This window comes from Castor canadensis, chromosome 6 (assembly GCF_047511655.1).
Source record: "Castor canadensis chromosome 6, mCasCan1.hap1v2, whole genome shotgun sequence".
Classification (NCBI taxonomy): domain Eukaryota; kingdom Metazoa; phylum Chordata; class Mammalia; order Rodentia; family Castoridae; genus Castor; species Castor canadensis.
Window position 1 is genome coordinate 174,837,373 of NC_133391.1, and position 64,643 is coordinate 174,902,015.

Consider the following 64,643-nt stretch of genomic DNA (forward strand, 5'->3'; position numbering starts at 1 on the left):
AATTCACTCTGTGACATTCGAGTTTCCAGCGTGGCTACGAGGAAGACCAAAGGCATCCAGCTCGCACTTGCCTCTGTCAATGAGAGCATGCCTTTAAGGATATTTATCTTACAGGGCATGCTGAAAGAACTCTCAGTTTGTGCCATCCCAGGATGTTAAACAAAGAGCTATTTTATCAGGCTATTGCCTAAAAGGTGGAAGCAAATAGGGTGTGCAAGCAGTTCATGGAATTACAAGCGCGAGAGGTCAACTTTCACCAACAGGTAGTAGGGGACACACCACCATGTAGGAAATTGTTGCTTCCGATTGGAGAAGTGATGATTGTTAAAATGTGGGCATGGAGCCTGGCCCTGGGCGCTCTCAGAATGAGGTAAAGTAAGCCTTTTGTGAATAGAGTTCTATACCAAAGAACGTTCTTTCCAGGTGAGCTGTAGCAGAAATCCTTCCGCTAAAGCCATGAAGACGGGAAAAATTAACCACCCAGCACTTCACTCTTACCTGGCCTGCCTGTGGCATTTGATTTAAATCCCTGGCCCTAACCCCCTTCCTGGCAGGATGTGCCCTTGCCACAAGTCGCATATCCTGGCCACATTGCTTCTCTCATCTCCAGACAGAATGATCTCCAGATGGAGTGGCTGAATCACATCCCATGGGCGGTTTCAGGAGGAGCAGGTGACCTCGTTTCCTCTCCCTGACACCCTTGGCCTGCTGGGTCCAGCTGAGGACAGTAGCTGTTCCATAAGAGACACCGATCTCAAGAGCTGGCCATGTCAGGAAGAAACACAAGAGAGCACTCAGTATTCCTGAGGCCACTGTGGGAGGAGCTGCTCCCTGGGACGGGGACAAACAGGAGAGTCTGAGAGATTGCCATCGGAGCGCAGGGGCTGACACCATATCAGCAAGCACGGGCCTCTGTGTAATGTGCCCTGCTCAGTCCTGCAGGGGTTTGGGGCATGGAGGCTGATGGGAGAAACTAGAACAAACTGAGTCTTCCCAGGGACAAAGCTGAAAGGAGGCCCATGGGAAGAGACAGGAAGTTGTTGCTCAGGGGGCAGTTAGTCCAGAAGAGACAGAGACAAGGACATAGACACCCAGCATAGCACTGCAGGGCAGAGTGTGTGGTCACCTCACTCCAAACTCAACTCAAACGGAGGCCCAGCCACCACTCCAGAGAGCTGATGGTGGCGTGAAGAGGTCTCCTGAGTCATGGTGGTCAGCAGGTGTACTACTGTGCAACAAACAGCGCCTGGTGACGAGAAGTGTGCTCAGTCATCAGAAGTGAATGCCCTCTTCCCTAGTGTCTGAGGGGATGGCGTTGTGAGTCCTGCCTGCATAGCCATCTTTATACCTTTGTCATATCTGAGGACAGCATGCTTTTCCACTCCCTGATCCGGATCTTGAGTGCAAAGTCCTGTGAAGTATGACACAGCATCACTGTCCCAGCGTTGGCATTTGTAATAGCTTCACACCATTCTGAAATCTGTGTATTTATTAACTTGGAACTGTTTTACACAGGGGGGAATTCACTTCTAAGTCCCTGCTGAATGGGACACACACCTTTATAGCAGGTAAGTCCATCTGCCTATTACTGCAGACCAGAGGGCCACAGTGAACAGTGCTGAAGGGCCAGCTTCCTTCCCAGGTAAACACAGCCCCCTTCGTGCACACTCTGCAGGTACATCTCAATGACACTTGTCACCTGGTCTTCAGAGTGATATTTGGATACAGAAGGCAAAGGAAATTTCCCATTGTTGTGAAACAAAGCCTAAGCATGGCAGAGTTTGATTCTGGCCACCAGGGAACCTGCTCAGCAACAGGCAGTGGCCTTCACACCGTCTAAACCAGAGGATTCCCTCAGAAAGCCTCGGGCAGGAGGTCTCACCACACCTGAACAGGTGAGTTCCTATTGCTGCATTTGGAGTGCTGAGAAGAAGAGAGAGAATGAGGGGATAAAGAAGGACCAGGACGCTTACAGAGAAAGCATGCAGCCCTCCTGCTTCCATCCTTTTCTGGGCTTAGGTTTTAGCCTCAAGGAATGGGTGGAAAAGGCCAGCCATGGTGACACACACACCCTAATCCCAGCTACTTGAGAAGCAGAGGCAGGAGGATCATGAGTTCAAGGCCAGCCCAGGCAAAGACAGTGGTAAGACTACCTCAAAACCAAAATAGTTCCAGAGTACTTGCCTGGCATGTGCAAGGCTCTGGGTCAATCCCAAGTACGGAAAAATACTGGGGGGAGGAAGGACTTAAACACGTTGTAACCAGAAGTCACCTTGAGTGAGGGACCAGTGGTGAGGCGTGGGCAGGGTCTGACATGGCTGTTCACACTGGTGGGAGTGGCTCACAGTGTGTTCTGTTTGCATGTCTGCTTTGAGCCTCATCAGCCAGGTCAAGTCCATAAAGGAAGGTTAGCCCTTCTTTTCCCCAAGTTCAAAAGCTAAACAGAGTACTAGGATATTGTCATTTAAAACTTCAGAAATGTTTTCTCATGTTATTCTCCTTTTAAAGAAAGCATTCTGACTCCAGTCTCAGCCTGCACTGTACCTGTGAGTTAGATTCTGAGGAACACTGCCATGTCCCATTGAGCAGGATCTGCATTGTAGAGTCTGCACCCTGATGTCAAAAACTGACCCCACAGTTCCTGAGAGGAGATGGTCACTGGTAGAATTGTCACACCTCTCTCAGGTAGGCTTTTCTATAGTGTCCAGCCTGATGTCCAAGTGCCCCACCTGGGTGTGACACCCTTTCTTGCTTCCTTCCTCATGAGGTGGCAGACACCCTTCAGTTGTCACGTAGCTGCTTCCAGGAGCTTTCTTTAGGAACCTATAATCGGCCCGGGACTGACTGGCTTCAGTCTCACCATGGGATCCTACAGTCAGAAGGACATTTTTAGTCATACACTAATAAGGCAGCTTTGCTTTTAGTAACATGTAACATGTAATTAACAGAAGCAGAAAAACCTTTCAAAACGGTGTTCAGAGCCTCGAAGCAGTGCCGCTGTACTGACAGAATTTTAGAGGAAACTCGGTCCTTTAACAGGCGACACCAAGCCCAGAGTCTACTTTGGGGGAAGACTATTTTTGCAGGTTGAGAATCACTTCATGTACCATGGTTGGCAGATCCTGCTCTGACACCACAGCCCTGTGAGTCCACACAGCCCCCACACACCACAGCACTCCTTCCCACAACGGAGGCCGTGGGGCCCAGAACCCTAACCTGCCCAAAGGAGATGACACCCGGCTGTGGCCCAGGTCCTAACCCATCCATTTCTCCTGATGCCCATGGTTGTAAAGGGAGGTGGGTATCATTGGCACCCACTTCCACACACTTCACCCCTGTGAGCCTCCAAAAGAGCCACCCCAGCTAGCCACCACCAGTTTGTGACATTTCCAGAGGACCTAAAGAATGGCTAGTGGAGATGGCTTGCTGAACAGAGCAGACAATGAGAATTAGGGCTGCATTCCTGGCCACTTGCCCAGGGCTGGTCACTGCAGCACCCTGATGAGGACTTGATAAAGCATGGGACAGACACATTTCCAGCTAGCTCTGTGTTCTTCTGTCCACACTCATCTTTGTAAGATGGCGAGTCTTGCTCTTGAAGGAGAGGTTCAGGTTGACTGCACCTGAGGGATAAGGCTATAATAGCAGGTGTCTCTTTCTCAGGAACATTGTGGGGGACATAAATGTTCACCAGGGAGCTGCCAGGACCTGGTGCCAGGAAGTGCAAATCCCAGGTTGTGGCGTCATGCCCTGTGTCCACGTTTGGGTTGCTCCTGTGGCCATCCATGCCCTTTTTGAGTTGTTTCTACCTATATTTTAGGAAGGAAAGAGATGGCCTGGATGCCTTGTGGTTTGGAATCAACAAAGCATTTTAAAGTCTGCAAACCAGGAGGTAGAGCTGACTTGGAAAGAAGCTGTGTGAGCTTTCCACCCGAACTCAGTTATAAACCATCCCTTTCTTCTGCACACATAATCTTGATTGACTATTTTATTTTTAAAAGAGCATAGACAGTCCATGTGTGTTTCTTTTTGAGTTCACTCCATTGCAGATGCATTCTTTCCTAACAACTCTTCCTTCCAAAAAATAGTGGGATGAGAAAACAGCCAGCTCCTAGAGACAAATCCCAGAGTTGGAGGTATACAAATCTGCAGTGTGGGGCTCCGTGGACAGCACTGAGGGATGCTCACACCAGGAGTTTGGGATTGGTACGTGCATGGTGGGCCCTGCAGCCAGTCCTCTCAGACTTCCTCGTCATCTGCATCTCATTTCTGCTTACTGTGAAGGTCTCGCTACCATTGCTGGGTCACCCTACCATGACCTAGACACAGTCCTTCACTTTCTGAAATGAAGTACAGCAGACACTGGGATTGCAAGTATGTGCAGCACCAATACAAGTCACCCACAGCTCCTTGAGAGAAGTTGTCAGAGGTGTGTCACTGTCCTGGCATAGTGAGGATTCTCCCCTCTGGAAGGAAGTAGCAAAGCCACTGTTTTTTAAAGTAATGCTTTATTAATAATATAAAGAGAAAATTTGACCCCACATGTTCTGCTCATTCTAACCATAGAGGAAAGTGGCTGTAAGGCATCATATGACCAAGGCACAGCCTGCCTATGCTGACACTGTAGAGATGCTCAAAGATTCTCTTTTGAATAGAGAGGCATGACAAGATATGAAAATGGAAAGGAGACACAGTAAAGGAAATGGGAAACCAGAGATCTGACAATAAGCAGACACTGATGTCCGCAGGCAGCTGACTTCTAAGCCAGTGGTGGGGAAAGCCAGGGGCGAGATAGCCAGTGTCCACTCAGAGGCAGGGCTGGTGGCACCTCTGCTCCCTTCTGGAAGACAGAAGGTGGTGGGTGGGAAAGGGGGCAAGATGGAGAGTGTTGCTGGGTCAGCTAGACTTGGCTGACCTTGACCCTCCGGGTGCTGGCAAAAACCTGGCAGCTTATCCTGAGGTGGGAGAGGCGGGTTTCCTGACACCTGTGTGTCAGAAGGCACATTGCTGTGCCTCACTGACAGACTCCAGCCATTTCCTTCCTCAGCTATCAGTGGGCAGACTCCATGTTCTGTGGGGAAGACTAAGCTTGCTTTTCCAGAAGAACAGAGCAGCCTGAAGGAAAGGGAGCCTGGAACAGCCCAGCCAGAACACCCAGCCAGCCAGGTGCAAGTGCAGGTAGCAAGCCCCACCCTCCACTGCTCACACCACAGTCTTAAAGGGAAACAGAGAGCAGATCGCCCAGCACCAGGAGAAAGCTGCCAGTGTGAGGGACAGAACGTATGTACACACTTGTTTCCCAGGATGCTATGTTACACGTGTGTGCGTGCGTGTGTGTGTGTGTGTGTGTGTGTGTGTGTGTGTCTGGCTGGAGTGGAGGGGATGTCAGGACACCCTCTAGCTCCTTCTAGCCTTCCCCTACCAATCCAGCTCCATGAGTCACAGTTTTCCTCCCTCCTTGTGGCCTTTGCATTGCTCTCCCCTGGATCTGGGACATGTCTTGCAGGTGTCTCTCATTTCATTCGAGCCTGTGCACATTCCACCTTTGCAATGCTGCCTGTAAACCACCTCTTGCTAGCGCACGTGCTTTACCCCTCACCTTTCTCTCAGTTTTTCAGTAGCATCTGTGACAGAATATATAATTTAATATTTATCTTGGTCAGGATGTCTGTTTTTGTTTACTAAAATACCCTCAATAGCACATTGTTCTTCACCCAATGAGCATTCAAAACTGCTTGTCAAAAGATAATTCACCATCTGGAAGCACAGCTGGCCACAGGTATCTGAAAATCTTCACTAGGTCTACGGACCAACTTTTTTAATATGCGATAATCTAAAACTTAAACTGAACTCAAACACTGGGTATATATCTACACTTACATGAACTATGGTTCAAAAACCTTCTGACATCAATGGTCTGAGGAACGGGATCTGAGATTCACTTAGCTACAGGAAAACTGTAGTTAATTCTACCATCAGAAATACGGAAACCTGAGCTTCGACTTGGACTACTGTGAATTTGCCTCTTTTAAGATTCTCAACTACCCAAAAAGTTATTGCTAGCCATATTGACAGAAAAAAAAGCTATTAAAAGAAAATATGCTTTATTTACTGTTTTCAAACTCAATAAGAAAAATAAATGTATGACCCTAAATCCCTTCTCCTTCCACTCTTGCATATTAAATTAATGCATTCCAGCATGGTGCCTGCAAGATGTCACCACCCTGTAAAGTGACCAAATACCACTAAGAAATCTTGTGAAACCCAGTCAGACACGACACAGAAACCATGTGACTGCAGACATGCCTCGAGTTCCATAAATGATGGCTTGTCACCAACAGAAGTCCCGGATGTCACTCAGGAGTAGAATTCGTAGTGAAAATCCTCACACAGAGGCATGAAAGACCCACCTCCTGCCTTGGTTTCATCATACAAAGCAGGAATTTGTTTTTCAACTTGTGGTGTGGTGATTAACTGGCTAGGAAGACAAAGTAGCCACCTTAAACAAGGACTCTTTCGTCACTGATTTTGACTTCAAGCTGTGGGGAATAGATCAGTTTAGGAATTTAGTGCTAGCAGAAATAAGGAAGGACTGACAGACAGCACGGGCTCAAAGATGGGTTGAGACATTTTTTGTCAAATATTCCTCTCCATCACTCTAGAGACTGCTTTTTCCAGGGGGGAAATGAGATTTTGCTTTCTACAGTAGTTTTCCTGCTTTATGAAGTAAAAAGATTTCAGTATCTATTGTTGCTCCTGAGGACTTCTTACAATACCCAAAAAAGTTACTTCCAAAGGAAAAGGAAGACAAACATGCTGACTACCTTTCAGACAAAGGAAAATTAAGAACTGTCATTCCCCTGGATCAGCCATCTTATTCCCTGGCCATTATTGTCACCTTTCCTGACTTTCTATAGTATAGTTTGTTCTGGAAGCTTCCCTCAGACAAGCAGACAGCCCAATATGCATACACTGGAGTTGACCTGCAGCAGAGAAGAGGTTTTGGAAGTACGGTGGCCAGAGGACCAGGACACATGCATGAAGAGAGAACAATCCAAAAGTCCATGGAGTGGTGGCAGGACTAACTACATTACAGTCAGAAACAGTGGGAAGCTGAGTTTTTACCTGAATATACTGTTAAGTTGTCTTTCTTAAACCTTCATCTCTCTGTCTCTCTCTCTCTCTCTCTCTCTCTCTCTCTCTCTATCTGTTTGCATTCCCCCCCATCCCCTAAGGGCACCTCTGGCCTGATGGTTCACCTCCATCTCTTCACAGGTCACCTGAGTCCCAGGACATGAAGCCAATCACAGTCATGTTGCTATTTAGAGACAGAAACAGAGCCAAGGCCTGGCTTCTTAATCCACTCTCACAGTCTGTCCATGTGTCCAGAAGTCAAATAGTTCTTGTATTGTGATTCTTTTTAAGACTTCTGTGCCCAACACTCTGCAAGTCACATTCCAACAATCATCCATCATCCTTGCAGCTGTCTCAAAATAAAGTGTCGTTCTCAACCTCCGGTGACACTCACAAGGGAAGCCTCGCGCCCAGGACCCCTTGCTCCTGTCTCTGTCTCCTTTGGCCTTTGGAGAACTTTCTAGTATGTACCTGTCCTGTCTGGACAGTAATGTGGTATTTTTCCTTAAGTAGAGGCTAATTTATTTCCTAAATGTTTACTTAACTTTAAGCTTTATTAGTTAGAGCAAAATAAAATATTTAGGGCAAATTGACACACTAGAGTCTTAAGAATTATTGTCTTTAAAATGCATTCACCATTAAATACAGAAGTCAGAAACTACACGGGAGCCAAACACTTTCTATCAAAAAAACCCAAACATGTTTTATTAAACTACTGTCTTTAAAGCCGTAAACTTTTTATTTTTTAAAATTTCATTAGTATATAATAGTGAGATACATTGTGATATTTACATACATACTTGCAATATATCTTAGTTAGACTTCCCCCTCCATCTTTCTCCCTCTTCCCCCACCTCTTCCTAGAACAATCTCAACAGGTTTCATTTATTATTATTATTTATCGTTGGTGTTGTTATTGTTGTACTGGGGATAAATTATGACATTTACAAAAGTTCTTACACTATATCACAGTTGAATTCACCCCTTCATCATTCTCCTTTAGCCCTCTCCCCCATCGTTCTTCTTTTTTTTTGATATGGATACAAACTACATACACCATATTCACCCTCATTCCCCGTCTCCTTGTGCCCATCCACCTCCCATTGGTTGCCACCCCCAAAAAAGGCCTATTTCTCCTTCCTGCCCTTCATTTTTTTCAGTGAATATTAATAAGGTCAACACTATGGAAGGAAATATTGCTCCATGGAAGATGATGCAATGTATAACTTTTAGAGTTGTAGCACAAAATTCTGAAAAATATGCTTTTTTTAGGTTTCTATGATTTGGCAAAAATCATTTCACCTAACCTACAGATTACACTACTGAGTTCCTGGTGGCCTCCTGGAGAAATGGCCAGCTTACAGTCTGAAAGCAGACATGGGAAAGATGAGTCTGGGATGTCTTGTCCAAGAATGAAAGGACACCACACGAGGTTGTGCCCAAATGACATGAGTACTAGCTAGAGCACCAACTATAAAGAGTCACCCTGGCCAAAAAGAAACACTTTCATACCCAGCCCCGACTCAGAACTCAGCACAGCTTCTCCAAGACATCAGCTCATCACAACCCATGGAGTTACCCACGGCCAGGCTCCCAGGACACCCAAGTCCCCACCTCCAGTCAACTCCATAACTGTTCTTCAGCAGCTAGCACACCCATCTGTCCACCAGGAGACTCCAGTGGGAGGAGACCATTTGTCTTTGATTCTCCAGTGCCTCAGATAATATGTCACTCATGTCATGTCACTTGTGAGTATTTAAGAATCAGTCTGCTATTTGGTCGTCATGACTGGAGTGCAGTTATCAGGGCGCAACACCACGACCATGAAATAGACTTGGAACCATGGGGGTTCCTCCTACGCAGATTTTCTTCATGTATGTCTAGTTACGTGAGCTTGCCAGGCAGGCACCAGTTGAAGTCATTCTGCTAATGTGGCCCTTCCTGTTAAATAGAACAGAAAGAAAAAGAAAAGACATAGCACTTCTCAAGCAGAAAAATCCATGCTTCCAAAGCCCTCTTCTCGGGACTCTGAGAGACCATGGAACGTCACCCGTGAGTCTGGGCTCCAGCACCTGACCACACCATTACTGCAGCATGCGTTTCAAAGTCACAGGTCTGATGGTGCTGTCGTGCTGCAGATGTGTGCCATCATAACATGTAACACTTGCCCATCACAATTGTCAGCAAGCAATGGCCAAGAATTATTATTCTTTTTAAATGAGTGAGCTGTGCACCATTGGCTCACCCCTGTAATTCTAGCTACTTGGGAGGCCGAGATCAGGGTTGTGCTTTGAGGCTAGCCTAAGCAAAAAATTAGTGAGACCCCCATCTTAACCAACATCTGGGCATGCACCTATCATGCTATGAAAACAGGAAGTGCAAAGAAGGAAGGTCATAATCCAGGCCAGGCTTGGCAAAAAGCGACAACCTATGTCCAAAAATAACCAGAACTAAAAGGTTGGAGGCATGGCTCAAGCAGTAGAGTGCCTGCCTTTAAGTGTGAAGCCCTGAGTTCAAACTCCAATACCACTAAAAAAAATGAATAAAAAGCAAGACTGAGAAGCCTTAAAAAATTAGTGGTGAGGTCTGAAGCAGAGTGGCCGAGAAGGCTGCAAGCTAGGGAGCGGTGGAGACTGTGGTTTGTTTTAAGCCTGAAACCAAACATTTAGTGGTTTAAAACATCACTAAACAGACAATTTCATTTCTGTTTTCCCCAAACCCAACCATCTGAAGTCTGTTACACAGACCCGGCCACAATTATTAACTCCACCCTCAGATACATTTTTTTAAAGCAAAATACATTTAAGCGTCTCTCAAGGGATTAATGTTCAAATCTTGTATCGCTTTGGAGCTCTCTCCGGAAACTCCCCTAAGCTCTCAGTGTTGGCCTCATTTTTTTCTCATTCCATTATATCTGTCAAACTCTACTCCATCATCAGCAGTTGTGACAGTCAGAAAGGGAAGAAAAACCTTCAATATCCACAGCTTCAAAGCTTGAATCTCTCACATTCTATCTTCAAGAGCCAAGCAGCAGGGCAATTTTTGTGTTAAACAACCCAAAATGTGACATGTCAGTAGGGACAGATGCCTAACTTTACGATCTCATAAATGCCTGGCAACACGGCTCCAAATCTGCAGCGCTCACAAGTAGCATTAGAGGTCAATTTTCAAAATGATCCCTAATTCCTTCATGACAATATATCACTTTTCCAACAACCCTAACAAAAGCAGTTAGCTGCCCCCCTATCACACAAATCCCAGAGGCACCCAGAATGATTTCATGCATAATATAAACAGACGTTTTGAAAATAAAATCAAATCACGTGAAACCAGAGTGAAGAAACAGCCTCAATTGAGGGATAACAATTTCCATCCGTGGAAATGTCTCTGATGTAGGATAGCTCACAAATGGTAATGCCATGGGTCTGCGTCTCAGCTACAGCAACCAACAAAGAGAGCTTTTTCTCTCTCCATTCTAAACCCCTATGTTTAGAAACAGATGGTCATCTGAGAAAATGACATCAAATACAACCGAAATTATGAGGCACAAGTCAACCTGGAGGACCACGCCAGTCCCATAGCCAGTGGCCAGGATGGCAGGTTCTTTTCTCTACCTCTCCCTCATTACTCAACAGAACAATGACTCCATCAAAGCCTGTGCCAACTAAGTCAAGAGAGCAAGACAACAATGAGAGAGTGAGACATTCTGATTAAAAAGCAAGAGGGGGAACTAAGCCTGTAGCATGCTTTTTATTTGCATCCTACTTCGATTACAAGTGCGTACAATCTGAATATTCTGAGACAACATTTTCAGAATGATGAAGTAGCAAAACTGAGCTCAATAACTCGGATAGAGCTCTTCCAAATCATTTCAGTCCTTTTGCTTTTGGAAACAAGCATAAAGACCGACATGGGTGCTTTCTGCTACCTCTTGTGCTCCTTCTTCCCCATGGAGCAATGTCCCACTGTTTCTATTTCTCTGAAATCAAAACTTATCATTCTGCATTGTTTTTAGCAGGGCGATAATAGCCAGCTTCTGGAACCAAATAGTAGCTGGGGGTGGGGGAGGGGTGATGGAATGTGCTATCTGTTTGATGGGCACCTCAGCTGCATCCTTGCTGGGACCTATCTGCCCATCTCCAGGAAGCTTGTCATAAGTGGCCCCTCTGCTTCCAGAATGCAGAAATGCTCCCTGATTGCTTTCAGCAACGATACTTCAAATAAGACATGCATTTCTGCTAATTCCTGTACGAGTTTCATATCACTCTTTAGAAATGACCAAGATACCACATCCCAACAATGGCACAGCCATTCCTTACCCCACGAAAAAATGTTATAAATTGAAATTTCCCCATATTTCCAGAGCACAAGGTTATTGGTCCTGTGGAAAGTGACTTCGCTTCGAACAACCTAATGAAAAGACCCAACCATGGTGATTACAACGAGGCTCTTTGAGGCTTATGTGGGCTGAGAACTCCACTCTACACTGTGAGATAAAAGGATTTGCTCTGCTTTGTTTTGACACCGTGCTATTTCCCACTAGCAAGTCTATAAACCTTGTTGTTTTTTTTTTAAACTGGTCCCTGCCAATCCAAAGTGATGGCAAGTAAGCAACATGAAATCCGCGCGCTCTTAAAGAAGTTTTCTTTTGAAGAAAGCACTTGTGTAGTGGAAATGCAAAGGAGAGTCCTTGCACGGAGAGGCGTTTTAAGTAAGCAACACTAGCAAAGTGCTTTGGCAAAGCAGCCCGACTTTGCAGAATGGTGGGGATGGATTATGATGGGCCCAGTGTGCCCCAGGTGAGAAAAGGTGATTGCAATTCATACTCACTGTGTTCTGATTCCAGCCCCCACAGCTCTGCACAGTATCAGTATGGGGGTTCCCATTCACCCCACTAGACAGCAGTCACAGACGGGATGGCAGCGCCACCCAAAAGGGTCCTGGTGTTATACTTGGCACCTACAAGACGATGAAGGCATGCGTGAGTGAATAAATGGCAATGAGTAGAAAAGATTGCAATTGTGCCATGAATTCCCATTGATTGTAGCCAAGGGTAAATTGGAACAGCTGCTTACATAACATCGAGGTCACTGGCGTACCACACGTGTGTGTTCGTATGCCCCGTGTATGTTCGGGAGGAAGGGCGTGGGTATGTTTTCTTCTGGCCTGCCCTGGCACTGTTCCTCCACGACAGGAAAGTAGCATGCCCTCGTGCTGGCACCAACCAACTCAGTTGCCTGACAGCAAAGGCACTGGCAGTGCTGCTACTGTCTCTACCAGCCCTCCCTCCAGGCCCCTCCAGCTCTAAGTATCCACGGGAAGCTGCCTATCTTGCCAGCTCCAGCCGTGGTCATCCTGACCCCAAAGGACTTGGACTTTTGCACATACAGATATAAACTTGGTCACAGGCACCAGGGAGGTTTGGCTAGATGTAACTCAGAGCCGTGTACCTGTTCTGACTCCACCTTGGTGTCACTTGGGATTAAAATGGTGACTGTCTTGACTTTGGTCAATTCTCCAGAGTTTCCAGGAAATTCATGTACTTTTGACCTTAGAAAAAAACCTGTCTAAGTTTGCCCTGAGTTTCACTGAGGGTTGCCTCTCCTTCATAGTGATATTCTTAAACAATCCCAAACTTCCATGTGCAAAGTATCTGGAAATACGGATCGAGTCCCCAGGGCAGCTGGTTCCTCTTCCAGCTTGGAGAAAGTGCCTGGGTAGAAGCTGGATGCACTGAGCCCTGCTCTAAGATGAATGAAATGAGTGGAGTTGAAGAGAAAGCTGGGATCAGGGCAGCTCTGAGCCCATGTTCTAAGGGGGTCAAAGGTGGACAGTATGGGCTGGACAGGGTGTGCACGGGTGAGATGAGGCCAGGCTCCTGCAATGTGTTAAATTTCACTTGATGTTAGGACAGCAGTCCTGAGGAGGAAATTCACATGGGACACTTGCAAGGGATACAGGCACTATTGGTCAGGTTTTGTCACTGTGATGAAGTACCTGATAAAAATAATTTGAAGGAGGAAATTTTTTTTGGCTCATGCTTTCAGAGGTTTCAGTCCATTGTCACTTGGTGATGTTGTGCTGGTGGAATGGCTCAAGTGGTAGGAGTGCCTTCATAGTGAGCATGAGGGCTTGAGTTCAAACCCCAGTGCTGCCAAAAAAAAAAAAAAACAAGAAACTTGGTGATGTTGTTGGGGGCTTGTGTTGAGGCAAAATATCATGACAGGGAGCCTGTTGTGAAACAAACTTGCTCAGTCTGAGGTAAACTGGAATCAGCAAGGGCGAGGGAGTGACCAGACAGAAAGCATAGCCTTCATTGGCATCCCAGAGATCTACCTCCTCCAACTAGGCTCCACCTTGTAGTTTCCACAACCTTCTAATAATACCATCAAGTTTGGAATCTATCAAAGGGCTAATCCACTGATGAGGTCAAATCCTCACGATGCAATCACTTCCCAAGAGCTCCACCTCTAAACCTTGCATTGGGGACTGCCCCTTCAGCACATGAGCCTTAGTGGGGGGGAGAGGAGGCATTTCATGTTCAAACCATAGCACAGTGGGCCTATCCCAGAGGCATGAGTGTGTCAAAAGACCCTGCACGGTCCACATAACAGCATGAAGGTGGACACACAAGCAAGGTGAGCCTGCTGAACAGGGGGCAGACCTGGCCTAGCCAGGAGACAGCACCAGGCGCCCCCTGGAAGCTGCCACATGCTGGAGAGCACTTCCTGGGCCTCAGGGGCTACACCCAGTACCTCCATCCAGTGGAGGCCAGTGTATACCCCAGGACAGGATCCGCTGCCCACAGTGCTTCTTGGGCAGGGCAAGCTGCTGTCTGCACAGGAGGCAGGGGACTTGTTCCCAGCTCTCATGAAGGTGTAGTGGGGCCTGTGCGAAGACCTCCATGTCTCCCACATGATAAGGACAGAGAGGTTCTGCTGCACCCAGGTCTATGAAGGGGTGTAGGCAGCTACGAGGAAGTGAGGAGAGAAGGAGTCTGCTTGGTTAGTAAACACAGGCCTGAAAAGAGGTGCCAGGAGGCTGGACTCATCAGGACCCAGCTGCCAGATGCCTGGATCCCTCCAGTCTCTGCCACCTCCCTGAACCATGCAGCTCACCGTGCTCAGGTAGGGACAAAGTTAACACCTGCCTCCCAGGGATATTGACAGTCTCTGAGTTGACAGATAGGAAAATTCTGAGATGTGCACCTATCACTTAGGAAATATCACCGAAAGGGATGTTTTGCATAAATAAATAATGTTTCAGTCAGAGGCTGCTGATATCCAAAAATTGGTGAGTTTAAATTTCAGCAATTTCCCTTATTCTGGTGAACTTGACCCAAAGGGGTGGAGCCTCCCAATGAAGCCACCATGCGTTGGGAAAGGGATCCATGGGTTAGGTAGGGTGTGTCTTCAAGATGGGCTGTGACGGGAGTGTGATGTCTGCTCCTTGCTGCACTCTGCACGTAAGAATGATGAAAGGAGAGAGAGAAGGTGTGTTTAAGGTTGACCAGAAAAAGAAAGGGAGGAGAAAAGGTTGACCTGACAAGAACACAAGAGATGCAGGAGCTCACGCTTCCTGCAGACCATGGGAGAAAGGAGAAGAGGCAGAACAAGGGGAAGTTATGGTTGAAAGGAGGGAGAGGATTCAGTTGGGGTGAAGAGGTGACCTGGAGTCAGGGACAGAGACTCAGTCTGTCTGAAAGTGGGAAGAAAAGCAGAATCAGAATCATACACAGTTGGTGCCACACATAGCAGTGTCAACACTTGACCAGTGTTCTGTGGCCAAATAGACACTTAGCCTCTGACCCCAGGCACAGGCACAGCCTTTCAGACCACCACCTTCCTTTCCTCCAAGAGACCCATCCACACCATGTTCCCCGGCTCTTCACATCCGTCCTAAGACTTTTCTGCTGAAATGAAGACAATTTAAAGAAATATTCACACGCAGACCAGAACCTTCCTCTTCATGCCCTCACACTCCTCATATCTGTCTGATTGTTCTCACTCACACCTTGATTTATGTGTTCTTTTGTAGGATGCTGTGCTCATGTAAACACCTTGTCAAGTGGCTAAGCGTCTATCTCTAGGGTCTTACAGTGTCGGCAAGTTACCAAAACCCCTAGCATGGGGTGTAGACGGCAGGCAGCCATTGTCTCACAGATCTGAGATTGGAAGTGTGAGATTAGATGCGGCCAACAGTTCTGTCTCTGGTCTCTCTCCATACTTACGGGGGCATCTCCCTCTGTCCTCACATGGCCTTGCCTCTGTGTCCTCATCTGTCATTACAAGCGCACCAATCACATAGGACCTATCCTAAAGACCTCACTTTATCTATAATGACCTTTGAACACCCCATCACCAAAGCCTCCCAACTCTCAGAGGCAGAGGACTTCAGCGTGTGCACTAGGGAGAGACAGGAGTCAGCCCCCCACACCATTCTTCTCCCGTTTCCCGAACACTCAGAAAATGTTCTTCCTAGGCAAGACATTACCCCTGGTCAGAAGTTATCCCTAAAAACTTTGGGAGATGAAGAATGAAAATCTGTCTTGCAGCCCCTTAAGTAGGGCCTCAAACACCAATCCTCTGAGGAAACGAAGGCCTTGCTTCCCTCCAACAATGCCCCACTGTTTCTTTTCAAAACTGCTCTAATTCAGGTACAAAATTAGTTCTTTTTAATGCACTTCTGGTTACAAATATATGGTTATTCTAAAACAGACTTTAAAAATTAATTACATATTTAAGCGGAGGACTTTACAGGTTTGAAACATAAATTTAAAGTGTTTCCGTGACATTGTGTAATAACTGTGATGTGAGAATGGGGCCACTAGATCTGCACTGTATTTAATGTAATTCATGGAGACATATTAGCATAACATTTATGACCTAGTTCAGGAGCAATGTTAATATTTCATCAAATCTGAAGCAAATGCCTTTCAATCTGTGTATTAAAACCCTAATAGTTGCTACTCCAGTGGGGGCTTCCAGCTCCCATAAACCATGTGGAAAGACCATTCCCCTCCACCCATTCCAGAAATGACGTGGACTTTTGGCTTCCTGACTGATCGTGTCAATTATCTCGCCAATGTTTATTGCACATCTTTATGGAGAAGCTAAAAATATCCTGAGTAAAATCTTAATAGAATGTAACAGGGAAAAACTGCTAAGAAAGAGACAAGAACTGTTAGAAGAACGCTGTTCTAGTAGGCAAAAATTATCCCACGACTCTGTTAAACAATAGACGGGGAGAGAAGAACCTCAACACTGAGTGAAAGTCTTCAGTATTGGAACTTCATGGGACTGTGTGATCAACAGAGCTCATCCAGGGGCTGGCGGAGGAAGGCGTTAGGTAGTTATAAAAACAATTCCTAAATGACTTTTCTATAATTGAAAAAAAATCATGGTTGCACATGGCTTGTTTTGCTTTTATTGAAATGCCGTAATGTCAGGAACTGGCTTTGTCAATCTCACATAGGGTCCTACAAGGAAATGTTTGCTTTTGTTAATAAATTGAAATTTTATGTGTAAAGCATGCCTCTACTCAATCTCAAGAATTTATTATATGTGTGTGTGTGTATGTAATTTTTGCTGGTATTGGGGCTTGAACTCAGGGCTTCACTCGTGCTAGGTAGGTGCTCTACCACTTGAACCACTCCTCTAGCCAGGAATTTTGTGTAACTTTATACCCATTCCAAATTCATGAGTATATGTGTAGTTGTTTTGTGTCTCCTCATTGTCACAGCAAACCATAGCTACTGATTCATCATGGGGGTAAGTAATGTTTAAGGCAAACCAAAGCATCAGAGCATTACAATTTCCCCATTTTCTGAATTTTGAAGGTCTTGCATCAACTCGAACGTTATAGTGTGTCTCTTGATTTTTTAATATGTAGTTACTTTAATTAATTTAAAGTACTGTGACTAATGATTCCTTCCATGCAGCCCTTGCAAGAACAGGACAAAGCTGAACAGGAACCTAGTGACCTGAGGGCACGTGTGGACGGGAGGCCCTGCCTGGTGTTTACTCAAAGCTGCCCGTGCGCATTGCTCTCTTTCCATTAACTCTGGTGTGGTTAAATATGTTTTTGGAATCTGTAGCTCAGAATTGTCCCGAGGCCACAGCACATCCAAAAGAATGAAAGTAAACAGTCATGGAGGCCCACCCCTGCCAGACCTGTGAAAGCACCGTGTAATCTCCACTCATTTACTCAGGGGTGGGGATTCCCTTCTGTTTTCTGCTTGTTGTTTGTTTCCACTTGGTGGCTTAGTCCTTGTTGCTGCTGTGTTTTTGCAGAAGAAAGAGCTGGGATTCCAGGAGATTAAGTGATGTGAGTAACCTCAGTGGTTTGCGAGCTCCATCACAGATGTTACATTTTGATTTTGGAAGTGGCATAAGCCATTGGGAGCCAAGTCTGCTGATTGATGTGGTCACCATACTAGGGAATTTTGTAAACTCTATGCAAAAGTAAAGACAAGTTGCTCTTAATTAAAACACTGCACATTCACAGGCCAGTTTTGATGTCAGTCCTGCAGGCAGCTCCCTCACATTTGAGACTCTCCCTCCATGCAGACTTCTCCCCAACTCTGTGCCTCTTAGGGGCTCTGTGGACCTCACATGCAGCCTAGGACACGCCAGTGTGGTGACCAGCTGAGGCACGTGTTGTGTCCACCTCCCCTGCCTCCCCCCAGGCAGGACTGCCTCCTGTCTCCCATCGAGATGAGCTTGTTTCCCTCTTTTCCTTCTGTTTGTTTTAAGCTTTCTCTAGACTACATTAGTTTTCTCCAGTTCTCAAGAGGCCCTCTGAGACCTACACCCTGTGCTACCCTCTGGGTAGGAATAACTTCTGACCTCAAAATTTTCCCAAAGTATTGTTGAAAGATGTACTACAGGGAATATGTAAGTGCAGACATTCTCAAAAATGGTGTATGTGTTTCAACAGAACACGTAGTGCAAATGCACACTGTATTGGATTGGATCTGAACTTTAAGTGTTTAAATTAAAGTTCTTGCAATAAAAATGACTAACACACAACACAGTGGGAACCAGGACAAGAGCAGTAAATATGGGAATTCTCTGAAGAATGCATTCTGTTCCCCAGAACGGGACAGAACAACAGGAGAGAAGAGAAAGGGGCTCCACTCCCTCTTTCTGGTCATTGCTAGGAGACAGGTCAGAACCATCCTTGGTCATTCAACAACGGGGTAAAAGCAGCTGATAATATGCTCTATAGGAAAGAAAAGTTACTTCCTCCTTCTAGATCTTCCTTCTGGTGCCTGTAAATTACTCTGTCAAAAGACAGATGAACAGGGAAAATCATACAAATTCATTTGATATAAATTTTACCTGACACAAAAGCCTTCATAAGGAGATAAAGTCTGGGGAAAGCATTTTGCCTGGGGTTGGTGAAAGGTGAGACATAACAAGACAGAAAAGTGGGAGCAAGGAGTGGTGGTTGGGGAAGCTTGCAAGGCCTGTGCTTCAGATTCCTCTGGCATCCTTTGCCTTTGGAGATAAGGATGGTCCCTTTCTCCAGCCAGAGGAGAGCACCTCTCCTGTGAGGGTCTTGACCAGCTTAGGGGAGAAGGGGGCTCAGAGAGACCCTCCCTAAATCTGCCATTTCCCAAGTTCCTACAGATTGAAAAATATACCATGTCCAGGTGCCATATTTGGGTAGCGTGTTCAGAACCCATCAGATGCAAATAGTTCTCTCAAGCTCTTAATCAGAAAGCCAGCAGCTAAGGGTGCCCCAGCAATCCTGGAGAAAGGTTTGGAATGTGTGAATACTGAGTCAGTTCCACACATCTGTCTTTCCATCCCAGTTTTTGGATCAGGAAATCTTGTCTTCCCTCCCTCCCCCCTCAACTTCTTGTGAGAAGTTCTTTTGTGATCTTCTCCACCCTGAATCTCTTTTCTCAAAAGATGGTTCCAATTAGTTCTGTCAGTTGAAAAATGGTACTTCTAATTCTGTCTCAGCCCCCGCTCTTATCAACCCGTCTCTTATAATGTTGGCACATTTACAGAATGAACTTGAACTCTGCAGCACTCTAAGGTTCTGACTAAGCCTTTCTGCTTTTTGCCATTTGCAAAAGCAGTCTTCACTAGTAAACCATCTCTCCAGCAAGATCTTAAAAGCAAATAATGAGGATAAGCAAGTAAGTCATCTGAACTATGATGGCTTTCCAAGAACCTTCATGACAGTCAACACAGCCATATCTGTGGTGTTCTGAACAGATGGGGGGACATTTAGTAATAAAACACCCAATCTGTAAGCTCCAATAGGAGTCAATGTCCTCACATCAAGAAAGGGGGTGGGTGGACAAAGGAATTATCACTAGACAGCTCAACCCTTCCCCTCCTGGGAAGGAGACAGCTCACAGCAGCCACTCACCCACCTTACTACTCACTAGGAGCCACAACTCAATAGTCCTAAACCCTAAGCCAAATTCTTTCAAGTACAAATCCAGGGACCCATCCTTCAACTAGGCTTTGTTTCTGTTTTTGGTTTTTGGCTGTTTTGCTGTCTTCCATGGAACACTGGGTGACTTTGCCAGTATTCTGAGTCTTACAGTTCTTAAAACAGGGACCGAGCTCAGCCTGAGGAGCCCACAGCCGCCCACAGCACGCTCTGCTCTGGGGTGGGGTGGGGGGCATTGCATGCTGCCACTCGGCCCTTGGCCCACTTCACACAGGAATCCTGAGGGAATTTTGGTTTATTTAGGACTATGTAAAAACAAGTAACTCAGTAACTGCAAAATCCACCCTGTTCTAAAAACATTCTATTTCCAGTGTCTCAACAGGTGACACAAGCCAACGTGGACACTCGCCACCCAATCAAGGCATACACACATTGCACACTTCTGCCTGGGAGATCTGCTGTTTTGCAAAAAGCAGTATTGGAGAGTTACAGTCAGTTTAAATAGCATATTGTTTGATTTAACATACAAGGAGAAGGAAAAACATGAAGAATGATTTCCGTTCAGGGGTAGATATGAGGGAGGTGTGTGGTGAGAGGGGATATGCTGAGGTGCTGTGTTACTCAGGGTTGACCAGAGAACAAGAAGCAACAAGACGGATGGATAGAGAAGGAGGGACGGCTCGATAGATAGATAGATAGATAGATAGATAGATAGATAGATAGATAGATGATAGAAAGATAGGTAGATAGATGGATGGATGGATGGATGAATTGATGGATGGATAGGTAGATGGACAGATAGGAGAAGAGGTTTATCATGGGGATTGACTCACACAATTATATGCTATCTACAAATTAGGGGTTCAGTCCATGTAGAAAGACTAGAACTCCGAGTTCTGAGGCCCAAGGGCAGGAGGAGAAGATCCCAGCTCCAGAAGAAAGTGGACTTTCCTCTGCATTTGGTTTTTTAAAGACCTCAGTTGACTGGCTAGAGCCACCCATGTTAGGATGAAGGTGGATCTTCCTTACTCAGTTCCTTGATTCAAATGACAATTTCCTCCAGAAACAGTGTCAAAGATACACCCAGAAACATTGCTCTATCAGCTGTCTAGGTATCTTTAATCCAGCCAGTGAACACCTAAAATTAACTCATAAGTTTGGAAGGGATGCTGGAAGAGGTTGCTCACCTCAACTTGGATTCATATTCCATCAACATTTCTGCTGGAATCACTCCAAAGGGCAGAGACCCTATCTATCTCTTTCTATCTGGTGACCCATTGCTTTGAAGCAAGTTTAAATAGATCTCAGTAGATAAAGGTCTAGTCTTTGTTTTGATTTGTTTTATCAAAAGTTTAAGGTTATGGATTGGCTATGAAGTGCTCCTGAAAGGGACTCATGTGTTGGAGTCTTAGACCCTGATGCAGTGCTCAGAAGTGAGGTTTTGGGGAAGTGAATGGATCCTGAGAGCTCTGTCTTCATCAATGGACTAACTGATCAATGGATTCAATATCTGAACAGACTATTGGTAGTTAGTGGAACTGTGGAACGTGGGGTCTGCTTGAAAGACGTGGGTCACTGGAGGCCTGCCTTTGAAAGGGGTCTTGCCCTGTCACTTCCTGTGACTCCTCCCTCTGCTTCTTATCTGCAAGTGGTTTAGCTGCTCTGTTTCATAGCACCCTTCTGCCATGATGCTTTGCCTCTCCATAGCCCAGAAACAATGGAGCCAATGACCATAGCCAAAAACTATGATGCCATGCACCAAAATAAATCCTTGTCCCTTTAAGATTTTGTATCAGGTATTTGTCACAGTAACAGAAAGTACACTACGTACCACTTCTATGTTCTAGGTATCCTTAAATCACCTTCCAATAACTGAGACCTGGATTCTCTTAATAAATCTAACAGGCAAATATTCTCATTTTCCAGAGGAAGAAATTGAGGCATGGGGTCACACAGCTTCTTCAAGCACACACAGGCTGCCCCAAGATTTATGCTCTCAGCTCTAACAACATGGTGGTTTCAGACAGATGTTCCTCTTACCCAGGAATGAAACTTTAGTTGGGAAGACAGGATCATCACCAGAACCTCATACCTGCACATTGGTACAGTCACAGGGCAGGTGGCCCATATATTTTCTCTGCTAACCCACAGGGCACAGTCCCTGTGAACCTAGGTACAGGCACATGTGGTCCCCTACTACAGCTGGAACATTGCCTTCACTCATAGTTTTGTTTTGTTTTTTAATAAACAAAATCATAACGTTGAGTGTGAGACCTACACCTATTGAGTTTCATTTTTTGCCACTTCTTGTCTGTTGTATATCCAAATAATATTTTTATTTGGTGGAACCAAGGTTTGAACTCAGGGCTTTGCACTTGAAAAGTAGGCACTCTATCTCTTGAGCTACACCTCCAGTCCATTTTTCTCTGGTTATCTTGGATATGGGGTCTTGGGAACTATTTGCCCAAGCTGGCCTTGAACCAAGATCTTCCTGATCTCAGCCTCCCAAGTAGCTAGGATTGCAGATATGAGCCACTGGCACCTGGCCCAAATAATATTTTTACTCAATAGCAATACATTCACCCTAAAAGACAGTGTGACAATCACACAGAATCACCATAATTAATAGTATAGATGGTCCCCAACTTAAGAATGGTTCAACCTACAATCTTGCAATGTTACAATGGTGAGAAGGTGATATACATCAGACAGGGACCACACTTCACGTTTTGAACTGGGTCTTTCCTGGATTAGCAACACACAGTACAGTGCTCTGTCAGGAGACCGGGCAGCAGCACTAGTCAGCCCCACGCTCAGGAGGGTGGGCACGCACACCCCCAGCGTGCAGCTTTGCTCAGCTGGCCTCTTCAGTGGCTTAGATGAGTTCAGTGTGTTTTCACCCTGACATTTTCACCTAGATGCGTTTGTGGAGACATAACCCCAACATAAATCAAGAAGTCATTTTGAAATGCAGAATTTGGTGATGTGGAAATGTATTTGTACACTTTCAAATATCCACTCATCCAGCTCTGTGGCCACCTGTGAGAAATGGTTTTCCAATGCCATCCATTCCTAGAATGCGGGTTTTCCACCCCTCAGAGTTTTGTAATGCATCTTGTCATTAGTCCCTGTGGAGAAAGAGGAAATGAACGGAAACCATCTTTTGGCTCCCCGCAACCTCAGAAGTCCTGTTCCTTGGAGGGTGTCCTTCAGATGAGGTCACAGAAACCCCTCCTGAGACATTCTGAGGATGGACAAAAGTTTTCCATTGTAATGGCAACTATCATCAAATTTTTCCTTACTGGAAAAGAGACATTTCAATGCTTGAAAGATTACAGACTACCTCTCCATCCCTTTTGGACAGGCATGAAGCTTGCTAATTGCTTTGTAAGGTCACTGAAGTATCAGAATAAAGTTTATTCAGTGTGGCTTCTCGGTGTTAGAAATCTCTGCTCTGCTGAGGAGGGGAGGTAGGGGCCTGGAAAGAACGCACTCCCTTTCCCTGGCTATGAGTTTAGGTGTGTCTGACCAGCTGCCTTCCACAGACTCACTCCAGGTGTGTGTATTTGTCATTCCTCCCACCACTCTGAAAGCAAAGCTGAGGTTTACTGCATGCTATAAATATGTAATGTGAGGCTGGCCGAGAATATTTCACGCTTAATGATGGCTCTCAAGACGGAGCCTTGCAGATCCCAGCTATCACAGCAGCCTCGGTCGCTGTGCTGCAGTCAGGATCCTGAAGAATGAATTGAAATATCTCAGCATTTTCAGCAATTTGCATGTGTCCAAGACTAATCCAAGCCTGAAATCTCTGAGTAAGTGCTCCTCGCAAGCATTGTTTTGGAATCACAAAGGAGGAAAGTCAGAAGGGAAGGCTGACAGGAGAGACTCTGGCAGACAATCGACCTACTCAAAGTGCAAAAAGACACCTTCAGAAACTAGCCTTGTCCTACTTTCCAAGTCAGTTGCAAAACAAGAAAGTATCCTGAGCTAAACACAGTGCCACAAAAGAGTGGCACGATGCATTGTGTGAGCAGCTGAGCCCACTTTCTGCACTGCGTCTGCTTGGCTCACAGAGGACCTGTACACAGAGGTGCAGGCCTGGCCACTACCAGGGAGGCCACCTGGGCCTGGGGGTTATGCCAACGCACAGGACCCCTTCATGGTCTGTAAAGTTCTGCTGGACACTAAGGTGTTTTACGAAACTGTGTTTATGGGCATTGTTGCATCTGTCCCAGCTTTATTTATGACTCGCTGTTTAACTATAGAATTGTGTTCACTGCTGCAACTAGTGGGAAAGCCAAAAGCAATCTGAATTTGAAAAATATTTACAAACACAATCGGCCAACACTTTCCTATCACAAAATAGAGATTACATATGTTATAAACAATGAATTCAAATGTCCCCATGCCATTCACCAACATACTTCATGGTTCATACAATTTAATGTACTTGCTCAGAGGTGCTACTGAAAGCTAACAAATTCTGCATTTTCATATTAACAAGATTTTTCTAAATGTATTTATTAGACCAGGCATTAACTTTTCAGAAACTTAATTTGTTTTGGACTTCTTTCCTTTGAAGTAAACCGCAGTTTCATTTCTGAGATCTGTCCCCTAAGGCTTCCCAAATTTGTAGGTGGCACAGCAGATAGATGATAGGTGGATGATAGGGGATAGAGAGAAGATAGATGATCGATGGGTAGACAGATAGATAGGTGGTTTATAGATAGATAAATAGATGGTTGACAAATAGTAACAAATAAGATAGATAGTAGATAGATAATAGATGATTGATAAATAGATAATAGATAATAGAGGGAGATAGAAGACATATATGTATATATTTGATACATACACAGAAGACATATATATATATATATGATAGATAGATGATAGATGGATAGATGATAGGTAGGTAGATGATAGATAATAGATAGATAGATGATAGATAATAGCTAGATGATAGATAGGTATAGGTATCTCAAGAAATTAACATTCTGGATTCTTATATAGCATTCACTTATTTCCATGTGTGCCGCTGGTTTGTGAAGTGAGTCTGAACATCTTCACTGACCTCCAAAGGGCTTTACTTCCAGAGGAAGGACCTACTGGGCAGAGGATCTCATCCCATTCTGGCCACCACTCAGTGGACAGAGTATGGACTTGTCCAAGTGCCAGTGTGTGGCATCGAAGTTAGAAGACACCACCAGTTTTAGGGATTCTCCCTACTTTACGTTACTATTAGAAAAATAAGTTTAGCCCATATTTGTTTCTGGCTTTTCAAATGAACACTTATTTACATCCCAATTTCAAAATTCAAAGGACTCAATCAGACAGGATGAAAGCTGAATTATTCTAAAAGTCTCTGTGAAGGTCTCCCAGCACTGACAAGGACGGCTTCTCCCCACCTTTAGTGAGGGTAGAGCTGTTACATCCAGCATGTCTAATTTAGTGAGAATAAGTTCACTTCACTTTTCTAAAGTTGTTTTCTCTGCCTCCTGGGAAGTCCAGAGATGGTTGCACACATGTCCTAGAAACTGGCCTAACTCTTCCAATGGGAAAGACTTCATAATTCTGTTCCAGTAGAAGACACAGAACATGTTGTAAACATGCAACTGGTGGGAAAGCCAAAAGCAATCTGAATTTGAAAAATATTTACAAACACAATCAGCCAACACTTTCCTATCACAAAATAGAGATTACATATGTTGTAAACAATGAATTCAAATGTCCCCATGCCATTCTTGGAGTTTTATCTGTGTCATCACCTGGGTGCAAGGCTGGGACAGCACCTTCATCTGGTGTGGGTGGGTTGTGACCACATTTCAACTTTTCTCTTTCCTTCCTTTAATGGCATCACAGGGTTTCTTGATTTTCTTTGCTCTTTAAAAGTTCCCTTTATTTTACAAAATTATATATGGGGGGAGGTAAATTGCAAATATATGCTAATGAAAACAATGGGGCCTGGTGGTTGAGGTAGACTCCTATCCTTAATCACAACATACTCACCAAGGAAGGTGCACAGGATGAAAATCTGCCCCAAAAGTGCAGGGAAGAGTGGGAAATGAAAGAGATGTTTTTTAGTGGAGACATGAGAATGGTGTAAAAAGTCAGAAAAAGAACAATTAAGATCGAAGAAAGACAAAGGAAGGGAGGGAGGGAGGGAAGGAGGGAGGAAGGAAGGAAGGAGGTAGGGAGGAAAGCAAGAGGGAGGGAGGGAGGAGAAAGAGATGGAAATGAACAAGGAAATGGATTTATTTGGGGTCATCTGGTTCTGCCAAGATCTAGGTTTTGTCCCTTGAAACCAACCACAAAATGACCAAAAAGAGATGCACAGTATGGATGAGAGGACGGATAGAGAACTGAAAACATCAGGAGGAGCAAAGAGTGTATGAAGCAGAGTGTGGGGAGAGGCCCTCGGGGTGTCGCGGCCCCTGGGCCCTCTGCTGTAAGGCACGTGTTCCTGACATAGAGACGCCCAGGCCAGCGCACACCAGCAGCAGCAGTGGTGTCCCTGGAAACAGGTGCCCAGGGCAAGGATCCATAGACACAAGAGCAGAACTCTGGCCATGATGCCCACAGAGCACATCATGAACAGCACCTGGGGGAGAACAGGGGCCCTGATGGAGGTTTGAATGCCCAAGGCAGTCGTAGCAAACACGCATCCCTGTGTCCTCAGAAACTGTCCTGTCTGCGGCATACACAGATATATTTACGCCGGCGAGCCTCCTGGCAGGGAGCTGCCGTTGATATACCCATTGTGAAGGCCAGGAAGCAAAGGTATAGAGAAAGCAAGAAATGCAACCCCAGCTTACAGAACTGAGAAAAAGCAAAACTTACCTTAATAGTAGAGTCAAGGGGTTTCATTGTGACCATGAAGTAGATGTGGACAGTGCGCTTCGAATAAGTTCACCCCTCTATTTTATTCCCTTACCACAGGGGAAAAAAGGACAAAACTGAGTCTGAATTCAGACTGCATCCAGAATGAAAAAAAAAATCAAAATGCTGAAATGATGGAAAATACAGACATTGAAGTAAGGAACACCCAAGATGGGAGAGAAGTCAGACAAGAGTCAATTTCAAAAAAATTCTCATGACGTATGGGAAAAGAAAAAGTGGGTGGAAACACGAAGGGAAGACATGATGTAAAGACGACGTGCCTGCTCAACGGAAACTCAACAAGAGGCAAAACAGTCATGGACTAATTGTTCCCAACAGCAATGAAAACCTCGGGTCACCATGTTCAGAGAGCTCAAGCCATTGCCACAAAGCCAGGCTCACACTTATTCCATTATCATTTCATTGTGTTACAAAGCATTGTGAAGAAAAGCAAGAATGTCCGGGGCAGACAATGCTCCATCATCATCAGGAGACGAAGGGCAGATGACCAACCAAGGAGCTGGAGGAAGCCGTCCTCAGAAGTGTCCTCGGGCCTCTCACCAGCAGGCAGGCCTGTAGGAAGATTGAGTGAACTCTTTTCAAGAAACAAAAAGTCACTGACTGTCCAGTCCAATCTGAAGTAAGTGGACAAGCAGCTGGCACGTGTCTTTAGGCTTATGACATTTTAGATTGACTGTGACATATTGCCTTGGAAACATGTTTGGAGGAAGAGAAAACAAAGAGGGAATGAGACCCAGAGACACCTGCAAGACAGTGGGTGACAGAGTGACCACAGCGCTCAGGGGAAGCTTTTATATAAAAAGTAAGAACAAAAGGAAAGGGAGAAACGAATTCGTATTCAAACAGAAACCAAATCATGCAATTCTTAAAAAGAGGAGTGAGGAATGGTGAAAAGGACGTAGTGATGCAGTAAAAGTCTGATTTGCTAGGCAGAAGGCAGGAGTGTTGTACAATGAGTCTAAATAAGTCTTAAAATAAGTCTAAATGAAAGAAGCACAGATCTCTTCTCCAATGGACTACGGACTCTGAGAGCATGAGGAAACCCTCAGAAAACTTTTACTACAAGGAAGAAAAACTAATTCTAAAATCTACATGAAAATATAAAGACAATATAGTAGTTAAAACAATACTGAGTCAGGTGTGGTGGTGGATGCCTATAATCCCGGCAATCAGGATGCTGGGGCACAAGGATCATGAGTTTTAGACCAGCCGGGTCTACATAGCAAGAACATTTCTCAAGGAAAAGATCTTACAAAAGGACAGCAAGTGCAGAGGACGTTAGTGTCCGGTGTCCACTGCAGTGCCTTAGCACAGCTTGTTATTGGTGTAAGGAGAGAAAAATTGCCTTGTGCAATGAAACTGAAAGCACAGACGCAGAGTGTGAAAAGCTGCCAATCCAGCCGGGAAAAACTACTCGTGACAATGTCGGAACAAGGGAAAGCCTTGAAGGGGAGGAATTAACCTGGATCTCACCTCACGCCACAAAACAAAAAGTTAGCACAGGTTGGCCATAAACTTAAATGTGAATGTAAAAGCAGTAATGTTTTCAGAGTGAAACATAAAAGAATATTTTTACAGTCGGTAGATATACAAAGATTTAAGGGACAGGACACAAAAATAGGGGTTTCCCCCTAAAAAAAGATTGCTTAGTCCTCAACAAAATTAAAGATTTCTGCTCCTGGAAAGATACCATTGTGAAAGTGAATCAACAAATCACAAGCTTTGAAACAGAAGTTCGAAGTGCGTATACCTCAGATGACGTTTTTATTACTGAAGTGTCTTTTTTCCCTGTGTTGCTGTGCTGGGTGGGGTGCATGGTGGCTTTCACACAGGTTCTTATAATGAATTCACCCCCTCCCCATTCTCCTTCATCCCCTATTCCTGGAACAGTTTCAACAGGTCTCATTTTCATATTTACTTACAAGTGAACACATTTTTTATTCTGTATTCACCCTCCTCTTTAGTGAGAGCTCAATAATAAAAGGAAAAACAATACATTTTTAAAAAATTGAGCGAAAGATTTGAATGGGTAATTAAAGAAGATACATGAGTGTCCAATAAACACCTAAAATACACTCAAAATCACCAGTCAACAAGAACGTTAAAACTGAAATGCTTCATAAGACACCCTTCCACACCCACGGAGTGACTAAAAAGACTGAGGGCAGGGAAGAGGCGCTGGCAGTGGAGGGAAAGGGGGCACAACGCCCCTTCCTTACAAAGCGTGGCACACGCTTTCTTTGGATTTTTTTCCCCAAAGAAATGAAAACTTATAAATACACAGTCATGTACAAAACGATTACACGAGTTCTCAGCTTTATTTATGATAGCCCACACTGGAGACAACCCAAAAGTTCTCAAAAGGAAATGGGAGCACTGTAAAAGTCATGGTATATTTGTGTATGCATGGGATGTGCTGCTGTCTGGCAATAAAAACCAGTAAAATACAAATAACTGCAAATACATATGTCTCCAGACAACTGTATGAAACAAAAGAGGCCAGATACGAAAGGCCTCGCCCTGAACACAGCCTTTTATTAGGATGACAAGAAAGGGCGAAGGCAGCTGCCCATTGCACCCTGGGGGAGGTGAGGCTGACATGGGGACTGTGCGTGACACCAGAGCTCAGAGTCACTTTTGAGGCGGTTGTTACCAGGGTGTACACACTTGTCAAGACTCACCAAATTCAGACTTGAGATTCCTGCATTTTATTGTAATTTAATTTCACTTCAATCTGGAAAAATCAACAGAAACCAATGAATGCAATTATAGGGTTCCAATTTTAGGAAGCCACCAAGGCTAAAAATAAATTGTATAATTTTATTTTATTTTTTTTTTTTTGTATAATTTTAGCCTGTAATTTAAACCTGATCTGGCCAGTAAAAATGGTAAAATAAACAGGCATGGTAAATTGCAAACATAAGTTGAGAGTAGACACAAAATCATAATCTAGAAATAATTGCAACAGATAAATAAAAATATGATAAACTCACCAAGAGAAACCCAGGAATTCCAGATTAGACTTTGCAAAACTCCTTCATTGTGAAAGAATCAAGAAAGGTGAAAGAGCAGGAAAATACACACTGTGGAAACATAACCCACAAAAAGTAGCAATTACAATTTTAATATGTGATGAAATAAATATCAGAAACAAAAATACCTTAAGAGTAAAAGAGGTATGTTACACAAATAAAATAGCCCATAAATGCTATGAAGCTATGTGTACTTAATAACATATCCTCAAAATATCCTCAAAATAGGCAACACAACTGGTAAACTGAGGAGTTAAATAGACACAATAAGCAAGTCCCATAACCAGATGAATAGATGCAGAAAATGTTGCATAACTATATATATATATATATATATATATATATGCAATGAAGCATTATTCAGCCATTAGGAAAGAAATCACATTGCTTGTAGGAAAATAAATGGAACTAGAGATCATCATGTTAAGTGAAATAAGCCAGACTCAGAAAGACAAATATTTCATGCTTTCTTTCATATGTGGAGTGAGAGATCAAGAGAGAGAGAGAGAGAGAATGTCAAAGCAGGACTACTAGCATCAAGGGGGACCAGCTAGCTAGGGAAGAGCGAGTAATGTCAGGCAGCAAATATGATCAAAATAAATTACATATTTGTGTGAAAATATCATAATGAAACCCACTACGTTGCACAATTAATATACACCAGTAAAACACATTTGTAAAACAGACCTGGACACCAAGTCTCATCTCTGGCTGGCAATGCCAGGTACATGTTGTCACCTGTGGCTTTGGGGAGAGGTCAGCAGAGTCCACAGAGTCACTAAGTATAAAAACAAACAAGCAGAAGTAGAAGGAGTAATGTGCATGTTAGTCCACCCACTCCCACTAAGGAAAGTTGTGTGAACAAGGTCACTAATAAGCTCAGCAGCAGCTCCAAGCCTCACAGCCAAGGGACACACAGTGTCCCTTCTTTCTCAGTGCCTGTCCACCACCGTTTCTTATCCATCTGCAGTGAGCGAAAAACACCTGAATGCTGAAAACTTTTACAACATTCTGGTCCTGCTGGGCCTTAAAATGAGCTTACCATTTTTCTAGTATTTCATGTTGGTGAACTTTGCAAAATGATTTCTGACAGAATGAAAATTAGAAAATTAAACACCCCAAAAAACTGATTCTTCACCACAGAAAATTTGAGAGGCACTGTTTTCATTTATTTATTTACTTATTTACTTACTACTATTTTTGCAGTGCTGGGTATGAACCCAGGGCCTTGTGAAATCGGGCGAGGGTTCTCTCACTCCACCCCCTGCTCCAGCCCCAGCCAAAGAAGCAGAACTTCCCAGAATACAATGGGGAGTCCCATATACTGACCATAAATGACCCCTCAAGAAATGACCAGTATCAAAAAACATATTCTGTCACTGCCATTAATAAAACTAGGAATTAGTAAAAAGTCTAACTCCGAAAGTCTTATTTCTAGAATTCAAAAACATATATTTTGTTAAAGGAAATTGTGAAATACTTAGAAGCTAACAACATCAGGCATATTTTGAAGTATGTGGGAAACAGCTACAGCGGTATGGAAAGTAAAATTTATAAGTTATGATACATTTTCATGAGACAGGGAAAATTGAAAACAAATGAGCTAATTGAGGGCAAAATATGTCAAATTTATTACATTAAAGAAGAAATTGATTTTAACGAAAAACACATGCGCTAAGCCAACAACAGATAACAGATTGAATGAATATATTTGCAATGTCTAAACCAACAAGGGACCGTATTATCTATAAAATGTAAGAAACGCCCATAAATCAGAGAGAAAACACAATAGATACAGAAACAGAGCATTAAAAAGCAGTTCACATGAAGAGAAAACTCAGAAGTCTAACAGGATCCATTACTAATTAGAACTCTGAAGTGAAAACAGCAGCCAGCATGGCAAGCATTGAAGACTGCTGCAAGTGTGGACAAAGATGGAAGGGTGGACACCTTGAGCTAGGGTCATCTCAGGTCGACTCGGAACCTTGTAGAGAGTCAGCGACACCAATGCGTTAAATTTAACTTGCATAAAAGCAGAATGGAGGTTACCAAAGACTGTAGGGTGCAGGAAATGGGAAGAGACGGTCAAAGGGCATGGAGTTTCTGGTAAGCTGGAGGAACCAGTTTTTTGGGGATCTATTTCACATCCTGGTGACTATCATTAGCAGTAACGCACTACATATTTCATAATTGCTTAAGAAGCAAGTTCCAAATGTTCTCACCACAAAACAGTGACAAGTATTTTGTATATATACATCATGAGTATAACGCCTTTCACTCCATCATTCCATGTTGAATAAAGTCATATGTCATGATATACCCCCAAAAGGTGTGCAATCAGAACTTACAATGAAAATGAAGAAGTCAACTTAATGTATGCATACATACCACCCTTGGTCTCCCAGGCACCTTCTGTCACTGCAGAGATCTGGAGAGCTCACTTTGAAAAGTTCTGATAGGAAGTGATCTTTACCCACCGAAGTAAAAGAAGCCTCTGGAAAAATACTTACTGGTGATGCTCTACCTTTGTTTGGTCATTTCCACATTGTCTTCAAACATATCTGTGACAAAAGCATGGTGGAAGCAAGGGGAAAATGGCAGACGCCAACCACCCACCATTTGCATTTAAGCTAAGTACTGTACTTGGCAGTCAATATCTGGCCTTCCCAGATCCTAGGCTGTCCCCTGCTTCCCACCAAAGTGGACAGAGAAAGCATTCACAAGAAGGGCTGGTAGAAATCGCAATTTGATTATGTGGACATGTTTTCTAGAACAGAGCACTGGGGAACCTCTCTAAAATTAAATAGTGTAAAAACAACAGCAGCCCACTTGTTTCTTCTTCCACAGGTGTTACCATTTAAAGGGCAGTGCTACAGCCAGCAGGCAGTGTCCTGCCAGGACACGGCTAACTTGTACTCTGTCCTGCTGGCATTTTTCCAGGGAGTGTGGCTAGTGGGGATGAAAATCTCATGGCCCTCGTCTGGTTGGTAAGTCAACAAGACCACCATTCACCATATCCTAGGGGTTGAGTTCTTTCTGGAGCTGAGTGGTGGGCTCATATCCCAAGGGCAACTGTGGGGAGACCACCTTTTGAAGGCTTTCAAAGACTGTCCTGCCGCTGACTGACGAAGCGACATTACACTTTGCTAGACACACCATTCCCCTCCTGTGCACTGAAGAGAGACAAGGTGCCCTAGCCTGAGAAGGAGACAGGAGCAAGTGGACACTGCTATCATTGTCCTCGTTATCTACTCAGGGAAGCTGGGGTCCCAAGAGCTTCCAAGTAGTATGCACATGAAGCCTGTGGAAGAAATGTGAAAGCTGCCAAAACCAAAATGGAGTCGCTGTGGCAACTCTGATGACAATAGCAAAAATGGTACACGAAGCTGGAGAATGTGGAGGAATGGTTCTTATGCATGATTGCCTGATGGTAGCTATCACCAAAGAGTCTGCCAGAGCCCCAGACTTGCACAGAGCTCTGGCAACCTTGTACACCAAGTGCTTCTACACTTGTCTTCCCTACCTTGGCCTAACGACACCCTTGATCTTAACCGTTGGGACCGAGGATTTTTGTTTCAAAACAACTAATGCAATCACCCTCATTTTTGTCTTTTAAGCCCTCCCCTTGCTCCAGCCTCTTTGACTGTGCCCAGAAGTTGCTAGGGCATGTGGACTTCCGTGACAGTGCTCTGCCAGTTCCAAGCAAATACCATTGTCCTTCGAAAATCCTCTCTTTGGCTTTTGAAATTATTTATTGAGATAAGTAGGATTTGGGCTGCTACTGGCGCAAACATTGAGACTGTGCTGGGAGTGGGGTCTGGGCAATGAGCTGTTCCAGCCTGGAATCAGATAGGATGGAAGGAAAGGAAGCATTGCCCAGCAGACCGTCCAGCATGGGAGCTCTCTGGTCTAATAATCCAGTGAGAGGCTAGAGGTATCCCTGAGGAACCCACAAAGTGTTGGAAGGGCTTAGATCTCAGAAGAATGGATCTTAATGATGGTGTATATTTTTGTTAGGAGCTATGAATTAACCAGACAAGGAATAATAAGCTTGTGTGGATGGAATCACGGTTGTTAGATGTTTTTGTAGCTCCCTTCTTTCCACTAAACAAAACTGAGCGACCTCCTGAGAGGCTGATAATTGTAAAAGGTAGTATTACACACATAGTAAAATTTCAATTAATCAGAATGTTAGGGGAATGGATCCTAACAACAAACGGATTAACTGGCCAATGGAGGATTCAGCAGAAATCATTTTATAGCCATCTTTCTAGAACATATTAGTTCTGTTTTCTTGCCTTCCTAGGCAGGGAGGAGGTGTCACCACACCTCCACCATTCATCAAAAGGCTGTCTGAATGTCTGAGCTGCACCGTAGATACACAAATAAGTGATTTCATTAATATCATACGTTTACTTTACTGGGCAGTCTCTGCTCTTTACTGGACGAATTCAGTTCCTTCCCTGTTGGTTTTAGGATCAACATAGTCCAGTCTAATCCCTCAGTTTTACTGCAAGACTATTACGTGTTTGTCCTGATTGGCCTCCCCCCGCTGCATGTCTGGATTTCCTCTGTGGTTTCATCCTTTACTGCTCATCAGTTCAGCTTCCCCTTGCTTTCTTTCATCTCTTGCTTACCTGTATTTCTCCACATTTCTAGCAAAACACTTGTTTCTTTAAAATATGAAAATGAGATAACCCTCACGATGACTTGTTCTCTTTTCTCCTCTGCCCTCCACCATCTTGCCTCATTCAAATGAAACTTGCTGTCAACACATTGAGAACACTTTTAAGCCAGCCCTCTCCACCCTTGTCCTTCGGATCCAGGGTGCACACAGCAGGTCTAGAAGATTACTGTAAGAATTTACCTGCAAGTGTGTCTCTTCTATTTCAAGAAACTTGATAGCATATAATCATTCATTCCCAGAGCGTATGCACTCATCCCTCTGTGTGAGACAGAGAGGGAGAGAGGGAGAGAAGGAGGGGGAGGGAGGGAGGAAGGAAGAAAGAGACCCACCTGGGCTCAGTGTGAAGCCGCAGTGGCTGTTTCTGCCCTCTGTCCAGCTTGGACCAAATTTCCTGGGGCAACTGCCAACCTTCTAGGTCTCCCTGAGTGTTTCAGTCCATAGACTTGCTGTTTGGGCCTGTCTCAAATGTGTATTTTTACAAACCCATCAGCATAGGCTGGGTGGGTATAGAAATCCTCAGGTGTGGCCTTTCCCCGAACACCTGCAATGTGTTTGACCTTGTTCTACTGGGGGGTCACCACATTTACCTGCCCTGGCAACCTAATGCTTTCGTTTTGTTGACAGCTGGATATTTGAGCCTGAGCACGTGTTAGACCTTCTCCTTTGATTTCAGACATCCCTGGATGAGTAGGTGCTTAGTCGTTTCAACCTGAAAATGTGGTGTCTACCTAGCTCAGAAATCTCACCTCCCATTGGTCTTTTCTATCACATGGCTCAGGCCTTTCCTCCACTTCTCTGGTGTCTCCCCAAGCTTCTTGCTGCTCTAATTCTTCATCTGGAGGCCATTACTTTCTGTTGCTGCAGCATCTTCTTTAGCCAATATCCGGATTTTGCAACTTTTTGTCTTGTGTTGTGTTCTGGGCAGGTCCAGGTCATGTCAGCAAAGACAAAAAGTGAGAAAGAGGTGTTCTTCCTGCTCTGACTGCTGGCCTGCCCATTCCGACTCTCCTTAGCTCCAGCAGGACAGGCTGGACTGCGACTTAAGAGTCAGAGAAAATCAAATTTGGGGTCTTTTCTCATAATCACTGCAAAAATAGGGATAAAAAGTTTAAAAGTGTAGATTAAGAAGAATCCAAAGTAAATTTTAAAAGTTCTTTGTAGCCACACTGACAGACACTCACACTCACATACGTACCTGTGCACAAACGTACACACAATCACAGACACATTCACACACAAGCCCACACACAGTTGTGCACACTGTGCACAAGTACACACATGCAGTCACTCTTTTGAGCACAGCATCATCAGTAACTTTGCGATGCAAGCTTTACAAAGTTTACTTAAAAGCAGCTAGGAGAGTTGTGATGTCACTGTGTGATCTAATCTTAGGGACCCCTGTCATAGGTGTGGTGTGTGTGGTAGGCATTATATGTAGGATACACACGTCAGAGTTCAATCTGAGAACCAGACCGTCAGGAATTTTGGAGGATAGAAGAGTTCTCACTGAGCTTTGATTTGATGCCATTGTGGGAGCCGCAGACACAGTCCTGGGTTGTGGATGCAGAGCTGGTTCCAGGGCAGGTAGCTGGAATTAAAAGATGGGGAGAAAATTGGGAGGAGAGGGGAGGAACTAAGCATCCTGGACTCACAAGCAATGAGCTTCCATGATTCTTCCTGGAAGGTCTGTGACTTTCAGTCCCACTGCATTCACATGGTCTTGTCTTCTTACAGAATTCCAGCCCCGGACACACTTGCACACCAGAACTACCATGGTCCTTACATAAGTTCACTCAGCACCCAGGCACACTAATGCTGGTCGGGTCGCAGTGAAGCCAAAGATGTCCACCCCTCCATGGGAAATCCAGTCTGGAGACCTGGTTCCAGGCAAGAGCCCAGGGAAATGTGTGGCAAGCAGGTGTGGACTGACATCTCACTGTCCTTCTGGGTGTGGTCACTGCAGGACTGATGACAGCCCCAGTGTGCCATTCCTAGTCTCATTGCCCAAAAGCCATGGCCACATGGGGACCCACCTGGATCAGAGTCCTAGAACAGCTTCAGGGGAAGAATTTCTAAGCAATTTTGAGCACTTATGCCCAGAATTGAAATGCAAGACAATGTCCAGAGCAAAATGCCACCTGATGGAAAAGTAGCCAGTCTCCATAAATAACGTGCTCTTAGACCATACTTACCCTTGGAAGTAAAATATGGAGACATCATCTCTAGATCTTCCACCAAAATTGGGGAGAAGCATGGTAGGTAAGTGCCTCTCTCTCTATCCTCTGAGGCTCAGCTCACCCAGTCTCTGGTCAAACACAGTGGCTAGGTTTAGGCAGCTTTACATGAAGTGTGGTCTGTATTGAATTTCTTTGTTTCTTGTTTTGAAGATCCCTGAAGATGTGGCAACTACAAAGCAGCTTCAAGTATAGGAAAGAATGTTGGAACAGATGTTAGTCAGGCTTTCTCCTAATAAAGACTTCTGAGACTCCCCGATACCCAATTACCCCAACGGTTACTCCAAAGTTTTCCCTCAGTGCATGATAAATGCAGACAATATTGACTTGAATAAAACCACAATTATTTTGGTCATGGGTGATGCTGATCAAAGGAGACATCTAAACACCTGAGCACCACGTTTGGATGATCTGCATAAGCCAACAGCCCAGCCTTGGACTGACATAGAACCAGGTAGTAATGGTTGCATGCACTCAGTATGGCAAAGGAGAGAGTGTTCTCTGTATTTCTGGATCAAAATTATCCCACGATGTTTAGCATTGCTCATTTTTGATAGCATATCACCCTTGCATCATTTGCTCTAATCAAAAGGTAGTGATGTGTGTTCAAGTAAGGGGGCATGACGTTCCATGGGTATTTTTATTTGTTTTTAAAAGCATGGGTCAAGGATGAATGCAATGACGGTCATAAATTGCAGTAATTCCTTTCATTTCTTCAGTGAACCCACAAACCTAATCCATAAATGAAACTTCAGATAAATTCCAGCCTAAAGAAGGATTTTACATAAACAAAGACTGTAGTTTTATGCACTAAGATATTTCTTCACTTTCTCTTTAACTCACTTCCTGTCCTTACATTTCACTCTACATCTTGGTGATACTGTGAGGTTTCAATTAATCAGAAGAACTTGGAAGACCAGGCCAAGACCCATTTGAGAATTCAGTATTTTCCTATCCAAAGCAAGCAAACACATTTCCACTGTGTCCGAAAAATACATATTCTAAAACTGAGACAAATAATCTTTAGTGTCAAAAAGGCAGTCTGATAGCTGACAGCTATCTACATAGAAGCTGTAAATCTCTTCTGAAAGATGGTGAAGAATTTAAATGCAAAGTCAGAGACTAATAAGCCTGTCTTCCCACTGTCCACTCTCACAGATAGCAGTCAGGAGGAATGGAAGCACCAAGTGAAGGAGCCATTTGATGCCTCTCAGAAATCAGCTGTAGGAAGGCCAAGCCAAGAGGATCCCAAGGCAATGTGAGCACCAAAGAGCTGCAGAGGCTGAGTCTGGTCTTCAAGCAATGCGCCTGCCGAGAGACAAATTCGAGGGGAGGAGTTTGCCTTCCTACCCACCCCTCAGGTGTGTTCTCCTGTCTGGGTGACATTCTCAATCCCCAGAGGTAGTGTATGGTTTGGATCCTGTGCCCCTCTCCCAAAATAAGTACGTGTGATTAAGACTTAGTACCCAGCTGGTGGTACTATTGAAAGGTGATTGGATCATGAGGACACTAACTTCATCCATCTGCTGTTAGAAGGTGGACCACGGCTAAAGGAAATAGCTCATTGGGGGCATGACTTGGAAGTATATGTCTTGCCCTGGCCCCTTTCTGTCTGTCTGTCTCTGCTTCCTGGTTGTCATAGAATGAGCAGCTCTGATTTACCTCATCTTGCCTGCCATGATGTCCTGTTTTACCTTAGGGCAAAGGCAGTGGAGCCAGTTGACCATGGATTGACACCTCTGAGTCTGTGAGCCTAAATAAGCCTTTCCCACTTCATTTAACTTTCTTGGGTATATTTCACAGAGCTGGAAACACTGAATAACACAAGTGTTGTGTCCACAGGCTCCCTGGGAGCTCCCCCTCCATTCAACAAGGTGTGGGCTGCTCCCTGGTGCCATAGGTAGGAGGATCCTAGGTCCAAGGTTAGCCCCAGATAAAAATATGAAAACATAACTAGGAATGGCTGGGACTGTGGCTCAGTGTAGGACAATTTTCTTGGCAAGCAAGAGATCCTGAGTTCAAAATCCCAGTACTGCCAAAAATAAAAGAAAAGAAAAGAAAGAAAAAAATAAAAGAAGACAGAATACCCACCAAGTTCTAATAATCATGAACTCACAGTTTTCTCAATGGAAAAAAGTAAAACAACCAAGATAAAACTCAAAAAGACCTCAGTTGATGAAGGTACCAGAGAGAGAGTATATAACAACTACTTTCAATATGTTTAAAGAAAAAACAAATACTGAAAACATGACAGAAGAACAAAAAGCCGGGTGTTAGTGTTACACACCTGTAATCCTAGCTCTTTGGGAGGCTGAGATTGGTAGGATAGAGGTTCAAGCCACCCTGGGCAAATAGTTCATGAGTCTCCCATCTCCAAAATAACCAGAGCAAAAAGGACTACAAGTGTTAGAGCACCTGCTTTGCAAACACGAAGCCCTCAGTTTAAAACCCAAGACTATGAAACAAACAAACAAAAACCTTACTAACCAGACTGGTACAAGAGGCAAATATAGTATTGAAAAGTGGAAAATATAGTGATTAAAATAAAAAAAAACCAATGCGTATTTTAAAATCAGCTATTGAATTAATTTTAGGCATAAATGAAAAGAAGCTGAACTAGAAGATGTATCCAGGGAAAGTCCCCAGAATTCAAAAGGAATAACCAAAAGTGTAAAGAAGGATTGAAGGCCTGAAAAACAGGAATGAGACCTACTACTCGTCTATCTGGCTACAGAAGAGTAAGGTGGAAGACAAGAGGAAAAGAAGAGATTGAAACAGATATAGCTGATAACTTTCCAGAGAGGACAAAGACAAATACCTTTATATTAGGAAAGTCCAGAGAACCCAAAAGAACAGGTTAAAATGATTTTACAATCAGAACATCAACAATGAAGAAAATGGCTTCACTGCAGCCAGAAAGAAGGAGCAACTGTCTGCCCAGCTGGGTGTCCAGAGATTCTCTCTTGAGAATGAGGATAAGAGAGACATTTTCCAGTACTCAGAAACTCAGAGGTCACTGCTGGGTGAAGGTGGAAGATGGTGTTCTGTGAAGGAAGGTCAAGCTGACTTCTCAAAAGCACGTCCTCAGTCTGAGAAAAAGGTCCTATTGACCTAGAGGCAGATTCCGAAGCATATTTTCTGAGAAAAAAATTGTGAGTTGATCATAAACTGAGAAAAACAAGCACAGTGAAGAATATGGAGTACAAAAGGAAATGGGGAATCAAAAAAAAAAAAAGTTCTGAAGAAAACAGTAATAATAAGGTCTAACCTGCCATGTTAAGAAGGAAAACATAGAAATAAAATATCAGGAATTATGAAATACCGAAGAGCATATAACTCACAAGACAAGTGACTACACCTAGGGAAATCTACCTCTCTTACGTTGTTCACAAAGACAATACAGAATGTTTAATTGGAGCCTATGAACAAAAAAGACTCGAGTTACAAATCCTATGGAAACCTCCAATAGAATAAACAGCATGTGGAAGAAATAGATGCAAATGTATCAAAAATCACGACAGTAGAAAGCACTAGCTTAAAGATAGAGTGTCAGCATTGTCCAAGAATATGCTTCATTGAAATAAATACCTAGTCTTTAAAAGACACAGAAATTTGGAAGAGATGGAAGCAGATAGCCAACTACTAATCCAAATTAAACCGAGTGACGACATTCATAAAGGATAAATTCTGTTGGGAGGGGAGCAATGGTACCTGAAAATATAATGATGAAATAGTGAATTCACAGGAACATACGCAAATTCTAAGCTTGGAAGAAAAACCACAGCATCAAGATTGTCGTCTGTCAGGTATGCACATTGGTCACAGCAAACAGTGACAGTGAATTGCAACCAGCCTTGGAAACAGGATAGACTCAACCAAGAGCCCTAGACATGTGGGAAAAAAATGTGTCAGAGGTGCCGTCACCATCAGTAGGTCAAATGAGTTCCTCGGTGAGCTCTCACCAGAATAACTAACTCCCCATGCAAGAAAACTAATCATACACAAAAATCAATTGCAGATGACTGGAGTCAAAGCCTTGAAAATGAGACTATGATGGGAAGAATATCTTTTTGACTTAGTATCAGAAAATACTATTTTAATACAAGAAAACCACTCTCCAAATTTCAAGGAAAAATGCAGATAAACTAGTTTACATTAAACTTAGGAATTTCCAAAAGCTCTATAAGGAAGTTGGGGGAAAATGTACCTACAAAGCGACTGGAGACATTTGCAGTACACTTAAGAAAAACTCTGAACCTGAAATTCACGCTATATATAAACCTCCTAATGTAAGCAAGGAAATAGCAACCTAAAATAAAAATGAGCAAAAGATGAAACTGTGGAGTTAAAATAAGACATAAAGAAAAACAAGTGAATGTGTGGGGAGACACCAACATTAGTAAATATGCATAATATTATCAGGTGGGAACAGCTAATCCATCTGCCAGTACCTTGAGTGTTGACAATGACAGTGGGCCAACGGGGACCTCGTTCATTGCTGACTCCAATATGACCATCTTCATAACAAATCAAAGATGTGCGCATCTGACAAGTGGCCTGTCGGCAGAGACCCCGGAGAAGCTCTCGTGTCCACTTCAGGGGACCCGTATGAAGTTTCTAGAAAATGCTTGAACACACAGAGTCAATTGACAAGAGATTGGATAAGCTGCCAGTATTTTTGTATGAAGCAACAACATACAAGATAAATGGCATACATGCTGACACAGATTTGCATCTTGAGCTAATTCACAGTTCAGGAGGAAAATGAACAGGTCACAGATGACAAAATAAAGTGGGATTTTACTAACTCATGCAAATAAAACAAATCTTTAGAAGCTTGTGCCATGAGTGACAGCAGGGAATGGAGAATGAGATGCTCAAGAAGAGAGTAGAATGGCAGTGGGATTGCAAAGAAATACAGAAGCCATGCAAGAGCCTGATAGTTCTATTTCCGAAATTTCAGCATGGTTTCAAGTGTGTGTTTTGTTCCATTCATTTGTGTTCTGTGAACTTTTCTGACCTTAAGTCACATTTAATAAATAAGGGAATAAAAAACGTACCATGCATTATGGTGACCGAAGCCATGGCAGAAGCAGGAGAAAAGACTTAAAATAATTGTGAACTATGGTTTCTTTTCTGTTGAGAGGTTTATAATCAAGGCAGAAAATCAAAACAAATTCACCTGAAAGAACTTGAAGATGAATTGCTTGGCAGTCATTGGGCGTGGAGAGAGATCCAGGAGGGTTGGCAAAAAGCAGGTACGGTTTGAGGAGCTGAGCGGAGTCTTCACAGGAGATCTAGGTTTTGGACCTGCTTGGTGGCCCCGCAGAGCTTCAGATGCATGAGAGTCCTGGCTTCTCCACGCCCGAAGTCCACAAAAGGCGTGGAGGCAGCCCCTCTACTGTCCAGGCCCACAGGGTGGCCTCTGTCCCTACCACACGTAGCCTGAGGGCGGCACACAGAGGAGGAAGACAGGCGTGGGAAGGGGTGACACTGAGGCTGAGTGGGATGCTTCCTGACACTCATAACATTTTGTGAGCAAAGATTTCCTGAGCAGCCTGAGTGGAGGTCATGGTCAGGTTTTGAAAAGTGTCCAGAGTGCCCAGGGCTGACTATTTATAGGGTGGATATCACCAGTTCCAGCACAGTCCCACGAGGGTGCTTCTCTAATCTGCTGTGTACTTCTGACTGTGACCTGAGAACTCATGGTAGAAGTCTATTAAAAGAGCTCCCAATGATAAGAAAGAAGTTGACATTTCACTGGGTCAAAATTGAAACCCAGCAAGGATGGCCTCAATTTCTGATGAGCTAGGATTTACACGGCCACGTGTGCAGTGGAGCTGGCTGACACCAGCCCTTCCCCCGACAGGCTGATGCATCTGTGGGCACAGAGCCACAGGCAGCACCCACACAAAGGTGTGGTGCAGGGTGTGGGACAGCACAGAGGGTGGGCGCCCAGGTGGGCAGTTCCACACATCTGGACATGGGCTTTTCCTCCTCTTTGCATGACAGCTCAGAAGCCAACTGCACACCAGGGTCAGGGTGCTATGGACACACACCAGAGCCCCTCTCCCTGGTGCTGACAGAGACCAACTTTGCTCTGGGGGCATTTGAATGACAAAATGCTGCTGTGTGTGTCTACGTCCCACAACGACCCAGAACTCTGCATTTAGGAAACGTGCAGGTGGATTTCTACAGACCAGAGATCTTGGAAAGAGCAGTGACGTGAGCTGAAGCCATGTTTGTTGAATTTTAAATCCTGCTGTGTTTAATACCATTTTGTTTTCCCTAGCCACAGGAAGGAAAGGGTGGCGTGCTGTCCGTACCTCACAGGTGTGGAAGGGTGGCTAGAACCCTGACCTCATCTACCTTCTGGTCCAGATGGCTTCGGTGAGAATTCAGCCATGCAGAGTGGGAGGATGGCCACGGGTTGAGCCCACACTGCAGAAATGGTGAACCCTTGTCTAGAGAGCGCCTGTGATGATCAAGCCAGGCTTGCTCCCTGGACACTGGAACCACGGCTTGAGGAAGATGTTTCACCTTGCCCTGTATATGAGGGTGTGAGTGTAGATTTAAAGCATGTAGGAAGAAAGGTGGATTTATATGGGATTTTAAATAAGAATCTGTCAAATGCAGTCTTAAGTGTTTTTGATACTTTTTATAGAAAGTCTCTCGAGTGAATGAGTCATGCTGCTCTCTTCAGCACTGAAGCTCAAATTCTGTCTTCACGATTCTAATACCATTAGCTGGGCTTAGGGGCTCATGACTGTAATCTCAGCTGCTTGTAAGGTGGGGATCACAGGGATTGAGGTTCGTCAAGGTGAGACCCCCATCTCAACAAAAATCTGGGCCTGGTGGTATGTGCCAGTCATCCCAGCTATGCAAGGGGTGTACGTACATAGGAAGTTTGGATCCAGGGGAAGGAAACCATGAGATCCTATCTGGAAAATATCTAAAGTGAAAAGCACTGGGGATGTGACTCAAGTGGTAGAGCACCTGCCTAGCAAGTGTGAGGCCATGAGTTCAAATCCCTGTACTGCCCCCCACCCAAAAATGTAATAACTTCAGTTTACAATAACCTCAGTCATACCATTTCCTTCTCCCTCTGCAGTTGCTCACCAACCTCTCACCACCCAAAGGAAACACAGTTGAGAGACACAGACAGAAACAGCAAAGCACATGAAGAAAAACTTCCTTTTATCAATCAAAGCCTGCTGATGACTACTAACATTCACTCATTGACCTGTTTCATGGCTGAGCTCCAGGGCCCAGATGTGCACCCTTACTTCCTTCATCATCTTAGGTTAGCAGTACCCCCATTTTGCAGGTGGAGAGACTAAGCCTGAGGGACTGAGGTTCTGAGCACCCAGCACTAGCCAGCATGTGGTAAGCTAGAACTGACATCCAGACAGTAGTCCCAAAACTGCTAATTACATCCACAATTATGAATGTAATCCTACAGCAGGAGCCTAAATAAAACCTCACTCCTCATACAAGAATTACTGGTTTTATTGTTTATGGTTTTTGGTGGTACTAGGGTTGAACTCAGGGCTTCACACTTGAGCAACTCCACCAGCCCTGTTTGCATTTGTTATTTTTGAGATAGGGTCTTGCTTTTTGCCCTGGTTGGACTAGACCATGGTCCTCTTACTGTGCTTCCTCACACAGTTGGGATGGCAGGTAGTCACCACCACACACATCCACTGGTTGATATGGAGTCTTGCTGTTTCCCCAGGCCAGCCTCTAATCATGATCCTCCCAATCTCCGCCTCCAATACTCCACTAGGATTACAGGCTTGGGCCGGCACACCTGACCTCAAGACTTGCTCTTGACGAGCTAAAACAAGCATCATTGTTCCAAACATTGCAGGCTAACTTGATTCACTGCTCCACGGCATGAGGTTGAAAAAACTGGCAAGTATAAACCAAAGCGAGCCTAAAACAACTTTTGTTCTGCCAGAATTAACTTGGAAAATAAATCAGTTATGAAGATCCTAAGACTACTTCTTACTTCTCAGGGTTGCTCAAACAGGAAAGGAAAACAAAATTAAACAAGAAAACTAGCCCAAGCTCCCTAGAAGCCTTAAAATGTAAGGTAATTCTCCTGCCTTCCACCCCTCAAATTGGACAACTGTTGACTCTCACTTTATGTCAACAGACTCGGGTTCAATTAAAAAGCCATCAGCCAGCCACCCATGGTGCATGCAGACTCCCCAGAATCAGGCTGGCCCTGGAACAAGGAGATGGCAAAGAGGAGGAGGAAGCCAGCTCTTCACATCAGTCCCTCAGGTGGCTCTGTTTGCTGATCTGTCAGACGCTGGTGGCAGGGTGAGGCCACTTAGCTCTTGGTGTCACTCCCGGGAGAATGTGTTCAGAAACCCCCCTGACCTGGGATGCAAGGGGCTTATGATTCACTTAGGACAGTTTTCCACCATGCTCCACAAATCTGAGCCTACACAGCCTGTAGCTTAGTCTATAAAGCCCCTCCTCAGACCCCTCACGGTGCTGGTGTCCCCATAAACGGCCTGCTATGTGGACCGAAGTGCTCTGCTCACCTGGACAAGGTTTGAACATCACCCCACTCTCATACTTCAAAAGATGTCCAAACCCTCACTCTGAGCCAGGCAACTTCTTCAAAACAATTTGTATGTGTTCTCAGACACCTAAAGCAGGTGTCACTTACTGTCCCATGCGACAGAGAAGGGAACTGGGGTCTGACAGGACCTGTAATGTGCCTTCTCCAGAGAGGTGGGGCTGGTTTTCACAGCAGAGTTAGGCTGCTCCACTCTGCTCTGTTGCTCCATTCCCAAAACTGTTCACAGCAGATAAAAGCTGTACCCCAGCCCTTGGTTTAAAGATGCTTTTTAAGTCTCCAAAATACAAATTGCTTGACTGGCAGATCCTGAACTCAGGTGGGTCTTATTTCTCATCCCTGGTTTTGAAGAAAGAGCAAGCTATCAGGACTCAGTACGCTCCAAGGTGAAGGCTTGTTCTCATATCTGGAAGCAATTGAGAGCAGGAGAGGCCTCTGCCCTCGGCTGCCCCAATGGATTAGGTGATCAGGAGAGCACAGCAGCCGCTTTGGAAGGGAGGTACAGATCACAGGGAATCCCACCTCAAAGCCAGTGGTGGACTCCCGTGTCCACCAGGACCTGACCCGTGATTGTCATGGGTGGGTTGTCTGCAGTGGATTGCTGAGAAGTTGTGTGGACATGTGTCTCCAGGAGAAAGAAAGAGCAGAGCACTGTGCTAACAGTCTCAGTTAAGTCTCAACCCTGGACTTCGCTTTCCTGCCAGGAAGCTCAAGAGCTAAGCCATCAGCTTAGTACCGAAAGAGACTCTCAGGACAGCCAAAACAGATAAAGCACTTCAAACTCAAAGCAGTCCACCAACTCCCTGAAACATTCAGCTCTGTTTGCCTAGAACCCACAGTTTAGAAAGACCATTTCCACTGGTGTTCCTGGTAAGCCGCGGGCACAGATCACAGAGCCAAAGGAAAACACGTTCAGAACTACACTTGAGAGGGCAGGACTGCTAGAGCCGTCTTCATTCCCAGGGGAATGGGAGGAATTTTGAACATTTGTCTCATTGGAAATCTCTGCCCCGTCAATACAAAGGGTCACTGTAAGAAATCCAACCATGTCCAGTAGCCAGTTTGGAGAATGAGCCAACTGAGACTCCATGCTAAGTGAAAATTGGAATGGATTGATGATTGACTCAAATCAAAGGAGACTGTGAACTGAGGATGTATGGGGAAGGGGGTGAGATTGAAGGATGCACAGTTTCAATAGGACAAGAGGAACACAGCACAGCACTCTCACTAGACCTAATAATACTGTTTCAGAAATCCCAAAATGGAAGATTTTGACATGTTCTCACCACAACAGTGATAAGTAGGTGAGGTGGCTGGTTTGGTTTGATGATACAGACTGTGTGCATTTATCAAACATCACATTGTGCACGATAAATATATAGTTAGTGTGTCATTTAAGATTCATAAAAAGTTAAAAGAAGATTGTGAATAAACAAAGCAGCAAAGAGGAAGGAGGAGAAGGAAGGAGAGAAGGACAAATAGCACCTATGCTAGCAGGGCTCGCGGATGTGTCTGCATCCATAGGAATTTTTGGAGAGTAAGAGAGATTTTTCTACCTGGGGTGTCTTTGCCGGTGCCCTTGAGTGATTTGCTTCATAAAAAGGTACATGGTTATGAACTCTCATCACCAAAAAGACTCATATGTCAAATTTACTTTGCTCACAAAAGCATTTGTTGGATGTAAATCACTGGGACACATGTGACAAAGCAGATCTGGTTTTGATTTTCTTTATCATAATTCATTATGTAACTGTGAAAGAATCTATCCTACACTAAATTTATCTGTTCACTCATCAGATGTGTAGAAGGGCCAAGCCTGAGGGAAATGCTGGGCTGGCCCTGGGCTGGGTTGGGAAGGTGACGATGGACCGGAGGGAGACTTTCCGCCTTCATCACCTTCGGCCATTGATGTGCTCTGTGTGAACCATAGATGCAGGGCCCATGGATCTGCAGAGAACTTGATTGCCTTCTCAAAGTTCTACCTGCATGTACTTCGCTGTAGGCCCATTGGGTTTTCTTCTGTCTTTCTTAAATTATCAGACATGATGCACTTGAAAGAAGAGTCCAGTCATAGTTTTCAGCCCTGGACCTTCCACAGTCAGTATCTGGGGCTCCAAGATTTTCTGACTTCATGAAGGCCTCTCTGGAATGAGTAGGGTTTTCCCCACCCACTCAGATCCGGTGACTGGTAGCCAGGGGGAGGTGCAGCACACAGCTGGGAAGAAAGTCTCCCCTGCTGGACCCTCTACCTGTGTCCCATTCTGTGAGTACTGTGGCAAGCATTCTTATCGCCAACCACCTCCCCATTCCGGTGGGCCCTCACCTCCACGTGGATGGTCCTCAAATCTACTCTGTCATGCTAGACATACTGGTCCTTGCTGCTGAGCCATGCCTGTGACCCCTGAAGTTCATTAGTTGAATCCCTAGTCCCAAGTGTGGCTATATTTGGAGTGAGGAAGTAATTAAGGCTTGATGAGGTGGTAAAGGTGGGGCTGTAATTCCATGGAATTGGTGTCATTATAAAAAGACATGCCAGAGGGTGCTTAAGCCCGTTTCCCTCACTCTTCCAATCCTCACCTCACTGTACACTCACCAACGGTACATCAATTGAGGTCACACCGCGAGGGTCCTTGCAAGAGACTCAAGTGTCTGGAATCATAAGCTTAGGCTTCCTAGCATCCAGAATTGTTAGAAAATAAACCACTGTTTGAGTCACCTAGTCAGTGGTGTTTTGTTATGGCATCCTGAACAGATGAATCCTGGAAGAGCTATTTGGGTCCAAGAATGGAAAATGGCCAAGGGTGAGGATGCCAAGGGTGTGGGACACAACATCTGGAGGAGAAGCAGAGGTGTCTCTTTTCCTCTGAACTGATGACCAGCACAGCCAGGAGCTCAGAGACAGAGTCAAAGGCAAATTCCAAGAAACAAACAGACTCTGGGCTGTCAGCAGACATTGCTGGGAATGGCAGGCACAGAGTTGGGAATGATCACCTGAGAGACAGAGCTAGGTGTCAGAGAGTTGAGTGTTGACCTGTGGAATATGTAGTTGACCTTCAGAGTCTGAGAAAATTAATATCACATAGAGTAGAGGCCATCAGCATAGGAGGATGAGGTCAGACTTCCAGAAAGGCCTTTCCCACCCAGAGATGAAATGTCACTCCGGAGATCTCATGGGAATACTCAACTATGGCCTGCCCACAGACCCACAAGCTGGGCAGCAGAGCAGCAGGACCTTCAGCAGCAAAAGAGATAAGGTCAAGGCCCTTCCAAGGTCCTCCCATGTGTCACAGAGCACCTGTCCTGTCAGGTCAGTGCAGCCTGCCTTTCCACCATGAAACATATGTGGGCTTACTCCCTTTCCCTATGTTCTGTTCAGAAGGTACCATACTGCAGCAAAGCAATGGTTTAACAGCCTGATAACCTGACCTCGGGTGAAGGACATGGGTGGAGGTAGCTGGCTTACAACTGATGTAAATACCCCTAACGGCTTAGCTACTCCTGGACTTCCACTGGTTGCCGGGCTGGAAGGAGAGGTGCTCAGCCCATGAGGGCTGCTCCAGCATGGGCCAGAGCCAGGCTAAAGTAAACCAGGCACCCAAGGCCCAACTTTCAAGGAGGTACCCGTCCTCATGGCAACCCTGGTACCCGAGCGTGAGCATTTCCTTGACTTCCACCCAAGAGCTTGCCTCCTGCACTCCAATATGGTGGGGAGCCCCTTGTTTCAGGTTCAGTGTTTCATTGATTCATAGCAACTGAGAGGCGACTAAAACCTCAGGAAGACAGATTGCTTCTTCCTATATCTTTGCCTTGAAAGCCACTCTGCCAGTGGCTCAAAAGGCAAATTATCCACTCTGTGAAAGCAGAGAGAAAGTCCCAGATGATGGAATTCCAAAAAGAGTCACAGACCACAAAGGGCATGAAGACAAGATGGAGACACACAGGAGCAAGCGTCCAGCTCTGAAGACAGGAACTGGGAAGACAAAGACAGATGCAGGAAGCTAATTATCTTTTGCTAGGACCAACCCGGATTGTGAAGTCACTCTCACAAGCATGTCATCTTCTTCCCTCCACTTGAAGGCTGCCTGGTTGATGCTACAAACCCAAAAAAGCCACAGTGAAGCTCAAAGACACACTGGGGCCCCCTGTGATGTTGCCTGACGGGGACAGCTTGACAGTTATGAGGCTTCTGTCTTGAAACAAAAATACATTAATTTGCTTTCAGATTGCAAGGAGAGATAGCAGAGAGAGGTGATACAAGACCTACCCAGACAGCTGCTCTCCGAGCTGCCAGGCAGTTGGGCCTTTAGGCCATGTAGCTACAGGATCAAGCGGCCACCTCCTAGCTGACTGGAGCAGAGCTTGGCCCACACACCCAGAGAGCCACAGTGTCCACTGTGTGGGTAAGAGGCAGAAAGATGCACCCCTGGATCTCACCACTCCCACCACACTGTTCTCCACAGGCCCCAAACTTGGAGAGCGTCGGAGGTGAGTACAATGTGCACAGCAAGTCTTTCTTGCTCACTTGAAAGTCAAAAATCAAAGGCAGCTGGGACAACGGCCCTGGTGGGGAGTCAGGGCCAGGGTCCCTCTCAACGACGAGACTGTGTTCACAAAGGAACTCCTCCCTTGCACACCCCAGAATGCTAAGTGCACTTTGTAGTTTGAAGACAAAGACACAGAAAGGGTGACCGTTATGTTCCCCAGGTGACAGCACTTCAGTGTTGGAGACAGGCCAAGTCCTGGACAGGAAACCAGCAGGTGACAGTGGAGGACCTTAAAACTACCCCACCGCTTACCGGCTGTCCCACTTTGAGGAGGTTTCTCACGTTCTCTGAGCCTGGGTTTCCTCATCCCAGAGTGCAGGCCAGAGTCACTCCTGCATTTGCTTTGAGTCTTGTAAGACTGCACATGTGAAAATGCCTCTCTGATAGTAGGCATTTAATACACATCCTGCTGTCCCTTTGGATCCCTGTGTGCTTCACAGTGGTTGAGAATAACGCTTGTCCATCAGACGGTCACGACCTTAGACCTTGTCCATTGATCAGCTGCAGAGACCTGGGCATGCATTGGCCTGTTTGAGCTCTGTTCCCCATCTGTAAATTCTGGGAAATGACCTCTATGCCCTCCCACAGTTGGAAGCAATAAATGAGATGATGTTTGTAAAACCACAGCTTAAGGCTGGGCTGTACCAAGCATTTGGTGAGTGATAGCTGTTGGTGTCTTTCTTTCTGTTAAAGATTGGTTTTGAGAAACTTGCAATTTCAAAAGGAGTTGAGAGCATGAAGCAAGGCAACACAAAAGGACCCAGGAATAAGAAGATTTGTGGTGAAGAATGTGTTAAGTAAGGTCATACAGCCCTCCTCCAAGAGGATCTGAACTGGGCCAGGGAGGTGCAGTCTGCTAGTTTTGAAGACTTGTCACTAATGACCTGTCAGATTTATTTATTCTTGATGTAAATAATAGGTTCGCAGGATAAGTTTTAATCTAAGACAAGACTGACACATAAATGCTTTGCCAAGGTCGTTACAAGTTATTTATAATTTTTTAAAGATTCCCTGATCAATCTAACATCACAGGAAACACATCTGTGCTTCAAAGGAGCATAAGAAAGATAAAATGACCATTGATGCAGAAGACGTAGATAAAGCTTGATGAAATCTCATTGAGAATTTTTTCATAGTGGCCACAACAAAAGTATCCCTCTTTGCTATTTACTTGGAGCAAACCACACTCACCATGATTAGTCTGTATCAAGTGCTAATTTTCTCCTATTGAAACTGAACATATCTTGTTATTGAAAATACATAGCAGCCATCCAACAGGACCAAGAAAGGAGCAAGCAGCTTTAATCCTCTCCTGAGTGGCAGCCCCCAGAAGCTCTAAATAATTTAACAAAAGACTAAACTTCTAACAGCAGAGGAGTGACATGTGCAGACGGGCCCTTCAAACAGGTGAGCAGCTACACAGAGCACTAGAGCCTCCGACCCCATGCCGGGGACATGGTACTTCATCCTTCCTCTCCTGAATCCCTTTCTGCTGGGGAACACAATCCCAGTGGTCTTATAATGTCTCTCGTTGATGGTTTGTTTACAGTTTAAAATATTATAGTTGAAAGGGAACTGGAGAGAAGGGAAGCCAAATGGTCTGTGGGCCTTGCCTGTGATCCCTCGCTGAGGGACTGGGGAGTTTGTGTTGGCTACGAGGCACGGGAAACACGAGGCCACGTGAGGAGGTGGCTGGGGCTGGCTGCACAGTGGACCTGCTGTTGGGTAGCCATGGAGTCATTCACTGACAAAGCCCTTCCTCTGGACACTTGGGATCCATCAGGGAGCACAGTGGACAAAGGCCTCTGATCCTTGCTTTCCTGGGATCTGCATATGGGGAGTGCCTGTGGGTGCAAAGTGGTTGTGGCAGGGAGATGGGCAGAGGAAGTGGGGGAGCAGAGCAGTTCACGATGAGAATATGTTCTTTCTCGAAAAGGGGGAAACACCAGTTCCTTTGCTGGGTTGGACCCCTTCAGTGAATTGAACTCAGTCTGTGATTAAAGAAGGTGTGCTCAACATGGGGGGAAGGATCTAGAAAGGCAGAGCAGAGCTGACTGCCCAGTGGGCTTTTGCAGGTTGTGGATAAACAGTGGCACCATTTCTCCCAAACTTTCCCACGCAGCCAGCACCCACCCTGAGAGAGCTGCAGACAGACAACAGGTGGGCTTTGAGTAGTCCCTTTCTTATGACAAATAAGTATCTGTCTCTAAAAGGTTTCCAGAAATGTCTTAGTGTGGTGGCAGTACATGGAGGGTCCTCATGCTGTAAGGAGTATGTCCCTCAGTGTGTGCAGAGGTCACTGACTCTGGAAGCTATAGGAGCTATGGGTGGCCTAAGGTGACCAGGAAGGGAGAAGCAGGTTTCCAAGGGAGCTAAGGTCTTCTTGAAGACAATGTCAAGACCTTAAACCACACCCCTTAAGGCCAATGTTGCTGGAAACTTTCTAATGGATTGAGAATTTTCTGACCAAGATTCCCTGGATAGTTTTATAAACCCAAGTTGTTGGAGCTCCACAGGAAGTAGGGAAGAAACCAAATCAACTAGACTTCAACAGTAAGAGGAAATATTCCAGAGGCCATGTGGGCTTCAGGCATGGCTTGAGTCAGCACTCTCCAGTGCCATGGGACTATGGTCCTTACAAGAGACAGGAACACAAAGCTGACCAAAAAGACATCTTACTGCTGCTGAAATTCCACAGCACCTTCCCATCCTTGCTCTGTCCCCAGCTCTGGGACCTATTGTTCTACTCTGTGCTTCTGTAATTCTATTATTTATTTACTTTTGTGTGTCTCTTCTTATTAACTGTACAAAGTGAGGGGTTTCATGCTATGTGCATATGTATATATGCATAATGTACTTACCCTTCTCATTGGGTAATCCAGTCGTGCTTGCACCAGCAAATTCGCACCCATTCACACTTGAGTCTGCACCAGTCAGGTCTTCGGTGCTGTGGTCTGCAGGGTCCATAAGGAGCTACAAGGCTTCTGCACAGGCATCCTCTTCCAGCCAAGAGGGCTACAGATGCATTCTGCAATGTCAGTCTTTTCCACTCCAAAACGCTGCTAATTTTTCATTGTAGTGTCAATTACAATTTTTAAAAAGGAAAGACCTATCTTCTGTCAGCTTTGATTTGTGGATAGATTGGCCCTGAGTGTGGCATGGTAACAAGAAAACAAAGATTGAATTTGATAAATTAGTGATTCTTTTCTGCCAAACAGGAGTGTCTGGCACCGTGGAGAGTGTTCCTGGGTAAAGTGCACACGGCCTGTGGATGTGGAACAGACAGAGCCCCGGAAGTCAGGACAGAACTCAAGATGCAAGCAGCAGCTTAACTTCAATCCAACAACAGCAGTGAGGTTACTAAATTTAAATATTATCGATAGTAAAGCTATATTTGCATTTACTTTAAACTTTTTATGTGCACTACGGCAAATGAGGAGAGTTGCAGTGTTTGTATTTGTGTCTTTTTTCAGGTAACAGGAATTAAAATAGTGGGTGCCCACAGAGGGATTACAGAGGTCACTCTCCACTCCCCATGCAAAGATCCTGGGTGCAACTCCCAATGGGGAGCCCTGCTCTGGGGGCTCCACAGCCACTACACCCAGGTCCTTCAAGCAGAAGGAAGAGCGACGCCTTCCCATCAAGGGAAGATCTTGGCTGGGTTGGTACTAAACCTCAGAATTTGTGCTTTTCCTTCACAATACACAAGCGAGACCTCTGTTCTTCTCCCACCCACCCGTCCATCAGGCCAGGCATCCAGAAAGGCTTGCACTAGAATGTTCTGTGTCTGACCTCGAGACAGTCCACACTTGTCCATGCTGCCCTATGAGAACTCACGACCACCTGCACTTGGACTTGCACGTGTGGCTGAGCAAGCTGAAAACAGTACATGTAGCCTTAAGTCACAGGCAACCCTACACAGAGCTGCAGGCTCACCTGCAGACCAGTGAGGCTGTCTTGCTAGGCAGCAGATACTGCAGGGGACAGTTCCAGTCTCTCAGCCTCTCCTGTTGGAGGCCACCATGCCTCCTGGTCACTGCAAGGGAATCTACTGGACACATGTTTTCCCTATAGGCCAAGGTCAGGGCATGGCTGCAAGGGACTTTGCAGGTGGAGCTCCTGATTCTTCTGGAAGGGGAGTCTGTCCAGGAGCGCACCCCCCAAATCAGTACTCCACTCCCCACCATAGCCAGGCCCAGCTCTACCCGAGGGGACACAGTTACCAGGATCCAGGATGTGTTAGGATCCAGGGTGGTCTTACCCTAACCCTGACACCACCCTCCCTGAGCTCGCAGAGGTGCACCACTGACCCTGTTGCCTTCATGGGAAGGATGAGAGAAGGCAGTCAGTCGTACTACAGGAATGAGGCTTTCTCTGTAATTTTTAAAAACATTGTCATCTTGGCTGATAACTGCAAGAAACTTCAGAATTATAGGAAAGTTCAAGATTTATGGAAACAAACTAACGGTTTAAAAAATGAGCTCCAAATATTAGCCTATTCTGTGCAATAACAGAAACACTGGTTTGGTGTATCCAACATTGTTTGGACAAGATTCAATTCTATTTTTAGGAGATTTCAATTTCCTTTCTCATAAAGTCTATGAAATACAGTATGTGGCATATTTATAGTGACCCTTCTGTGGAGTGTTACACTTTGGGACCCTTTAATAAGTCTAAATGAGATGGTCTCCCCCTCACTGTTCTGAGCAAATAAATAGCTCGTCCCTTACCCTCGTCCGTCACCAGCCCAGAGCACTCCTGTCCCTGTAACAAAAGCTCCCCAAAGGTGTTCCAGGCAATCGAGACAATATTTAGGGCCATCTGGCGATGCCATTCAATTTATTTTATCGACAAGACTTATAAATAAGAAGGCATAATTCCCAAAAGCCATCGTGAAATTTACTATGCAAACGACAAGCCCTAGCACAAGTGGGGCCCCCCACCATGACCATTTTACAGTGCTTTGCATTTTCAAAGCACTCAGCAAAATTAGCCAATTTAGTCTCAGAGAGGGAAGGTAGCAGTTTCGGCCATGAAATGAAACCAACCGGCTGGAGCTCTTCTCCAAGCGTGAAAGCAGCACAGACTTGCACATCTATTGGGAGACACCCCCTCGTGCTGTTCCAGTACCTTCTTTCCTTTTCTCTTCCCTTCCCTTCCCTCCTCACCTCTTTCTTTCCATCCTTCCTTCTTTCCTTCCCCTCCTTCCCTCCCTCCCCCTTCCTTCCTTCCTTCCTTCCTCTGTTCCTCCTTTCCCTCCTTTCCTTCCTTTCTCCCTCCTTTCTCTCTCTCTCTCTTAATCTCTCTCTCTCTCTCTCTTTCTCTCTCTTTGGTGTTACTGGGGTAGGAATTTGGAGCCTGGTAGTTTCTAGGTAGATGGTCTCTTGCTTGAGCCATCCCCCAGACCCTTTTGCCTCAGACCTCCTCCTACTACCCATGCCTCCCTGCAGCCAGGATGACAGGCCTGCTCCTCCACACCCGGTTTATTTGTTGAAATGTGGTCTATCTCACTTTTTCCCTGGGCTGGCCTCAAACCTCTAACCTCCCCATCTCCACCTTCCAAGTAGCGGGGATTACAGGCAAGAGCCACCATGCCTAGCATACCTTCCATTTCATAAGGAGCTCCCTTCAGGGAGCAGCAACAGTGTGGCCCCATTTTTGAAGAAAACAGCAGAGTCCCCACTGCATCTCTGAGGCAGCCCCAGGCCTCCACCCCAGGAGCCTCCCCAAAGACATGACAGGACTCTGCATGACTGGAAGTGTCCTCGTGGCCACGGTGCCATCTGCTGTGGAGGTGGGACAGCCTACAGAGCTGCTGCTTTCAGAAAAGAGCACCTCAGTCCAGAGTCCCCCAAACAATGTCTCTTGATGTGTTGTCCTAAGCTCATCCCAATCAATCCATCAGTCACCTAGAGCACACCAGGAATCCTTCTGTGGGGTTGAGAAACACATTGTAGGGACGGCTTAGCAGGTTTTACAGAAGTTCTCAGCTACTTGGGCAGTAGATGCACTATTTTACAATGTGTTGTGCCCATCCCTCACTCACGAAAAGGAAAAATGTATTGATTCACACAAAGCATTGATGCTGGGTGACAAAAGCCTGCTCTAAAGGTGACATACTGTGTGATTCCGCTTGTATACGATGCTTGAAAGGACACACACAGTTCTAGCACGAGGGCTTTTCAGGAAGGAGGAGTGGGCAGGAGCGAAGGTGGCGTGGCCACAAGAGGCAGAACTCCAGAGGAAATGTTCTGCCTCGTGTGTGTGGTGGGGACTGGATGGATCTGCCCAGTGACAGAACCTCACAGAAGTAACACACACACAGCAGGGTGAATGCCAAATGGGGCACGTGAGCAAGCGTGGCGGGTGACATCACTGCTCTGCTAGTCCATGGGTTTGAAAGAGGCTATCTAGAGGGACACTGGGCACAAGGAACAACTCTTACCTATGCATGGCTCTACCTAAAGTAAATGTGTGAATTTAAGTCAGAAGATGGTGTCTCTGGGAACATTGCTGACATAGTCGGACATCTGCTCCCCTCTCTGAAGCGCCCCCCACCCTCTCCATCACAGTGGACTTTCTGACCCATATAAAAAGTCCAAGGTCTTCAGAGGGCTGGCTGGGAAAGGTTGGGTGAACACTTCCTAGCCATATTTATAGCATTGCCATTTTTCTGGTTGTCCTTTGGCCAAGTGACCCTCCTTCCCTGTAGAAAAGAAATGTCTTGAAGTCACTTGCACAACGTTGTCAAGTTTCTTCTAGATCTCACCGGGAGAAAAGATGCTGCAAGCGTGCAGAACCAAAGTGAAGCGTGAACAAGGCAGAACACCCAGGGGAGTGGTTGCCCTGCCTGCACAACACAGCTCCCAGCGTCCCTGACCTCTGCGTGTCCTCCCTAGCTTCCTGACCACACTCTTCTTCCCCACCTCTGCCCTCCCTAGTGTGTGGCTTGTTCAGTGTACTCCATGCTGTGTATCTTTTCCCTGGTTGTCGCCTTCCCACCTCAAGTGTGAGGTGTCCCTGCTCTTTGGTTTCCTTCCTAAGCTGGGAAGAGATGGGTCACACAGATGACACCTGGGCAGTGTTGGTGGGGTGGGTAGACTTGCAGCTCCAATGTCCCTTATCATCCCCTGTGCTCGGTAGGTCATTGGCACAGGTGACATGCAGTGTCATGGCAGCAGGAAACCCTGCTTTGCTTATGTCTGCCAGCTTCAGTGACTGCATTGCCTGTGGCCACATTAGAATCACCAAGGCACAAACAGAAACACAGCTAGGGAGAATGCTGGGCAGCAGTAGGCACGACCTGGACAATTGCATCCTGTTGGGAAAAGTTCTTGAGAGGTGTTGGGCATGAGGAAGCCAGAGCGAGAGCAGAGAAGGCAAATATCTTCCTGCCCCACCACCAGGCTTCATCCTCAGGGAGCAGGTTGCATTGCTTCGAGACCCTGTGGCCGATCTGTAGCCAGTGCTCCCTAAAGGACATCAAGGGACTGGGTCCCTTGCCCAGCAGAGAGCCAGCTGAGGTTGAGAGGGTGTTAGCTGCCTGGAGCCAACACTCACGAGCAGCAACCGTTTCCAGGCTGTAATGCGGGACAACTGGGTCCGTCACAAGGACTGCTGAGTTAAGTCACTCAGGTTTCCAGAGGGGCAGGAAACCATAGCCCCCAGGGAGTGGGAGTGCCCAGAGCTGTGCCTGCTAGTGTAGATTTGACAAATGGTGCACACCGAATCCCCACACCAAAAATTTAAAGTCAGCAAAAAATTCAGCAGAGAAGAGTTCGCACCTGCCCAAGGTTAGCCCAGCGTTTCCCAAACTCACAGTATTTCTTGAACGCTCAAGTGCTCTGAGTTCAGAGTGTGTCTGAGGGTCAGATGCATTCCTGGAAAACCGTTATTAAGTTAATGGGGCATAGGACAGCTGTCACCACCTTAGAATTAAGGAAGTGTCGTGTTAGTTATGCAGCCTACTACTGTATTTCCTGCCAAAACACTCAGAGCAGAGTTTAGGAAAAGCAGGTCTGTGTGGCACAGAACTGAGCTGCCACCTTCATGTTCTATGGGTCAGAAAAAAGACTCCTCCCTCCTGGAAATTCTCCTGTCCAGCCACGACCTGCCAGCTAGCTCCATCAAGGATTTCCACACTGATGTAATAGCATGATTTAAGATATGGTTCACGTGCCAGCTTCCTCAGGTGTTCTCCAAACCATCACACGGTGCTCTTTTGTTTTGTTTGGGCCGGTTCAGTGCAGACCAGCAAAGGGCCACATGCCCAGTGGGAGTTTATCCACGGCTCGCCTGTAGATATTATGACATGGAATCCACCCAGGTGTCTGTCCTCGGATGAATGTTTCACTCTACTCTTCACGAATAAAAAGAAGAAAATTCTGCTAAGTGAAATAAGTCAGAAGAAGACAAAATACCACCTGATCTTATCTATAGATGGAATCCATAAAAGTAGAACTCATGGAAACAGTAAATAGAATGGTGGCCAAGGGTTGAAGGAAGAAAGGGTGATGCTGGTTGAAGGGTACACAATGTCTATTACCAGAGACTGTATTATATGACCAAACTTGACTGACAGAATAAATCTTATATATCACCACACATGCAAATAAATGGACGTGATGGATGTGCTCACTAACTTAACTGTGATAAACATTTCACAAGATAAACACAAATCAAATCATCATGTCTTGTACAACCTAAATTTATATTATTTTGTCTGTCAATTATTCCTCAATATAGCAGGAAAAAATTTAAGTAACACTGTTAAATTGAAAAGGACATAAGAAAGCAAATTCTAGGGTTGAACACACAGAAAAAAGAATGGTAGTCAGGTGCCATGAAAGATAGTTTTGGTCAAGGATGAACTGTGTATGTTATGAAGGTCCTGTAAGATTATATTGACTAGTGTCATGATAGCCGTCTTAGTTTGTGGAAATACATCTATGATGTGCACACAATGGCAAAATCACTTGACGATTCATGTCTCAGAATACATCCCTAATCTGAGATTGCAACTTAAGTTGTCCTTGAACCACAGTCTTTCAGCCATTGCTAAGACGAGGCCCATTGCTGGTGTCAAAGCATGTTCAGAGTGGAGCAGAGACCTGCCGTGGACAGAGCAGGCTGTGGGTAAAGACACGGGAGTAGAACCAGGGGTGAGGAGAGGAAAACCAGCTCAGGGCACCAGTGGGTGTGGCAGTGCTTCCTGTGTCTTTAGGATGCACCATTTAGGCAGTGATCAGTTTAACAGGTCCACACTGACCAAACTGAGTCTTCAAAAAATAATACTGCCTGAAAATCCAATTCACATCAGTTTTCAGGCCAGATTGTTCCTGGGTGGGGAGCAGGGGCAGAACTGGCCCCCAGTAGCTCTACAGCCACGTGCGCAGCTGGTCACTCCACTTCCAGCTCTGGGTCCAGGGAGGACACTGAAGAAAATGAGGGCAGCTCCGGCCTCACTTTGTCCCAAGATTCCACATTCTGTAACGACCGTGCAGCCTCCATGCAGCCAAACAACCCAGGAATGCCGTTTTATCTCGACAGATGTGGTTAGAAGCATATAAGTGGCACCCACTGAGAATGGTAATGGACTGATTTCCTGGGCTCTAAATCTTGACAAAGCGTTTACTATCTCGATTCAGATGAAGACCATGAAAAATGTACAAACTCAAACATCTCCATTAATGGATCGCAAGAGGCATGTGTTGAACAGCTTTTCAACATCTCCAGTGTCCTTTTCCCACTTTGAGAACTGGGTGACACCATTATAAGTGGCTGAGTGGCAGGTGAGTGTATCACTATTATCCCTGGGCCCTGGCTGGGGTTTAATGAAGAGTGAGATGCCAGGCGTGTGGCACACAAAATCCCCTGTATTTGTATAATTACAGGCAGTTACTCACAGCAGGCTGAGTGTTCGTGCCTCCTCAGGTAATGCAATGGAAAGGTGTGATTTCCAGGCTCCAACACACCTGGGTACAAGGTTCAGCTCTGCCTTAGCCCTCACTGGATCTGAGAGGCCAGGAGCTGGAGCCTCGGTTCTCTGGCCTGTGAGCAAGTTACTCTTTCACTTGCCTGTGGGTTTTGTAAGTGAGTTAATAATGTAAATGAGAAGAAGTTGCATCTGACACAAAAGAAAAGAAACATTGGGTGATATGAGCTCGTCTCCTACTTCAGAACACAGCAAACAGAGTCACCTGAGCAAAACAAATAATAATGGCTGAATTCTAATTAAAATAACTTCTAAGAGAGTCTCTGATTATAAATCTCTAAAGGAATCCCCACTGTATGGGTTCCCCACCTAAAACTACTTACTCCTTCCAACTTAGTCTTCTGGTCAGATGTATTTGTCACTTGAAATTTTAAACAATGGAACTGACAGAATTAACCAGCATCATTTCTTACAGTGCAAAGGAAGTCCATTTTTGAAGCTGTGACTTAGGCATTTTATGGTCCTGAGATGCTATGACCTGTCAGCTGTTGACCTGAAATAGAATATAAGATCAGAACTTAATGGTAGGATGCGGGAACAGTTTACCTACGACATGGTCTTCTGAGACTAACCTCACACCCTCCTCGTTACCACACTGTGGTTTCCAGAAACTGATGTCACCCCGGTCCCCATGCTCCCTGCCCATTTTTTCCACAGCACAGTTGTCACCACTGACCAAAACTCTTAAACGATTGTGTTGGGAAAAAAATTCAGGCTCTAAGTTAGAAATACTCACTATAACATTACACATTTCAGGAAACTTTAAATTAAGGTGAAAGTAGTTGAAAATGAAGGTCTAAGTTTGCTTAGAATGCTTGACACTGACCAAGAATTATGGGGCTGGGAGTTACAGATTGAGACATTAACTTGTCTTGTCACTCCAGGGAATTCTTTCATGCGCCAATCAATGAGTCCTTTGGATGCTTCAATATCCTCCTTAATGGAGTCATTTCAGGAGTGAACATGCCCCAAATGAAATAGTGGAAAAGGCACAGCAACTCTTTTATCAAGTGTGATAATAAAAACTCAAAAGAGGTCATATAGGGATAGTAATATGAGTAACTGAAGCATCGCCCCTGCCTTTTCAAGGACATTCCCACAGTTGAAATGCTGAGTTCTGTCACAGCAGGGGAGCCACTGTACACAGGAAGCAGAATAGCAGCAGAAGGATGCACTTTCCCTGTTGACTGGCCTTCTTTTTATAAAAAAAAAAAAAAAAACGGTAGACACCATTCGGGCTCCAAAGTTACAAAGAAGGAGGCCTCTGTCAAGACAGGTGTGCCATGCGCCCTGTTTGGGTGTCCCTCCACAGCCCACAGAACAGGAACGTTGATGGGTCGAGAATACAGCTTGACAAGACAGAGGTGGGGGTAGGCATGGCCTTTCACCAGGGTTGCAGAGAGACCCTAGAGTCTAAATGCCTATCAAGGAGGACTGGCAAGACTGCCTGCCCAAACCTGTGTGTCACCGCTCCCTCCCACTCCTAGATGCATGACACGTGGCAGGTTCTTCATCCGACACTCCTGCTTTGTTCATCTGTAAGATGGGCTTAAACTGCTGTGAACAGTCAACTACATCTCGTTCACTCACACACCAAGTATGGCCTCTGGCGATATGACCTTGGAACTTCTCAGCTTCTGGAACAACTCTGGGCCCAGAAGCTGCCTTCCCACATGGCTGCTGAACCCAGGCCCTGGCCGAGCATCATCCTTCAAGTACGTGCTGCTGTGGAAGCTGCTGTGCCTGTGGGGGGCCACACATGTCTCCTTGGCACGGAGGAGCCCTCAAAACAAGTGACATGCTGCAGGCTTGTACAGAAGCACGCCAGGGGCTCTGGATGCTACTTCCTTCACTTTGTACAGTAACCCCAGCTGATCCCTAGGTTTATTACAGCTGGGCCTGACCAACTTTGCTCAAATCCAAATAAATAAATAAAAATAAAATTTCAAAAACAAAAATTTTAGATTCTCTGTCGTCCGTTACACAGCCTGAGTGAGGCAGAAAAGCTGTCAGTCTGTCCCACGTTTGTCATCAGTTGTGTTTAAATTGCTGTGTTGATCTGCTGAGTGTCTCTCTGCCCTTCATTTTATGAAAATCTGTCTCCCCAAAGCAAATGATGCCCAAAAAAGCCAGGTAAAAGTGAATGTGTTCATTAAGTAATTAAGTAATAAAGTGAACACTTTACATGTGTTGAAAGGCACAAATCTTTTGCAGAACTTGGGCACCATTGTTGAAAAAATGAATCAAGCACATGCAGTACAGCCCTGAACTCCACACATCCTGAGCGCATGTGGTTTGTCCCCAGTGGTGGTCTCCTTGGAACCATGTACCCTCTGATCCCAAGGCTCTACTGTGTTTTAATTCTTGACCTCTGTGCAAGAGCAAACCTCGACCTGCCTACTACACAGACCTCAGAGTGTTTGGAGGACCAAGTTCAGCAGCAGCCAGGACCCCAAGCATGCAACCAGGACAGGTTCTGGCAGACAGGAACCTTTGGAATGGCTGTGAGGATTTATATTTCGGGATAACCACGAAGTGAAAACGCAACAGCCCAAAATAGGATCCTCCTGCCTTCTGTGGTTTCTCCCAAGGAAACACTGGGAGAGCCTCAGGACGCATCTTCCAGACAGTCAGGAAAACGTAGCATCATGAGCAAAAAGAGTTGTCCAAAACACAAATTTTCCGTGTACACAGAGGGGGGAAAATCTAGTGGAGAGCCCAACCATTCCAAAAATTAAGCTCATAAAATATTTTTGAGCAAATGACTCTGCTCTTAACAGTTATTTACTGGTTTTTATAGCCCAATGTTAACCGAAGTCATAAAAATATAATGACTTAGACTGCAAAATAACAGAGCATTTCAATTTTCGTTCCCAGAATAGCAATGCATGGTTTTAATGTTTGGCTGGGGTTATTTGACTGTCCCAAAAATGTGGTACGGGTTGTTGTAGAAATTAGAAATAGCTCAACAGAAAAATAAGACACTTTGTGTTTCTCCTCTGTACCTCATTCGTAACCCTACAACACTGCTTTGTCCCCAGTGTCCCCCGGGTGCCAGCCCAGCTAATGGTCAGACAGCAAACGTTTCACTGCCTTCTAGAGTTGCCTGACAACTATTTGTGTGATAGAGCTTTGCAATAGGAAAGGTTCTTGTTCTCTGGAACTTCCTGGCAGAACTGTCTGGTTACTGGTAATAGCAGAGGGTGTAAGATAAGGTTGTTCCCCTCAGCAGACAGCATTGGCTCGTGAGGGGTGTAAAATGCCCAGAACACTCCTCATCTGGGCCTTACCCAGTGTGAGAAGGAAGTAGTTGGGTCACTGCACGCACCTCAGAGCCAGGAGCTCAGGTAGAGGAAGGAGGGTTTCCAGAAACCACTGCTTGCCCCACACCTTCCCCCCACTGGATTTCACCCCATTCCTTGTTCCTTTAAATTCCTCTGAGGTCCACTAGGACTGCCCATGGGTTCCTGAGTTCAGATCTGCCCAGAGCAAGTCACAAAGGGTTCCAGTCCCTGAGGGCAGTTAGTTGTGAGTATCCTTGAGCCAGCGCCACTGTGTTGTCCCCTGGTGACAGATGGGAGTAGCATCATGGGGCAATCTATTTGCTATGCATTGGGGGTAGCAGGAAGAAAAGCCCAGAACCATAGCATGGTGTTTGCCAAAAGCCCCCTACCCCACAAGGCAATGGGACAGGACTTGCCTTTATGGGGTGGGCTGAAGCTGCCGCTCTTTCTTCCCAGATCCCTTCAAGATGTGCATTCTGGGGAGGGAGAGTCCACAGGCCCCCAGTCATGCATGCATGTCCATGGGAGGCAAAGATATAAAGGACCCCACCCCACACAAATTGGGGGCAGGTAAACCCCCCTACCTAAAGAATAGTTGTGCAATTAATTGTCATCCTGGCTCCCCATTTAGTACTCTAAATGTCACCAAAGGTGACAGAAAACACCCAGATGAGATTCTGCCCTTGTCTGATGCTGTCCAGCACATTCCTCCAGGAAGACCTGTCCAGTGCCTCTCCCTGCACCCCAGAATGTAAGCCACAGAAAGGACCTGATGCATATGGATGATGCTACAAGCAGAGTCACACATCCTCCTTCTTCAATCTCCTATTGGTGCAGACAAGAGTACTGCAGTCCCCAGAAACGTGGCTGGAGCTCAGAGCTGATGTTCCCATCCAGGTCTTCAGATCCCTGTCTATTTATGTCCCTCAGAAGCCTCAGTCACCCCACCCAAGGGGAAAGTCCTTCATGACCAGTGCGGGCTGAGTGTGAAAATGTTCCCACACATACTAGGATGCTGGTCTTCACGCAGGACTGGCATGAAGAGAACAGCTCTGTCTAAAGGCTGAACGATCTCTGCTTCCAAAAGCACTGTGCATTCGGAAGGGTGGCTGCACTGCATTTATACCCATGGGCACCTCTCCTGCTTCCCTAGGTTTTGAAGGATTTTGCTCATGCAGTAATTTCCTCCTTCATCATTGGAGGTGGATGCACGAGCCATTGCCCTGGTCAAGAAAAGCAAATTCATGCCCTGAAAATAGCCAAGGTGAGACCAGGAGTAAATAAACAACCCCCTTTCACAGTTCTGCTTTGCACAAGGGCCTCTCGGTATGGTACAGCAGGGGTACGAGCTGTGTTTTCTTAGTGGGGAGAACTCTGACCTCCCACCTGGGAATTACAGGCCACAGAAAAGCTTCCAGCTCTTTTGGTGGAAACAGAACCCAGTCACCTCTGGGGCACCTTCCCTTCTTAACACGCCTTCTCAGCGTGGGGAACAGCGCTGCAGCTACTACCACGGGGAGCACCTCAGAGGTCATCCTTGGTGATGCCTGCCCCTTTCCAGTGAGGAATCTAGCACAGAGAGGGGTCCATCCGGGGTCCCACCAGGTTCACAGCCAAGCTGAGATGAGGACCTGTGGCCCCTGGGGCCCAACAATGAACTCTTCCTACATAAGAAAAAGGAAAGAATAGTGGAAGATGCAGAATTGGGGCTTTGGAGTACTTAAGGCTAAGATGCTAAGACAGGAGGATTTCAGAAAGCTAGATGCTAACTGCCACTGGGAAATGATTCTCTTGGTTGTGTTAGACTGCTGATTTATAAAAAAG

General features: G+C 45.4%; 2 long non-coding RNA genes across 2 annotated transcripts; both read right to left on the reverse strand.

Annotated features, from left to right (window-relative positions):
- Positions 1-28,968: 28,968 nt before the first annotated feature.
- Positions 28,969-29,537, reverse strand: LOC141423951 (uncharacterized). Its single transcript, XR_012448717.1, has 2 exons — positions 29,445-29,537; positions 28,969-29,185 (listed from the first exon to the last, which is right to left on the reverse strand). It is a non-coding gene; the product is annotated as an uncharacterized lncRNA (long non-coding RNA).
- A 2,723-nt stretch (positions 29,538-32,260) lies between these two features.
- LOC141423952 (uncharacterized) lies at positions 32,261-41,969 on the reverse strand. Its single transcript, XR_012448718.1, has 4 exons — positions 41,587-41,969; positions 40,856-41,031; positions 36,363-36,587; positions 32,261-35,758 (listed from the first exon to the last, which is right to left on the reverse strand). It is a non-coding gene; the product is annotated as an uncharacterized lncRNA (long non-coding RNA).
- Between the last annotated feature and the right edge of the window lie 22,674 nt (positions 41,970-64,643).